A 65,201-nucleotide genomic window follows, 5' to 3' on the forward strand; every position below is an offset into this window, starting at 1 on the left:
ACAAGTTTCCTTGTTTTGTTCTGATTCAGAAAAAAACATCAGTTTTCGAAATGTTTAATTAATAGGATTTATTGATATATGATTTAATATATGTGTTTGTGCTTGTTTGCATGTGAGCTTATGTATACATATATATGTACATGTATGTATACATTGTATGCATAAATATATTATACTGTGTATATATGTGTATCCATGAGTGTACATGTATCCATATGTGTGCGTCTGTACAGGCACATGCAAATTGAATACATACATATATAATTATTGTTTTTAAAAACATCAATTAAAAGTATTACTTAAAAATATTATTTTGGAACATTGCTTAAACAGCAACACAATTTCATGACTTTGACTGTATGTTGTTTATGATGTTTATAATAATATTACTGTGAGAACCAGAAACAAAATAAAAAGCATGAGCTTGAAGCTGCTACTTTCGCACATGTCATTCACAAAGGTTGAAAGAACATAATGATAAGTATTTCCTTTAAGCTTTCATTTCATATCTCGGAAAATTTTCAGACAGTGAATATTCAAAAGAAAACCAGGCTTGGTTTACCTGGTGATGTGCAAAAATGAGCAATTCAGAGTACTAGAAATTGAAGCCTTTCAGTTATAATTAATATATATATATATATATATATATATATATATATATGCATATATATATATATACATACACATACACACATATAGATATATATCAATATGTATATAGATATTATATACAGACACACACACACATGCATGCACGCACACAGACACATATATATGTATGTATATATATATATATATGCATATATATATATATATATATATATATATATATATATATATATATATATATATATATATATATATATATATATATATACATATATATATATATATATATATATATATATATATATATATATATATATATAATTAATAAAAAAAACGGAGAAAAAAGGAGAAGAAAAAAACAACACGAAGATGTGGTACAGGCAAAGTATTAATAAGACACTCAGAGAAGGAAATGTATATATATATATATGCATTCATACACACACACACGCACAAATATATACATGTGTCTGCATATTTATATTTGTATATGTTTGTATGCATATGTATGTGTGTATGTATGTATGTATAGATGGATAGATGCATGCATGAACGCATTTTTTTATATAGTTATATTATTTAGAAATATGTTTCAGTATATTCTATTCTGTGGTAAAGAGACAGTGTTCTCAGTACTGGTCAGTTTAAATTTTGTAGTCTATGCTACATAGCGAACTAAAACACATACGTATTATATATTCAATATGCAATATACATGTAAAAACAGATACATAAAATGTTGATATAAGCATATCTTCTCAGACCATGAGGTTTCAGATTTCATGTAAGTATACACTTATCAGCGAGGCATAAAAATGTAGCAGGCTGGAAAGATTTTGTATGTTTTTAAGAGACTCAATTACTGAATCTCGGGCGTGTCAGATTGAAATTTACTGCACTTTCCTCTTTCTATACTAAAGTGCTCAGCCAGAGTTTTGAGTGTAATTTATATTCTTTTATTCTTTTTATTTATCTTACTTGTTTTGGTCATTGAACTGTTGTAATGAATGCTAGTACAAATCAACACTAGTACTTATTTTTTATGTCTGTTTCTCATTCCATCAGTCTTTTTTTTTTTTTTTACCAAACTTCTAAGTTATGGGGATGTAAACAAACAACTATCAATTTTCAGGCAGTGGTGAGTCTGGGACAAGCACATATGTGATAGAATTCCACACAGGTTTTGTCTACCAAATTTACTCACAGGGCAATGGTTAACCCAGGGCTATAGTAGAAGACTTACCCAAGGTGGTTAGAGGTTGGTATTTTTAAAAGTAACAAGTTCCTGGACATCTACTTTAAGTCCTGGAATGAGATTTTTAGCCCTTGCTCACATGAGAGAAGGTATATATATTAGCTTATTTATGAGTACCATCATGATTATAATCACTAGATTCTCCATCTTTGACCCTCCCACCACCACATCCTAAGAACCCAGCAAAGTGTGTAACCAAAACATACACAAATAAACATGCACACACATATGCACCCAAACATGGACTTAAGGGTTTTGGCATCTACCCAACACCCCTGTTCTCAGCCAAAAAAACCCTGCACATATTCCAACACAACACAAATACCAACCACTAATCTGAATGCATATATTTTCACCAAACTCTTGCTGCCTTACAGCATCTCAAATACTTTGAAGCCAAGGATATATCCTTTGCTTATTTTATCTCCCATGAGTTCATTTCATCCTTTTTCACAGAACCTCAAACCAAATAAAACATTTTTCACCTTTAGCAATAGAGAACCATCGCTATTTTTTTTTTTTGTTGATTATCTAGAAATTTTTAATTATTTCATGCATTCTTACATCTTAGCTTACTCAAATATACATGTGCCACATGCATACATAAAATATTTTTTATAGCTACATAAAATATATGAATATCTTTGTTGTTGGCACTCCATCGCTTACAACATCGAGGGTTCCAGTTGATCCGATCAACGGAACAGTCTGCTCGTGAAATTAACGTGCAAGTGGCTGAGCACTCCACAGACACGTGTACCCTTAACTCGGGGATATTCAGCGTGACACAGTGTGACAAGGCTGACCCTTTGAATTACAGGCACAACAGAAACAGGAAGTAAGAGTGAGAGAAAGTTGTGGTGAAAGAGTACAGCAGGGTTCGCCACCATCCCCTGCCGGAGCCTCATGGAGCTTTAGGTGTTTTCGCTCAATAAACACTCACAACACCCAGTCTGGGAATTGAAACCGCGATCCTATGACTGTGAGTCCGCTGCCCTAACCACTGGGCCATTGCGCCTCCACTATATGAATATCAGCCCATACAGATATATAAACCATCATACAGAAATTCACACAGAAATATATAAACACCCACACACACATACATGTATGAGGCTTGGCTGAACAGTTCATTGGCTGACTATGGAGGAGCGAGGTTAGAGTTGTGAAATCTTGCATGCTTTATTTTCAACTCTTCTTACTGACAGCTGCATTGTTTCTTTCTAGGAAAATTGACATCTGACTATTCAAAGAAAACTTCAAAACTAGTAGTGATTTTTCTTGGAAATGGACAAAATTTGGCACTGTGGTGTTATTAAATAACTGCAGAAAAAGTGTTTAGCCCCAATGGCATTCATGCTGACATAGTCACTATGTTAGGGGATATGACTCCAGCTTTGTCAGTAGTTCAAAAGTGGGTAGCTGAATTTAAGTGGAGTTGGAAGAGTCTCGAAGACAACCCATGGTCTGGACATCCTGCAACTGCCACCACCAAAGGAAGCCCATTGTGTCTGTGAGTGCATGATGACTATTGTAATAGTTTTAAACAAAAGTGATGAAGAAACAAACATTTGAACAAAAAGCAATGAGTCAATATCATTGTGTGTTTTTAAATGGCTTATAAACATATTTCACACTGCAATTGTTTTTGTTTCAGCACGCGATCTCAGATCAAGTCACTTACTATGCAAGTTGCAATTACATCTCCATATTCCAATATGTGACTGCGTGTGCAAATTTGTCGATTTTCTTTCTCTGTCTTCCCTTCTTTGGACTTTTCCTATATTTCTGACGTAGATCTCCGATCAAAACGTTAAATCCTCTTTCTTTTCTTTCCTTTCCTGAGCATCCAATAACACTGTTCTTTTTCCACGTCTTTGCACTGTTTATTTGCGTTTTCTTCAAGTTTTTTCTTGTTTGTTCTTGTTTAAATTGACTATATATATATATACATATATATATATATATATATATATATATATATATATATATATATATATATATATATATATATATATATATATATATATATATATATATATATACATATATATATACATATACATATACATATACATACATACATACATACATACATACATATATACATACATACATACATATGTATGTATGTGTGTGTGTGTCTGTTTGGCTCTCCTTGTCTTGACATCATGTGATAATTGTAAATGAGTGTCACTGTCGTACAAGACATGTCATTCATTTCCAATATTCTGTGAGAACACATATTGCTATAGAGAAATATTGCCTTTCTTGGAAACAGGTGAAGTTGGCAACAGGAAGGGCATCTGGTTGTAGAAAATCTGTCTCAATAAACTCTGTCTGACAAGGCAGTTGTTATTTGAGGATCAACTAATTCTTCTAATGTGTCCACCACTTCCACCCTTATAGAAATAATAACAGTTAACTTGAAAAAAAAAAAACTTGAAATGCCAATTCACATGTTTCTTTGACGTGAAAATAGAACTTCTCTTAAACAGAAATGATATTGACTCATTGCTCTTTGTTCAAATGTTTCTTTCTTTATCACTTTTGTTTAAAACTATTATGATAGTCACCATGCTCTTCTGTATTATTTTATACTGTGAGTTAAAATTTGAAACAACAAACAAAAGACAAAACTTAATTCATTAAAAAATATATATATAATACTTTTAGTTGTTGTTGTCACATGCCAATTTTTTTTTTTTTTTTTTAAATTATGGTTATGTCACTGGAAAGTGATGCACTGTCCATATATAGCATGCATGGAGAATTATTGAATCAGAAAGGGAATTTGAAACAATGCGCGAGGTTAATGTATTTACTATGGGGTTTGATGTAAACGGTGAGGTTAGTGCTTAATGAAAATACATGACATGTGTAAAGAATTTACTATTGTAACCAAAATAGATAAAAATGCATTATAATGATAATATTGAACAATAGTTTTATTCACCTCATCTACTAGTATAAAATCAATGTGTGTATATGTGTATGTGTGTGTGTGTGTGTGTGTATATATGTACATATGTATGTATATTTGTGTATATACATACATACATACACATACCCCCACACACACACATACACGCATACATACAGACATGCATACATACATACATACATACATATACAGGCTAAATTTGACAGTCTGCATAAAAGGAAAAGACAACAATATCCAACCCCCGAATAGAAGCATTTAAAAATCAAAAATATCAACTAGATTATGGCTGGGAGATAAAAACACACTCAATGTAGCTACCCTCAGTTTCCATCATGGTCTCAAGACATCTTTGGAACCTGGAACTTGCGTTCCTCACTGAGTCCCTGCAAATATTCTCAAATACTTCCTTCATCTTGGTCACCAGCTTGGCCTAGGCGCTACAGGTACAGTCTTTATCAATTGTGCCCCACACATAGTAATCCATGGGATTACAATCGGGATAATTAGGCAGCCAGATATTAGGGTTGTTGAAGTCATAGAACTTCTCTGACAACCACTTCTGACTTTCCAAAGAGCTGAATTCTGCTGCCACACATATGGCCATCCAGCAGCAACCCTCTTAAGCCAGGGATTGACCGGTCTGCAGCAGCTTCACATAGCGATCTGACTTGAACCCAAGGCCCTGTTCATCAGTTGTTGGATGAATTCTGGCATGCAGATGCAGTCACAATGGCTGCTGTCTCTCTTCCTACTGGCCATGGCTTTGTAGTTTCCATTGCAGCTGTCCATATGATGTCTTGCAATCTTTATAGTGTTCAGAGAGCATTGAGCAACAGTCATGATGTCAGCATTTCAATACCCAGCATGAATCATCTTGATACAAGTAACTCTTTTCCAATATTCAGATAGCTTCCAGTCTTCCATGTTAGATAATGTTTTCTCAACTACAACTTTAATGTTTATGCTCTCCAACACCAATGACTGTTCATCAATACATCAAGCTGTTCTTGAAAACAAAGACATAAAAAATCATTAAATTTAGCCCAAATACCTTCTGTGTGTGTCTGTGCGTGTGGCATCAACCGTGTTTGGATGGTGCTTTTTACATCCCACCAGCACGGGGAGCCAGTCAGGTGGCTCTGGCAGCGACCCACGCATGAATGAATGGTGCTTATTGTATGGCACTAGCACGGGTAATGGCCACAACTACAATTTCCATTTGATTTGAATTTGATTTATTTGAATCAATAGGTCTCCTCAAGCATGGAACGTCGCCCGATGATTCAAAGGTACTTTTTAAATGGGCTGGTTATGCGACATGGCTGGTTATGCGACATAGGCTACGGCTATGATCTCACTTTCCTTGCTGAGCCTTCTCAATCACAGCATATCTCCAGAGGTCTTGGTCTTTTGTCATTGCCTCTGTGAGGGCCAACGTTCAAAGGTCATGCTTCACCACCTCATCCCAAGTCTTCCTGGGTATCCCTCTTCCATGGGTTTCTTCCACTGTTAGGGAATGACACTACTTCATACAGCTCTCCTCATCCATACGTAGCGCATGCCCATATAAGCACAGTCATCTCTCTTGCACACCACATCTGATGCTTCTTATATCCAACATTTCTCTTAGGGTGCTTACACTCTGCCGTGTGTGCACACTGACATTACACATCCAGAGGATCATACTAGTTTCATTTCTTTCAAGCCTACGCATGTCTTCAGCAGTCATGGTTCATGTTTCCCTGCCATGTAGCATGGCCATTCACACACATACATCATACAATCTACCTTTCACTCTGAGTGAGAAGCCCTTTGTTACCAGCAGAGGTAGGAGCTTTCTGAACTTTGCCCAGACTATTCTTATTCTAGTGGCAATGCTTCTCTGAGCATCCACCCCCACTATAGGCTTGGTCACCTAGGTAATGGAAGCTATCAACTACTTCTAGTTTCTCCCACTGGCATGTGATGGAATCAATCTTCTGAGCATCTGTAGTGTTTATTACCCCTGTACATCTGCAGCACACAAAAGCTATCTTCCTGGTTAACCTTCCTTTGATGTTGCTGCACCTCTTATTTCCCATGTTACACTAGTGCATAACATAGCAATCTGCAAACAAAAATCACATAGTTTGCCTTTCTCTCTGCAAGAGAAACCTTTTGTTACCAACAGAGAAAAAAACCACTCTGAGCCATTTTCAGCTTCTTTACTTTCAGAACATCCTCTTCCATTGCTTATTAGATCCTCTAGGTCACAGGAGAAACCTATTACCTCTAGGGTTCCTCCTGGAGATTTTAGAAAATCTATTTCCCATGTATCATTAGTGTTTATTGTTCTTGCACATATGCAACATACAAAGCCTGCTTTCCCTCTTAGCTCTTCTGTGAAGCTTCTGCACTCATCGTCATCATCATCATCATCATCGTTTAACGTCCGCTTTCCATGCTAGCATGGGTTGGACAATTCGACTGAGGACTGGTGAACCAGATGGCTACACCAGGCTCCAATCTGATTTAGCAGAGTTTCTACAGCTGGATGCCCTTCCTAACGCCAACCACTCAGAGAGTGTAGTGGGTGCTTTTACGTGCCACCGGCACGAAGGCCAGTCAAGCGGTGTACATATTTTGCATTGGATACACTGTATGGAATTTCTACCAACTCCTTTTCTACATATTGAGCAAGGGCATTTCTCTAATAGATGTAGAATTCTGTTTCAGTTCCTCTATATGTATGCATGAGTGTGTGTGTGTGTGTGTGTGTGTGTGTGTGTGTGTGTGTGTTCGTGTGTGTATGCCGGAATGGCTGTGTGGTAAGAAGCTTGCTTCCCAACCACATGGTTTTCTTTATATATTTAATTATGTATGTGTAGGGTGAAAACACAGATGTGATATTGGCATACTGTTTGTGGTGTATGTATTATTTTAGATTGAGAGCATAGAGTGAGATGATTTCAACAACTGCCACATGGAGTATTTGAATGTACAATAACAGATGGATTATGAATCATATTATACTTTTTTTTTTACTAGTTTCAGTCAATTGATTGTAACCATGCTGGTGCACTATGTTGAAGGATCTAATTGATCAAATCAAACCCAATATTTACAAGTGGGTGCTGGAAAACTTGTGGCTTTGGATAAAAGGAAGTACAGAAGGATCAGTTAATTATGATTTTATTTAACATATTCTCCTCTCAGATTCACGATTACCCCATCAATTCATTACTGGAAAGTTCACTACCATCAATTCACCATGAAGAAAGTTAACTGTCACAGAAGTTCACCGAGAAAATATATTCACAGTATCTCACCATTAATAGTTAAAAACTACTTTATTGAAAAAAAAAAGAAAAGAAAAAGAAAAACTGTGATGTAGAATAAATTAACCAAACAAATAAATAAGTTAATATGAAGTAATCATATATCGCATTACATTATGACCAGAGCATAAATAAATTAACATAATGAAACTTATTACAAAGTCTTCAGACCATACATCATCAACAATTAATTAAAAGTTACCAATTAAAACAAAAGCTAATTATATAAACCTTACTACTTCTAACAAACATTTGTTGTCTCATGTAGACCACCATTTAAACACATGAACTACGACATATAAATTTTTTTTTTTTGAAACTCCTTCAAATTTCTTTTGCTATCTTACATCTTTTAAATGTTTCAGTCATTAGACTGCGGCCATGCTGGGGCACCACCGGGAATAGTTTTAGTCAAACAAATTGATCTTAGTATTTATTTTTTAAGCCTGGTACTTATTTAAATTGTCTCGTTTTGCTAGACAATTAAGTTATGGGGAACATAAACAAACCAGTACGGGTTGTCAAGTGGTGGTGGTGGGGGACAAATACAGACACAAACAGACACACATGTATAAACATATATCTATATATTTATATCTATATATATATATGGCTAAACTGGCAATATGACCATCCCCAAGTACAACAATATATATATATATATATATATATATATATATATATATCACTGCAGAGATGCTCAAAATATCTGGCAGTGTTGGCTATAGCCTAGTCACCCGTATTACGAACCAGGTGATACACGAAGGAGCCATACCCAATGACTGGTGTAGCAGCACCATAGTAAACTGCTACAAAGGTAAAGGTGACGCTTTAGATACTAATAATTACAGAGGCATCAAGCTGTTAGATCAGGTTATGAAAGTTACGGAGAGGGTCATAGCCCAACTAATTAGGGAGCGAATCAATTTAGATGAGATGCAGTTTGGGTTTGTGCCAGGTAAAAGCACCACTGATGCCATATTTCTAGTGAGACAGCTGCAGGAGAAATACCTAGCGAAGGATAAACCTCTGTACCTGGCCTTCGTTGACATGGAGAAAGCCTTTGACAGGGTCCCCCGATCCCTTATCTGGTGGTCAATGAGGAAACTTGGGATAGAAGAATGGTTAGTGAGAGCTGTGCGAACCATGTACAGAGATGCTGTCAGTAAGGTGAGGGTTAGAAATGAGTACAATAATGAATTCCGGGTAGAGGTAGGGGTCCACCAAGGTTCCGTCCTCAGCCCTCTCCTATTTATCATAGTCCTCCAGGCGATCACAGAGGAATTCAAGACGGGTTGCCCCTGGGAGCTCCTCTATGCTGATGACCTTGCACTAATTGCGCAGTCACTATCAGAACTAGAGGAGAAGTTTAAGGTGTGGAAGCAAGGACTAGAATCGAAGGGCCTTAGAGTCAACCTAGCAAAAACCAAAATCCTAATAAGTAGGAAGGTAGATAAAACACAAACCCCTTCAGGTAGATGGCCCTGTTCAGTATGCAGTAAAGGAGTAGGTAGTAACTCTATAAGATGTACCCGGTGCAAGCTATGGACACATAAGAGGTGCAGCAATATCAAAGGCAGATTAACTACGAAGTTAGTTTTTGTATGTGGCAGATGTTCAGGTGCAATAAACACTGTAAACAAACAGGAAACAACTTCTATCTCATTCCAGGGAGAAAAACTAGAGGTAGTCGATAGCTTCCGCTATCTGGGTGACCAAGTTAGTAGTGGGAGTGGGTGCGCTGAAAGTGTAACTGCTAGAATAAGAATAGCCTGGGCCAAGTTTAGAGAGCTCTTACCTCTGCTGGCGACAAAGGGACTCTGACTCAGGGTAAAAGGCAGACTGTATGACGCATGTGTACGAACAGCCATGCTACATGGCAGTGAAACATGGGCTGTGACTGCTGAGGACATGTGTAAGCTCGCAAGGAATGAAGCCAGTATGCTCCGCTTGAGAGAAAAGCTGAACATAAGAAGCATCAGTAGTGGTGTGCAAGAGAGACGATTGCGCTGGTTTGGACATGTGGTGAGAATGAATGAGGATAGCTGCGTGAAAACGTGCCACTCCTTAACAGTTGAGGGAACCCGTGGAAGAGGTAGGCCCAGGAAGACCTGGGCTGAGGTGGTGAGGTAAGACCTTCAAACATTGGGCCTCACCGAGGCGATGACTACTGACCGAGACCTTTGGAAATGTGCTGTGCATGAGAAGACCTGGCAAGCTAAGTGAGATCGTTGCCAGGGCCCCTGGACTGGCTCTTGTGCAGGTGGCACATAAGATGTACCATCCTGAGCGTGACCGTTGCCAGTACTGCCTGACTGGCCTTGTATGGTTTTCGAGCGAGATCGTTGCCAGTGCCCCTGGACTGGCTCTTGTGCGGGTGGCACATAAAAGAGACCATTTCGAGCGTGGCCGTTTTCGTGCGGGTGACACGTAAAAGCACCCACTACACTCTCTGAGTGGTTGGCGTTAAGAAGGGTATCCAGCTGTAGAAACTCTGCCAAATTAGATTGGAGCCTGGTGTTGCCATCCGGTTTCACCAGTCCTCAGTCAAATCGTCCAACCCATGCTAGCATGGAAAGCGGACGTTAAACGATGATGATGATGATGATGATATATATATATATATATAGATAGATAGATAGATAGATATAGATATAGATATATATATATACATGTGTATATGTACATATATGTGTGTGTGCGTGTGTCTGTGTGTGTGTGTGTTTATGGCCACTTTAATGTGGCTGTTCTCAAAGAGATGACGACGCTGCCATTTAACCCTGGGAAGACATCTCCAGCTGGTTTATTCAGTGCACTTCTCGCACTCAATATTTATTGTAAGTGGGAGATAACTCTTGACATCCTAGCTTTAAGACCACCAGACCACATAGTTTCAGTCTATCTTGGATCTCCTCGGTGGTGGGTACTCGTTCATCAGGCATGGCTGCAGTTTAACCTCGCTTGCAATATATAGAAAATACAGTGTTATACAATGATTGATTTTGTATATATATACATATATGGATGTGTGTATGTATGTGGTTGTATGTCTGTGTTTGTCCCCCCACCATTGCTTCACAGCTGATGTTGGTGTGTTTTCATCCCTGTAGCTTTGAAATTCAACAAGAGAGGCCAATAAAATAAGTACTAGGCTTACAAAGAATAAGTTCTTGGGTTGATTTGTTCGACTGAAAGGTGATGCTCCAGCATGGCTGCAGTCAAATGACTGAAGCAAGTAAAAAAATAAAAGAATATATATTTATACTCTTTTCTTTTCTTTATATTTTCAAATGTGAATTTTAATTTATTCATATTTTTCATTGTGAATTTATCTATGTATTTATTTATTTTTATAAAAAAACATTTTTAAATTGTAAAAATTTCTAATTTTATATATATGTATATCTATATCTATCTATCTATCTATCTATCTATATATATATATATATATATATATATATATATATATATATATATCATCATCATCATCATCGTCATCGTTTAATGTCCGCCTTCCATGCTAGCATGAGTTGGATGATTTGACTGAGGACTGGTGAACCAGATGGCTACACCAGGCCCCAATCTGATTTGGTAGAGTTTCTACAGCTGGATGCCCTTCCTAACGCCAGCCACTCCGAGAGTGTAGTGGGTACTTTTACGTGCCACTGGCACGAAGGCCAGTCAGACAGTACTGGCAACGGCCATGCTCAAAATGGTGTATTTTACATACCACCTGCACAGGAGCCAGTCCAGCGGCATTGGCAATGACCTCGCTCGAACGTCTTTTCACATGCCACTAGCCCAAGTGCCAGTAAGGTGACACTGGTAACGATCACGCTCAAATGGTGCTATTTACGTGCCACTGGCACGAAAGCCAGACAGCTGCTCTGGCAACGATCACTAGTCATTGCCTTGTTGAGGCCTAATGTTCGAAGGTTATGCTTCACCACCTCATCCCAAGTCTTAAGGGTCTACCTCTTCCACAGGTTCCCTCAACCGCTAGGGTGTGGCACATTTTCACACAGCTATCCTCATCCATTCTCGCCACGTGACCATACCAGTGCAATCGTCTCTCTTGCACACCACAACTGATGCTTCTTAGGTTCAACTTTTTTCTCAAGGTACTTACACTCTGTCGAGTATGCACACTGACATTACACATCCATTGGAGCATACTGGCTTCATTCCTTGCGAGCCTACGCATGTCTTCAGCAGTCACAGCCCATGTTTCACTGCCATGAAACATGGCTGTTCGTACACATGCGTTATACAGTCTGCCTTTTACTCTGAGAGAGAGACCCTTTGTCACCAGCAGAGGTAAGAGCTCTCTGAACTTTGTCCAGGCTATTCTTATTCTAGCAGCTACACTTTCAGCGCACCCTCCCCTGCCACTAACTTGGTCACCTAGATAGTGGAAGCTATCAACTACCTCTAGTTTTTCTCCCTGGAATGTGGCAGAAGTTGTTTCCTGCACATTTTCAGTGTTTATTACACCTGAACATCTGCCACGTACAAAAACTAACTTCCTAGTTTATCTTCCTTTGATATTGCTGCACCTCTTATGTGTCCATAGCTTACACTGGGTACATCTTATGGAATTTCTACCTACGCCTTTTCTACAGATGGAGCAGGGTCATCTACCTGAAGGGGTTTGTGTTTTGTTTACCTTCCTACTTATTAGGAGTTTGGTTTTAGCTAGGTTGACTCTAAGGCCCTTCGAGTCTAGTCCTTGCTTCCACACCTGAAACTTCTCCTCTGGTTCTGATAGTGACTCAGCAATTAGTGCAAGGTCATCAGCATGTATATATATATAATTTTTTTGATGTGTACATATGTATATTTTTTTTATGTGTGTGTGTGTGGGGGGGAGGGCAGATGAGGCACATTAGCCATGGTGAAAGCAACTCTTCTAGGAGAGGAACACTCTGACATAAAACCAGATTATGGTAATGATAGTCTCCTTAATTGGCTGCACTATCAAAGCCATGACTGTTGATGTGGGCAGACTAGGCTCCTGTTTTGAAATGAAGCTGTGATTATGACAACCAGTATAGGAGAATAAAGCTATCCTTTGAATAATGTATCCTTTTGAGGAAAAGCCTAGGAGAAAGTACTCCAATATAAAACCTGCAGTCATCTTGCTTTGCTTGTCACTGGAATCTACTATTTTGACCCAGAGAGTGGCAAAAGTGTTGTACAAGCGTTTGTCACTGAAATCCGATGAAGTATACATGTCCCTGACAAAACAACATCATTGTACAATCATCACTTTTCAAAAGCCCTATGGTGATAGATGTGTGGCAACATATGCAGACTTGACTGGTTGGAAGTATACAGTTACAAGTCTGCACATAAGGCGGCAGGGTTCTTATCTGAACATCGCTAACATGTTTTCATGGACAGGAACCGTTTTTCAGTGGAGAATCCTGTGTCTGAGCAGCCCTTTTAAGGAGAACACTGCTCACCTGAATATACTAGGAAGGTGTTAGAAAAGGTGCACTAAAAATTGTCTGTCCTCTCTGCTGGTTAGTTTAGCAGGAATGAACAAAGGATTGATATAATCAATGATAACAAGTATGCAAGAAATAAGGTTTCTCTTAACCTGGCCTGTTGGAATGTGAGAACCCTTTTAGAGTGGTCTGAAATAAGAACAACTCTCATAACAAGGAGTTAAGGTGTCTTAACGTTGATATTGCAGCTCTTTCTGAAACAAGATGTTCAGATGATCATCTTGTTGAAAGAGTGACAGGTTTCATATTATTCTGGGTTGGGAAGCCAAAGGGAGAGAAAAGAGAAGGTGGTGTTGGGTTTGCAATTATAAATGATTCGCTAGCATAAATACATGCATAATGAAACTCCAGATTCCTATTTCTTATGGACATTTTGTAACTGTTTTCTCTATTTATGCTCCTACATTTTCAGCTAGAGAGGAAAATATCCATGCACTTTATGAGGAGCTGAGATGAAGTATTCTGTCAGTCCCCTTGAATGAGAAGTTGGTTGTGCTTGGTGACTTTAAAGTACATGTTGGTGGAGACTATGGTACTTGGAATGTACTTGGGTGTTACAGAATAGAAAAGGGGAACAACAATGGGTTGCATCTGCTACAAATGTGTTCTGAGCTAGGGTTAATTGTGGGGAATACTTTCTTTCATCATAAGATGAAGTTACCTAGATTCACCCAAGATCAAAGCAAGGTCATATGATTGACTTTGTATTAACTTGGAAAGCTGACTTACAAGATTTGTGTGAGTATTGAGAGGTGCTGATTGTGATACTGATCACAAAGTGGTTAGGGCCAAGTTCAAGTTCAGGGTCCGTAAGAAGATTCGTAGTGCAGGTGTATGAGTACCAAAGAAAACTGATGTAGTGCAGCTAAAACAACCACAAGTTTTGCAGCTGTTTCAGAAGAGATGCAACAATGTTCATTTTGAAGGTCCATGGCAATCTTTCCGTGATAGAATATATAAAATGGGATCAGAGCTGTTAGGTTTTAAGAGGAGACAACATCAAGACTGGTTTGATTCCAATGATACAATGGTAAATGAGCTTTTAGCAACAAAGAGGTCCACTCATGAGAAACTTCTTGGCACAAACGTTAAGAACAAAGTGCAACTAGAAAAGTTGTGTAAGTCCCAGAAAGCAGACTTGCATAAAGAATTCAGGAGGTTTTAAGGTGGAGAAATTTGTCTGAGGAAGTGCAGGCAGCCTATGACAGGAAAGACATTAAAAGTTTCTATAGTTTATTGCGGCAAGCTTTTGGACCACAATCTTCATCATCATATGTTCCCTTGAAGCCAAAAGATGGAAATGAGGTTATTAAAGATACTCCTGGAAAAATGAATAGATGGAGAGAACACTTTGAAGATCTTTTCCACAATCCGTCTGTAGTGAACATGGATATCATAAACAACATTCCGCAAAGAGAGATAGTGCAACGCATGGATGATACACCTTCCATTGAAGAAGTAAATATAGCATTATGTAAACTGAGATCAGGTAAAGCTCCTGGATTGGATGGTATTCCAGTTGAAATTCTGGAAGTAGGTGAGGATCATATTTCATTTGAAATTCATAACCTGATAACTCAAGTTTGGAATGAATCTTCTGTGCCACAAGAATGGATAAATGGCATTCTAATCACTGTATACAAGGGTAAGGGCCCAAAAGCAGTGTGTGGTAATTCTAAAGGGATAACTCTTCTGGCACATACTGGGAAGATACTTTCAAGGATCATGTTAGATCGTCTTGTTGAGAATGTGTGTTCACATGTGATTCCTGAAGAACAGTGTGGTTTCAAACCAGAGTGAGAAACAATGGACATAATATTTTCTGTGAGGCAGGTTCAAGAGAAATGCTTAGAGGAACAAATACAAGAGAAATGCTTAGAGGAACTATACCAGGTCTTCATAGATTTAGCTAAAGCATTTGACATGGTAAACAGCAAGGTACTGTGAATTATTTTGTGTAAACTTGGTTGTCCAACGCATTTTGTGAGTATCTTTAAGGAACTACACAGAAACATGAAAGCTCAGGTAGTATTTAATGGTGAGCTATCTCGTGAATTTTCGGTGGACAACGGTGTCAAACAGAGATATTCCTGCTCCTACACTTTTCTCTATTTATTTCACTGTATTGCTTTCATATGCTTTCAAGGATTGCAACAGAGGAATTGGAATCAGATTTCAACATCTGATCGTATTTTTAATTTGACCCAGTTTAACTGCAAAGCAAAGACTTTCAAAATACTTGTTAGAGAATTACTTTATGTTGATGATGTTGACTTGTTGGCACACTCAGAGGGGGACATACAACATTTAATGGACAGATTTTCCCCTACATGTATACATTTTGGACTCACAATTAGTTTGGGGAAAACCAAAGTAATGTTTACTCCTGTGCCAGGACAAACATATTCTGAACCAAACATTTTTGTGAAAGGAACAAGGTTAGAAGTTGTTGACACCTTTGTTTACCTAGAAAGCACACTGTCAAGAGTTGGTAGTTTTGATGCAGAGATATACTACTGAATAGGGAAGGGAACTGTTGCATTTGGAAAGCTCGAAAAGCAAGCATGGGCAGATAGAGGTATTTCCTAACAGACAAAAATCAGTGTCTATAAAGCTTGTGTATTGTCTGCACTTCTTTATTCAAGTGAGACATGGACCACTTACAAGCGTCATATAAAATTGCTGGAGAAATTTCATCAAAAGTGCCTCAGACGTATCTTAGGAGTCAAGTGAGAATGTTTCATACCAGATACAGAGGTTTTGCGCATGACACGTTGAGGCTCATTTGAACAACATGCTATTTTGGCTCAAATGAGATGGACTGGACATGTTATAAGAATGAAAGAAGAGCATTTGCCATAGTGTCTATTTTATGGTGAGCTCAACTCTAGTAAGCGACCACAACATAAACCAAGGGAAAGGTATAAAGACTGTGTGAAGGAAAACCTGAAGAAACTAGATATGAAAAAAAGTGATTGGGAAAATGATGCTCTAGATCGGAACAAGTGGAGAGGTGCTGTTAGGACTGGTTGCAATGCCTGGGAGGAAAAGACGGTTCAACACTCTGAACTTAAAAGGGCCAATCGCAAAGGAACAATTGGAACTGTAATCAACAGTGAACCTTGGATTTGTATTATACATGACCGTGTTCTGTTGTCAAAAGCAGGATTCGTGAATCATATGAAGTCACATGAAAATCGTAATGCCCATATAGGTAATGATCTTGGACACCAACTGCCTCTTACGACTTGTGTCATATGTCAAAACACTTGTAAGACAATATCTGGACTTAAAAGGCATCTGCTGGTTCGCAAAAACATTCCTTCTGAATCAGATTCTAAAGGACAAAGAAATAGAAAAAACATAAATATCTGTCACTTATGTTTTAAACCCGGTCAGGCAGCAGCTGGTCTTAAAAGTCATCCAAGCAAGGGCTCATCAACGGAGTGATTGTGCTGTGTGATGGGATGTGGTGTGTGTGCTGATGGAACAGCTATCATCTGTCAAGATGAAGCAATCATCATATATATACACACACACACACACACACACACACACACACATATATATATATATATGTATATATATATATATGTATATATATATATATATATATATATATATATATATATATATATATATATATTTTACTAGGGAAGGCCGGTTAATGAGATTACCCTGGGTTTCCCGTCCATAAAGGGCTAAACTTTATGGCATCTTTTATGGACAGGAAACCCAGGCTAATCACATAAATCAGCCTTCCCAAGTAAAATATATACTGCTCTACATGTTAGACTGTGCTTCTTCTCCAGATTTATGTTTTCTACAAATGATATATATATATATATATATATAAATGATATGGGTGACTTGTTAACAATTTAACAACCTAAAGGTAAATTTATAGACAGCCCTAAGACAACACAGGGTACAAAGTGGTACCAGCATTGCTAGAAATAAGGATCAAAATGACTCATTAGCCACAAGAGTACTATCTTAATAAGCTTACAAAATAGGCAAACTTCCCTCCAGTCACTGGCATAGCCATATCACTAGTGATTTCAAATGTTGATGCAGAGCATCTTAATTCTCTTCAGTGGCTCTTACTGTGCCTAAGGTTAAGCTCAACTGACCTCATCAACTTTCAAAATTCAAAATCACTAGTGATATGGCTATACTATTTATAGCTTTCACTTCTACCGTTTTTGAAATCAACACATGTTTACAATGGGTTTTCTTATAAGTTGATGAGGTGAGTTGAGCTTAACCCAAGGGTGGTTTGCTTCCCTTGTCAGCTTATCAGTGTTCTTGTGGCTAATGAGCCATTTTTACTTTTATTTCTAGCAATGCCAGTACCACTTTGTACCCTCTGTCGCCTTAGTGACATCTATATATATGATGATGATGATGATGATATATATAGTTGGCTCCTCCACATTTTCAAGTATTTCATTCTTCAGGGAAGAATGGTGGCATAGTTTTGGTTAGGATTCATGCTGACTTGTCAGAAAGTGTCCCACACACTGGTCTCAAAGACATTCGTTGTGCTACATGTGAAATGAGACATGCAACATCAAGCAACAAAGCTGCAATGGACTTCCATTGCGCAAGGAGTGCTTGAGTAGTGCTTCCATCTGGCATTCCTCTCTTCTGCCAGTTCAGCTATTGAGATCATAGGTCTTCATCCACTTGTGCCATTGGGAACTTGGGCTGTTCTTTCTAGGTATACTTCTTTATACTCATCCCGATTAGTGGAAACAGGCTCTCACAAAAGTTTTAACTGGGATACTCTTGTTACAAAATCAGAGGTTCAGGTCTTTTGCTAAACATGATGACTCCCCAAGGCATGTGAGGACCAGTATCAGAGAAAAGGCTATATATTTGTACAAAGATGTGGAAAGCAATATATGTAGTAATTTTTGATAAACAAAATTCTATGTTTTTCATACACAAAAAACAAATACTGTCACTACTATGAACAACAAGATGTTGGGAGATTTTGAATGTTATTTTTCTTGATGTAATTGCGATAGTAGTCAAAAATTTAACTGCTGGTTGTTGTGTTGCTGTGATCCAGGTGTCAGGGAATTTTTTTAACCAATTACCCCAAAATATATTTATTTATGGTGTCGTTACCCTCTTGATTTGAAAGGAAGAAAATCATAGATTCATTGAATTCAAAAGGTTTATTGAATCTATTTATGTGGAGAATACAATTATAAATATAAAAAAGTATAAAACAAATGTGATAAAATAGATTAATATCCTCATTAGGAAACAAAAGGACTTTTCTAGAAACTTTTTGACTTCAAGTTTAGGAAAAATGATGTTTCATTTTTGTTACAATTACATCAAAATTGGAGCATTTTGATGCCAGAGTAATTTGGATACAGTCTTTGGAGTCTAATCGATTACTCTGCTTTGTTTTTATGTTCACTAGAGTGGAAAATCCTTGTTTGTAAAGGTAGATTGTTGCAAAAGGCAGCAACTCTTTGACTGCTTCCTCATACCAGAAGAAAATTTCTGTTGTAACAAGGAACATGTTTTTTATATAATTTTACTTATGTCTAATGAGTCCTCATTACCCTGAAGAATTTCATTTTTACCCCACTTGGAGTAATTAACCCCTGTTCACCAAACCCTGATGTGATCAGTCAGTTATTGAGGTTGTTGTCACCTCAGGTCAGCAGCTGTCTGCTTCTGTTCGCCATCTGTCTTCCAGCTCATCCCTGCTGTCTTTCAATGTTCTCTCTGTTACATCCCAAAGCTCTCTGTTATGTAGCTAAGATGTGGTGAATATATACTGATGGATAGTCTCAGAGAGAAAGGTGCAAAAAAAATGGAATCCTCACTAGAACCTATTCCACACAAAGTTGTGATTGGTTAGATTTTGCTGATCACATGGCTAATATTCTGGTGAACCATGACACCGGATGTAGTGATCTGACTGCTGAATATTCCACTATATATTGCATGTCAATCAGTGAAGAGTACTACTTCAACACAGCCTTCACTGAAATCTACAAGTATTTTTCATTCTCTCTCTGTTTATTTTCTTTTATTCCTTTCTGTTCAAGAGTATAAGATTGAAACGTTAAAAGACTTTTTCATTTTTCCTGAGCATCGAACTAATACACATGCTTGTTGTTCACACACCTGTCTTTGTCTTTTATTTTTCTATAAATTTCAACTGTATATATGTATATATATATATATATATATATGTATATATATATATATATATATATATATATATATATATATATATATATATATATACTGTTCACACGTGTGTGTGTGCATGTGTGTGTGTGTGTGTGTGTGTGTGTGTGTGTGTGTGTGTGTGTGTGTGTGTACATGTGTATGTGTGTACAGTATATATAGTCAATTCAAATAAACAAATAATAAAATTAACAGACAACAAGAGGATGTACACAAGAAATGCATTAGCTTGATGGTCAGTAAAAAGAGAGAGTTTGATGTCTCGAGCATAGCTCTTCGTCAGAAAGGAGAAGGGAAATATATGTATGTATGTATGTATGTATGTATGTATGTATGCATGCATGCATGTATGTATGTATGTATGTATGTATGTCTGCATGCATGTATGAATGCATGTATGAATGTATGTATGTATATCATCATCATCACCGTTCAATGTAAGTTTTCAATGCTGGCATGGGCTGGATGGTTTGATAGGAGCTGGCTAGGCAGGGAACTGTCCAGACTCCAATTGTCTGTTGTGGTATGGTTTCTATGGCTAGATGCCCTTCCTAATGCCAACCACTTTACAGAGCAGGCTGGGTGCCTGTTACATGCCACTGGTACTAATACCTTAGAGGAGTACTTCTTAGCTTATAGTTTTCAGCCTTCCTCATTCTGAGTTCAAATCCCAATGACCCTCAACCTTGCTATTCCCATCTTTGATACTGATAACATATACACTATGCATATTCTGTATCTATCTATACATATATGTATATAATATATATATATATATATATATATATATATATATATATATATATATATATATATATATACACACACACATATATATACATATATACATATATATATATATACATATATATACTGGCCTTCGTTGGATTTTCGAGTGAGATCATTGCCAGTGCCCCTGGACTGGCTCTTGAGCGGGTGGCACATAAAATACACCATTTTGAGCGTGGCCGTTGCTAGTACCGCCTGACTGGCCTTCGTGCGGGTGACACGTAAAAGCACCCACTACACTCTCTGAGTGGTTGGCGTTAGGAAGGGCATCCAGCTGTAGAAACTCTGCCAAATCAGATTGGATCCTGGTGTTGCCATCCGGTTTCACCAGTCCTCAGTCAAATCGTCCAACCCATGCAAGCATGGAAAGTGGACGTTAAACGATGATGATGATGATGATGATATATATGTATATATATATATATATATATATATATATATATATATATATATATATATATATATATATATATGTAGTGTATGCCTTAAGGGATACTTTTCTCTCTCTCTCTGTTATATATACATGAATACGGACATAGTGGATAACAGCTAGCCTTCGGATGCACCTTTGGACCCTGTTGTGTTCACCACTCTGATTGGTTGGTATTGGCACAGTTTGTCTCTTGCTCTATTGCGTGCCAAGATGCAACCCAACCAATCACAGCCTTCAGACAAGGTCACGTGAGACAGTCTTTTCTAAACCCTAGTTTGAGCTGACAGCATGTTATAAACGCCAGCTTTTCACCATCACAGTTTGTCAGTCTGGCTCCAGACCTTCTGAGGTCTAGCTGCTGGCCACAGAGCACACAGCCAGTTCCAGCAATGACACAACAGCAGCCACATGGAGACCAGCAACACTTCGTTCAGCAGCTTACAGCAGCTTCCATCTTCGTCTCCTCCAGCTTCTTAGTGTTAACACCAACTTCTCTACATACACACCACCAGCAACGCTTGCACAGGTTCTATCTCCACACTGTTTGTGAAATGCTTCATCATGTTTAACACCAAATACAACCTGCAAGAACTCATATAACAAGTAACCGGCAGCAGCATTGAAACCACAACTTCTTACACGACATGTGCCTCTTCCCGGCTCTGCATTGCTGCCACAACTTCTTGATACAGCACTTCAACTACAGTGTAGCTTGACTACGAACTGGTATTTATCCTCTTTGTGTCTGGACATTCTCCTAACTTCATTATAGACTCTCTCTATGCTCTGAACTTATTGCACACGCATACATCTATGTTTTACACATACACTTTGTATACATGACGGCCTGTCTATTATTATGTTTATAAGTCACACTCACACAGACACACATGTTAACATATAAATAAAATCTTCTCTTAAACATTCTACTGGTCGTGTCACTCTTTTCCTTCTGGCACTTATACACATTTGTCCTCTTTTCATATTTTTATTTGTATCAACTGTGCGATGTGCTAAAGGAGCCATTCTTCATCACCTCTCCTGATCGCACAGTGCTTACATATATATATATATATATACTTTATTAATAAAGCTGCAATGCAAAGACATCATGAAAACTGTTACTCAGAGTTTCACATTCCTGTTTGTCAGACAGTTTTGGTTGAGAATCAAAACTGTCCAGCAAACAGGAATGTGAAAACTCAGTAATTGAGCATATTACTCTACCTCTGGTATTTGAGTACTATTTTTTCCACCTTCTTTCACATTTATATACTTTCTCTGGTATATATATATATATATATATATATATATATATATATATATATATATATATATATATATATATACATAATATAATATAAGGATAAAATCTTTTTAAGAATTTATCAAGTAGTCAGCGTGAAAAAAAACCTCATAAGGAAAAAAACCCATCATTTTTGGTAGTTTTGACTTATTAAGTCCCTCTAAGTGTGAGGCTTTATTTTATAATAATGCCCTTATATAGATTATATATATATATAGATAGATAGATAGATAGAGACAGAAAGATAGATAAATAGATAGACATACATGCATACATACATACATACATAAAAACACACAAGCATGTATGTGCATATGTATCTACATTGTATGTATATTCAGGGGCATCACTTACTTTAAAGACAAGAGTCTACACTGGTGATTAAACAGTAATTATTTTCCTTTCCTTAATCACTAACAATTCATGCTGTACATAAAACGAGAATTTTTATCGTTATGTGATGTAAGTTTAAATTTAAAGATTTTAATTTGTAGGATGAAATTTCTGATAGCTTTTAGAATGCCATAAAAATAATTGTGACAGGGCTGTTGTTTTACTCCACATCAGTCTTGATCAAATAGAACTTTGGTCAATGGCACTTCAGTCATCATGACAATACCATATTTTTAAACATCTAGGAGTGTATTTACCAATGTTTTCCTTCTTATACTTTTTTCAAGACAATAAATATGTAATACCATTTCGTATTTATTCTAGGCATACTCTCTCACTACTACTACTACTACTACTACTACTACTACTGCTACTGCTGCTGCTGCTGCTGCTGCCGCCGCCGCCGCCGCCACCATCACCACAACCACTACTATTATGCAGAGTGGCAGGCTATGTAGTTCCCAGCTGAAGGTTTACAGACTTCTTCATTCTGAGTTCTAATCCTATTGACCCCCAACCTTGCTATTTCTATCTCTGATATTGATAAAGTAAATACTACACATGTTCTAGAGTTGATTCAATTAACTATACTCACCACTACAAAATATGTCATTATAATGAGTAGTAGCAGTCCTCTATATTGCCAGGGTTTATTTATAGAAATTCTGGGAAAATGTCACAAAGAGTATATCCTTATCCTTAAAAAGATATGCCTTTGTGTAAAATTTCAGTCCTAGGTGCAAAAAATGTAGTCAACAACTTGCAATATGCATACATACATTTATGTTCATACATTAAAATATCCTTTACTGACTTTAAAGAGAAACAGAGTGCATGTGTGTTTCTCTTCTGGTTACCAACTATTTTGAGGTTGCCCTTTTGTTATTATGTTTCTATTGAATTACAGCCCCTTTTTTAATTAATTTTGATAATAATTGATATTAATTAAAATAACTCTGTCGTGATTAAGCTGGTGCTTACAACAGAATTTAACATGAAATTTTGATGAAAGGTTCTAATTCGTCATCATTGTCATCATCATCATTTAGTATCCATTTTCCATGTTGGCATGGGTTAGACCAGTAGTTCCTTGCCTGGGGTCTGCAGACCCCCTGGTGGTCTGCAAAGGTATTACTGGGGGTCCATAAACTAAATTCAAAATTTCATATATATGTGTGTGTGTGTATATATATATATATATATATATATATACAAACACACACACACACACACACACACACACACACACACACATATATATATATATATATATATATATATATATATATATATATATATATACATATATACACACATACACATATACAGAATGATATGCATATTAAAAGGGATCCATGGGAAAACTTATTTAAATTAAATGGTTAGGAATCACTGTTGGGAACCACTGGGTTAGATGGTTTGACTGGAACTGGTAAGCCAGAGAGTGGCACCAAGTTCCAACCTGATTTTGGTTTCTATGGCTGGATACTCTTCCTAGTGTCACTGGCATGGGTGCTTTTACATGTCACCAAGAATGTGTTTGTATAATAGAATCAGGAATAGCCTCAAACAGGTTGGTATCGAATGGGAAACACACATGCCCTTACCTTGTAGTGTTGAGAAATGCACATTAATTCTATGCAGTAATTTAAATTTCTTGCATCACTTCCATAATATTAAGTGACCAGTTGTATTACAGAAGATTGCCAACTGTTATGTTTGTTTAACATTGTTCCAGTAATCTATTGGATGTACAATTGTAAGTATGATGTGGGTTGATTAAATATTTGAATATTTTATTAAAATTTTAGTGTGGTCATTGTCTTCACACACAACCAGCCTAATATTGTGAACTGCCAATGAATATTACATGACTAATCACTAAAGATCTGAGCTGCATATAGTCTATTCAACTAACCACTTTCATTCCATAGATCTGTCCAATTAGAATAAGCCCAGGGTTACAGTAAAAGTGGATCTCTGTTGGTTTTGATAATGAGGATTCAATTGATCAATCAACTGAATTACTTACTCGTTGAATTAGCAAGTAAGTGGCTGACCATTCCACAGTCATGTGTACCATTAATGTAATCTTCAGGTAGTATCAGCATTACACAATGCGTGATGAGGCTTTAGCTTTGAATTACAGGTACAATCTATCTGATTGGTTGATGCATCATTTCCATTTTCACTCATAAGGCTTGGCCAACCCAAGATAATGGTAAAAGACATTGCCTAACGTGCCGTGCAGTGGGATTGAAACCAGAACCTTGTGATCACAAAGCTAACTTCTTAAATAATTGTCCATACTTCATCCACATTGTGTTATCCAGCAACATGCCACTCTGCTTCACTCAGTTGGCCCAACTTACTTAAATAGAGGTTTCACTCTCTAAATGACTGCTGAATGGTTAGTGAAAGAAAGGATATCCAGCCATAAAATAACACTTGTTCCAAAACAAGAAAAGTACCCTACTTTTGCAAGTATGAGAAAATAGGGATAAAAGTAAATAGAACAGTTTTTCTACTTCAGTTGTATAAGATGGTAAGTTCATGGATATATATTTCTTTATTGCCCACAGGGAGCTTAAACACAGAGGGGACAAACAAGGACAGACAAAGGGATTAAGTCGATTACAACAACACAGTGCATAATTGGTACTTATTTAATCGACCCCGAAAGGATGAAAGGTAAAGTTGATCTCAGCGGAATTTGAACTCAGAATGTAATGGCAGACAAAATACCGCTAAGCATTTCACCCAGCATGCTAATGATTCTGCCAGCTCGCCGCCATGTTCATGGATATAATTCACTCGATCATAGATCTGCTTGATTAACATTGACTTCAGGTTAAACAAAAGACATGAACAGTAGCAACATATTACTCATCCTCATCAAAGGTAGATTTAGTTAATCCTTTCACAAACCTTAGGAATCCAGAGAAGAAAATCTCTATTCTATATCTTATATCAGGTCATTTTGATATAACTCAACTGCTCAAGTGGTTCTCAACCATTTTTTGCCTAAGGACCCCTTTGATTCTTGTTTTACTTAAGTGAACCCTGCCAACAGCCATTTGTTGTTTAAAAATCCTGTTATACTTTTATGATTAAATATTATTAGGAATTATATGAAAAGAAATTTTTAAATATTTTGTATAATTTATTGCAGATAAATTTTAACAATAAAATCTTATATGGAACCACAAGGGCCATATAAGATTTGGTTGAGAACCATGGCTCTAAAACATTAAAGAAAAGGAAACACACACCCTGGACTGAATGCTAGTTTACCAAAAGTTACTTCCCTCCCTTTCTATATCCACATGGCAGGTGGATACAGTATTGAAATCAATTCCTGGCTTTTGTATTCAATTTCATAGGAAAGATAGATTTAATCCATCACCTAATTTGATACAACTAGCTTTGGGTGCTTTCAGTGAAGTCCATTCTGTTGCTGGCATTCTGATCAGGTCTTTGGTTTTGTGAATAAGTTATGTATTGCAGTTTCTTTTTTCATTTCCTTCCTCAATATCAGAGACTCCCTACCTCCTACTTCTGGATAAAGATCTTCCCCGAGTCATATACATTAATAAGGCCAGTTGCTCAGATTCCATGGTGTATATATTCCCTGTCTTGATGGAATGCCGGTCTATTGTAGGGTTACTCATTTTTGCCAGCTGAGTGGACTAAAGCAATGTGAAATAAAATGTTTTGCTGAAGAACACAAAGCATTGCCTGGTCCAAGAATACCCTCACACTTCTAATTAAGCTATAAAAGAAGACAAAAGTTGCTGGGATTGTCTAATATGAAATCTACTAACAACAACTACATGGCTGAGCCTAAGTTTGCTTCCCAACTATGTGGTCTAGCGTTCAGTCCCACTGCATGGCACTTAGGGCAAGTGTCTTCCACTATAGCCCCTGACATACCAAAGCTTTGCGACTAGATATGGTAGGCAGAAACTGAAATAAATCCAATGTGTGTGTGTGTGTTTCTATTTTTTTGAGTTTGTTTGTCCTTCAACACCACTTGAAAAACCGGTGTTGATTGTTTACATCCCCATAACTTGGTTCTGCAAAAAAAAGACTGACGCAATAAGTACATCATCATCATCATCATCATCATCATCATCATTGTTTAACGTCCGCCACACTTAAAAATAAGCACTGGGGTCAATTTGTTTGACTAAACCCTTCAAGGTGATGCCCAGCATGGCTGCAGTCCAAAGAGTGAAACTGAGGGAAAAATAAGGTAAAAGAAGACATCTTTGGATAAGATTGTTACTCTTGTATCTCTATTTATTCTATCATTTGACAGTAACCCCCAGAATATCTGGGAAGGGAGGGAAGTTATTTTTGGTGCATAGGCATCCTATCCAGAATATGTCTCTCTTCTGCTTTAATGCTACAGAACATTAAGAGTTATATACAATTGGCCTCACGTTTATTTAATGCTAAAGGATATGGACCTTTCTCTCTAGATTCCTAAGCTTTGTGAAAGGATTAACTAAATCTATCCTTGATGAGAATAAAAGTGAAATCGTGATGGCACCTGTGCCCAGCGTCGCCTTCCTGGCACTTGTGCCGGTGGCATGTGTAAAGACATTCAAGCGAGATCGTTGCCAGTGCCCCTGGACTGGCTCCTGTGCAGGTGGCACGTAAAATACACCATTTCAAGTGTGGCTGTTGCCAGTACCCCCTGACTGGCCTTCGTGCCGGTGGCACGTAAAAGCACCCACTACACTCTCGGAGTGGTTGGCGTTAGGAAGGGCATCCAGCTGTAGAAACTCTGTGAAATCAGATTGGAGCCTGATGTAGCCACCTGGTCCACCAGTCCTCAGTCAAATCATCCAACCCATGCTAGCATGGAAAGCAGACATTAAACGATGATGATGATGAAGAAGGTCTATGATCAAGTGTATTATATATTTTATCTTTTATTTGTTTCAGTTAAAGGACTGCAGCTATGCAGGGGAACTGCCCTGAAGGATTTTTAGTTGAACGAATTAATCCCAGTACTTATCTTTCTGGTACATATTCTTAGGGGTCTGTTTTATCAAACTGCTAAGTTACAGGGGAGTTAGCACACCAACAGCATTTGTCAAGCAGTAGTGGAGGACAAACACAGACACACACACACACACACACATTACAGACTTGTTTCAGTTTCCATCTACCAAATTCTGTTAAAAGGCTTTTGTAATACAAAGCACTCGCCCAGTCGCCCAAAGTGCCACACAGTGGCACTGAACCTGTGACCATATTCTTTTCAACTCTAGGCACACGGCCCCAAATTTTGTGGGGGGGGGAGGGGGGACAGTCGATTAGATCGACCCCAGTACGCAACTGGTACTTAATTTATAGACCCTAAAAGGATGAAAGGTAAAGTCGACCTTGGCAGAATTTGAACTTAGAATGTAAAGACAGATGAAATACCGCTAAGCAATTCGCCCGGTGTGCTAACGTTTCTGCCAGCTTGCTGCTTTGAACCTGTGACCATAATGTTGGGAAGCAGAACTTTTATCTTATTTTCAGATGTAGTATATCTAGAACTACATTGCTCAATGGGTCCTTCTCCTTTGTAAAGATAGTAAGGAGTGCTTTTAGGAAGATTTAGCTGCTATTTCTAGCAAATCAGTTGATGACAGAAGCTTTCTCACTGGCTAATAATGTAATAAAATTGTTTAACCCTAGGTTGGCTTTTATCAAGCAAATCTCTTCTTATATTCAGATATATGATATCTAGGACTATATAATCCAGTGTGTCTTTCCCTTTCTAAAAACTGTATACTCTTTTACTCTCTTTTACTCTTTTACTTGTTTCAGTCATTTGACTGCGGCCATGCTGGAGCACCGCCTTTAGTCGAGTAAATCGACTCCAGGCCTTATTCTTTGGAAGCCTAGTACTTATTTTATCGGTCTCTTTTGCTGAACCGCTAAGTTACGGGGACATAAACACACCACCATCGGTTGTCAAGCGATGCTGGGGGGACAAACACAGACACACATACATATATATATATACATATATACGACGGGCTTCTTTCAGTTTCTGTCTACCAAATCCACTCACAAGGCTTTGGTCAGCCCGAGGCTATAGTAGAAGACACTTGCCCAAGGTGCCACGCAGTGGGAATGAACCCGGAACTATGTGGTTGGTAAGTAAGCTACTTACCACACAGCCACTCCTGCGCCTGTATGGTATGATTTAAGGGAGATATGGTTGCTATTTCTAGTATATTGATTAACCATATGGAGGCTTCCTTGTTGACTTGTAGTGTAACCAGTTAATAAGTTGCTTGCTGTTGGATATTTCTGATTCCTATATCTTTTAATCTGCAATAATCTCAGTTTAGCTGAATCATCTCTCTATTGCATGTATTCCTTATAGCTTCCTTTTTTCCAATTTTTACCACAATTTCTTATCTATTTTTCCATCCTTACTTTCTTTGTCAATTCTTTTTTTATATATATATATTTCTCTTTTACTCTTTTACTTGTTTCAGTCTTTTGACTGCGGCCATGCTGGAGCACCGCCTTTAGTCGAGCAAATCGACCCCAGGACTTATTCTTTGGATGCCTAGTACTTATTCTATCGGTCTCTTTTGCTGAACCGCTAAATTACGGGGACCTAAACACACCAGCATCGATTGTCAAGCGATGTTGGGGGAACAAACACAGACACACAAACATATACACACACATACATATACATATATATATATATATATATATATATATATATATGCATATACATATATACAACGGGCTTCTTTCAGTTTCCATCTACCAAATTCACTCACAAGGCTTTGGTCAGCCCGAGGCTATAGTAGAAGACACTTGCCCAAGATGTCACGCAGTGGGACTGAACCCGGAACCATGTGGTTGGTAAGCAAGCTACTTACCACACAGCCACTCCTATGCCTATATATATATTTCGGCAATTTTTATTTTATTTTTCATCTTTTTAAAAAAAAAAAAATTCTATTTAAAATTATTTTTGATGAACTTTCTGCCTCTCATCCCCCTTGTACCTGTCCATATTTCATTAACACTATCTTCCCTCCACCACCACCACCACCACCACCATATTCTTTCCCAGCATCTCCTCTTCTTCTCATTGGTGGGGAAGAAGAGATTTTCATCAGCATCTCCCACTTTCCCTATCCATGCACCTCCACCCCACTCTCTCATCCATTTCCTTTTCCTTCCATTAAAAATATTCTTTCTCTCTTTCCTTTCTCACTTTCTCTGTCTGTCTGTCACTCTCTGTCTGTCTATTTATCTATCCATTTATCTATCTATCCATCTATCTATCTATCTATCTATTTATTTATCTATCTTTCAACCTATCTATCTATCTATCTATCTCTTCCCTCTATCACATTCTCTCTCTCTCTCTCTTTCTTTGTGTAGCTCTTTCATCCTCTCTCTTGCTTACTCTCACTGTCTATGGCTCTCCCATTCTTCTTTCTCTCTGTCTCACCCTCTTTCTACTTCTCTTTGACTAGCTCTCTCTCTCTCTCATCCTCTCTTTTGTTTGCTCTCTATCTCTCTATGTCTTTTTCATTCTCTCTCTTCCTCTCTCCCTCCCTCTCTCTCTCTCATTCACTTTCTCTCTCTTACCATTTCTCCCTCCCATTACATATTTATTATACTTCACCTGTGCAACATATAATTCTCTCTCTCTCTCTATCTATCTCTCTCTCTTTATCTCTCTCTCTCTCTTTCTCTCTCTCTCTCTCATAACAAATCATTTCCTAAGAGATATACACCATCTACCCACTCTCACCACCACCACCAATACTCCCACCACTACTACCACCACCACCACCACCAGTGGACCACATTCAGAGATGTGAAGTCACACTCCTACTGTCTTGTCTGTTGCTGCTCTTCCTTCCTCCCTTCCTTCCTTCCTTTCTTCAGAAAGTACTCAGAAGGTTTCACATTCAGCCCTACTAACATTTAGCATTTTAGTTACACAAGTGCAACCAAGTAACACTGCTCATTGACTTCTGCCCCTGCTCTTGCTCTTGCACACTCATTCACTCCTGGTGGGGGAAAGGTGATGGGAGGGTGTGTGTGTGGGGGTGATGGCATGGCAAGTAGAGCCCCTTGGGTGGGTGTTCTTCTGTGTCTCCCCCACTCTAAAGAGAACACCACCCTGCTTGCTCTATAATACATCATTTCTTATACATATCTGTTTTTATTTCTTAATACTGTATTATTCATTTTCTTTTCCTTACCTTTCCTTTGTTCCTACTGCTGCTGCTGCTACTGCTACTACCACTACTACTACTACTACCAGCACCACCACTTCTGCCTCCTCCTCTTCCTCCAACTCCATCTTCTACTCCAACTATTATTACCACCACCACCGGACACCACCTCTTCTCTTACCTCCTCCTCCTCCTCCTCCTCTTCCTACTACTACTACTACTACTACTACTACCAGCACCACCACTTCTGCCTCCTCCACTTCCTCCTCTTCCTCCAACTCCATCTTCTACTCCAACTATTATTACCACCACCACCACCACCAGACACCACCTCTTCTCTTACCTCCTCCTCCTCCTCTTCCTACTACTACTACTACTACCAGCACCACCACTTCTGCCTCCTCCACTTCCTCCAACTCCATCTTCTACTCCAACTATTATTACCACCACCACCACCAGACACCACCTCTTCTCTTACCTCCTCCTCCTCTTCCTCTTCCTACTACTACTACTACTACCAGTACCACCACTTCTGCCTCCTCCACTTCCTCCTCTTCCTCCAACTCCATCTTCTACTCCAACTATTATTACCACCACCACCACCACCACCAGACACCACCTCTTCTCTTTCCTCCTCCTCCTCCTCTTCCTACTACTACTACTACTACTACCACCACTACCACTACCACCAACACTACCACTCCTCCTCCTCCCCCCCCTCCTCCTCCTCCTCCTTCTTCTTTTTCCACCTTGTTCTCCTGTCCTTCTATTATTCACATATTCACATTTACCACCCACACCCCACACTCCACATCCTCTCTTTTCTTACTGTTTCACTTACTTTCCACACACATCCTGACTTGCATATTGTTCTCATATTTTCTTTCTTTATTTTATTTTTTATTTTTTCTCATTCTTTACAGCATTCCACCCCCACCCCCACCCCATAACTCGGTCACTCTTCTTTTACCACACACACACACACACACACATATAACATCCCTTTTCCTCCTTTGTTACCCACTTCCTCTTTTCATTTCTTGTATTGTTTATTATATTATATTATATATTTTTATATATATTTGTTGATTTATCGATGACTGCATTTCTGCACGTGGAGGACTAGGTTAGTCAGTTTTTGAAATCACAGCAATATTCATTATAGATTCATTATAGATAGACTTATTCATCTTTACTCTATCTTTCTCTTTGTCTTTCCGCTCTCTCCTCTTTTTTTTTTCTCTCCCCCACTCATGAGTTATATAGAGAACCTATAACATTTGTCAAACCTGTAGGAATAAGTAAATTTGCATATCTCCACCTGTAAGTCATATATATATATATTGAGATGGTGTGGCCATATTGTTCAAATGGCAGATGAACGCATGCCAAAACAGCTGTTTTATGGTGAGCTTGCAGAGGGGAAACGTTATCGGCATAAACCTAAAAAAAGGTTTAATGATGGCATAAGAACTGCTATGAAGTCAATTGGAATGGCTCCAAAAGATATAGAAGCCCTCGCTTCAGATCGAGTTGGATGGCGAACAAGGGTGTGGAGTGGAGTGAAAGCATTTGAAGAGGCCAGGATGATGCAAGCAGGGCTCAAGAGATATTTAAGGAAAAATGTAAAGACTGAGAAGGTGAATGACAAGGACCTTTTTGTGTGCACAGTCTGTGACAGACCATGTCTGCCCTTGGCTGGCCCTCAAATCTCACTTGCGAACCCATGGAAAACAAACCTCATCCAGCTATTCTGATTATATGTCTGTGCACACATTTGAATGTGGTGTGTGCCGGAGGGTTTGCAAATCCAATGGGGGTTTTAAAAGACATGTTAGGATCCACAATGAGCAGAACTTACTTGCAGGTATTGGTAGTGCAAATCAGAGGTGCAATCTGTGTGCGTGTTTTTTCAAAACACTGTCTGGTTTAAAAAGCCACATCAGACGCCATGAAAGGGCTAAAGTATAGGTGCAGGAGGTGGTCAAACTCTGTTTAAGGAGTAGACAACCACCATATATATATATATATATATATATATATATATATATATATATATATATATATATATATATATATATATATATATATATATATATATACATATATATATATATATACATATATATATATATATATATATATATATATATATATATATATATATATATATATATATATATATATATATATATATATATATATATATATATATATATATATATATGTGTATATATATATATATATATATATATATATATATATATATATATATATATATATATATATAAATAGTTATCGCCAAGCCAACATGGCAGTCCCAAAATTAGGACGAAAGCTGCCGTGAATTAGCTCCAAGAAGCCATCGCCTCTAGCTAGCTATGTGACACACGAAACCTGTGTCCTTTATAACCTTCGAACAGGGGAGGTCAGCAGTGTCCCCCTGCTGGTTTGGCATCTGCAGACTAGACTAGTTTCAGGGTGTTGCCCCTTGTCAATGCAGAGTAGCCAAGCCTTAGCCAGGCGGCGCTGCTGACTATCTGCTCGAAGGTTATTTATCTAATTTCAGTGGAATCTATCCACTGGTTTTCAGAAATAGAGTTATTAATATTTCTAAGTCTCTCTAAAGGAGACTACGGCAGCGGTACTGGAAATTAATAGTTATCGCCAAGCCAACATGGCAGTCCCAAAATTAGGACGAAAGCTGCCGTGAATTAGCTCCAAGAAGCCATCGCCTCTAGCTAGCTATGTGACACACGAAACCTGTGTCCTTTATAACCTTCGAACAGGGGATATATATATATATATATATATATATATATATATATATATATATATAGGTATATATAAATTTATAGGTATATATAGCATGCTTACTACCTGATTAAAATCATTAACATGATTTTATCCTTATATTCTGTTATGAATTTATATTCTATTGTATTCTAATATAATATATTATATTATATTCTATTATGAATAATAAATAAGCGCACACACACACACACACACACACACACACACTCACACACACTCACACACACACACATATATATATATATATATATATATATATATATATATATATATATATATATATATACATATATATACATATATACATACATACATACATACATATACTCACATACACACATGCACATGTATATACATGCACACATTCACACATATATGCATATGTGTGTGAGTGTATGTATGATTAAACAAGAATCATATAACATAGTGCACAGCACTCAATATAATAAAAGTAGAGTTAAGTCATATATTTTTTACAACTATAGAAGATCATCAGGTAATGTTACTAATAGCTTCAAATTCTTTCATAGGCAGTCAAAGAGGCTGAGTTCATGTTTATCTGACTTGGTTGATTTGAGGTAGGTGTACAAGTTACCCAAGCTTGTTGAGAGTGAGCTCAATCATGTTAATTTTTTTTTTTTTCAGTGAATTTGAAACATGAACTGACTGCATACTATATGTGAGTTTTAAACTATAGAGAGATATATACAACTGGATCACTGTAAATATGCGGTATGTATGTATGTGCTTGTGAATGCATATATAAATACATACCTTCACATACACACACACACACACACAATAGCACAAATGGGCAGAGGTTCAGTACAGCTGCTTCAGACATAGCTTTTATTGATGAACAAATCAATTACATCATGCAAAAAATCCGTTTTCTTCAGGTGAATTAAAATTTAACATTTAGGATTTTTCACACAAAGAAGAAAGAATGCATATTGACTCAATCATCCCATTGCTGGGCAATATTATTTCTATGTTAAATATATGAGGTAATAAATCTGTCCACACCTCTAACAGATAGAGAAAGATAAAAAACTCACATCCTAACCATAGGAAGGCAAAGGTTTCAGGCAATGGCATCTGTTATTAGATAAGATAGACTGGGTAGCTCAATGAGTTAGCCTACGTGCTGTAAGGGCATGCAAAGAAATAAAGGACAATAAACAATAAAGATAAGAATAAAATAAAAGTAAAATAAAATAAAATAAAGAGTACAAATAAAATTTACTTAGAATAATCATAATAAGAGAATGCGGATCTTTTCCTTTTGGCCGGCACATAGAAAAAAAAATTTTTGTAACTAAACACTTTCAAATTTCGTATACTAGTAGAATGTGTCATTTAAAACATCATTTACTCTTGGCGTTTTTAAGAAAATTCTTTATTTTCAAAGTTATTTTGTGTTAAAGTCGTCGTATTTCGGTAATTTCAACCAATCAATGACGTCTATTGAGGTGAAAACAATTACTGCCATTGTTTGTCAACAACAACTATTGGCGGTCTATATTTCGTTAACCACTGTTATGACATTGTTCGTGCGTTTGTACTGGTTTTAGCTTTAGGGTTTTAGGGTTAGGGTTAGGGTTCAGGTTTTAGAGTTAGGGTTACAGCTCACTTGTATATTTCATCCAGCTCACATTGCATGTGCATAGTGTCTTCAGGGTTCTGTATTACCTGTGAGACTTTTGTACCATCTGCATAACTTGTGATTGTGGCTCGCTGTGTGGCTGCGGGCATGTCTGAGAGGGTCATTATGAACAGTAGTGGTCCCAAAACAGTGCCTTGCGGAACACCGCTCACTATTTGCATGTCATTGGAGGTGGCCCCATTGGCTACTACCACCTGACTTCTACCCTTCAGAAAGTCATGAAGCCATGATCGACTTTATCAAAGTCCTTTGCATATATATATATATATATATATATGTATATATATATATATGTATGTATGTATGTATGTATGTATGTATATATGCATATATATGTTATCTATATTATACATATATATTATATTATATTATATATATATATATATATATATATATGCGAGTAAAAATAAATACAAAAAAAGGGGTTTTGTATGATTGTGTATAGAGGAATATATTATTTTGTTTGAAATAGTTCCAACACTGTCTGTTCTTTATGTTTTATTTATATTCCTGCAAAACCAATGTGGGATATAGAATATGGAATATACAATATATAATATAATATACAATATATAATATAAAATAAAAATGGATGGTAATATAAAATAAAGTATTGAATGTCTTATTGAATATATGGAATATGTCTTATTGAATAGATGAAATATTGAGTGTTCAATATAAAGGATAAAATATATAAAGGCGAATACGTATTTTCTATAGCTTGTGGTATTTCATCATGGCCGGTATGACAGACTTTAACAGTCTGTCATACCGGCCATGAAATACCACAAGGTATAGAAAATACGTATTCGCCTTTATATATTTAATCCTTTATATTGAACACTCAATATTTCATCTATTCAATAAGACATATTCCATATATTCAATAAGACATTCAATACTTTATTTCATATTACCATCCATTTTTATTTTATACTAGCAGAAATACCCGGCTTTGCCCGGGTTAAAGAGAATAATGAAATCTAAAAACGCCGTCTAGACTACGCAACCCTCAACTGTTAGTAGCTACGATACCATATTTCTACCTTAATAACTCTCCAATCCATGCCAGCATGGAACATAGACATTAAGTGGAATGCTAGAAGAAAGTTTTCAACTCATAGCTATATAAAGTAAATACACGTAATTCAGAAACACGTTTTGTGTATTTTATTTCGTAACCAAACAAACAGGTACAGATTATAAATAATGAAAGGCCAATTTTGGTGATTCATTTGACAGAGGTAGTAGAGAGACAATGCGATGATAAATCTGAGGTTGGATCTTGAAAGTTTGGATGAATGCTGCCTCAGTTAAATCTCTTGTGGTTCCAAATGATGTCATCTGTAGTACAGCGTCGTATTGTCTAATTTTGTTTTGCAAATGTTAGGAATCTTGGTCAGTTGATGATAACAGTTTCTTCAATAGCTCTGAAGGTTGGGGATTGTGGAATTGTTGGGAATGTTTTTAACTTTGGTCTTATTGCTTGAATTTCTTTGACATATGAAATATATGTATTTTCACTGGGTTTGTAAAAGAGAGTTGTGTAGTTCTCGAGTTTTAGGGATTCACACAGACACACAGACAGACAGACACACATTCTCATCTTTATATATAGAGATATGTATACACACACACACGCACCCAAACACACGTATATATATGTATATCAATATAAATATATGAAAGTCAATGAAGTTTCGTAAAAGAAGGTGATCATGTACATACTTTCTTGCTGTTGTGATTATAACACCTCGTAAACAATGTTCCTTGTTTTCCCTTGTGGAGCATATGCAAATAGGTTTTTTTTGCTGCCCACTCTTGAGCAGCCAACATACAGTTGTTCATGTGAGAAGCAGAGCTACTGACAGTGCTCATCTGTTATGTTCGGGTTGTAAGAACGACCGTGCGAACTCAAAAAGGAGAAATGGTGACGAATGGAAAAACAGAGGACTTCTTTTATTTAAACGTGTCACATGGTCAAACACAAAATAATATATCAAAGATGATATACAAATATGTTATACTACGATAACATATGTGAATTCGTAAATACCAGTAATGAAGACTATAGAAGGCAACCGTATGAAATGAATAACAGAGGTATTTATTATGGCGTTAAAGTGTATGTCTGTGTGAGAGTGTGAATGCGACATATAAGAACATAATAAAAGACAGGCCGTCGTACAAAGAAAAGTATGTATGTGAGTGATACATGTATGTGTATGTGAGATATTACAACAGATAGAAAGAGTCAGTAACACATGAGCATTTATACCAGTTCTTTGAGTACACTATAGGAAAAGTCTGTATGTGAAAGTAGTTGAGGCTGTGAGTGTGGCAGAGCTGATCACTAGTTGTGATGTGGGGGCTTCCATGCCGGGCCGTGATTCTTGTTATACAGATGTTCGCCGTTCGTCGCTGGCTGAAATCTCTTGTCTGTTTATTATCGTGGTGAAGCTAAGTCACCTAACAGAATCGAAGAGAGAGATGTGCCGCGGTGGTTTAGTTTGGTGTACATAGTAAGTCGTGTAGACGCTGGTGGAGATTGATGCTGGTTAGTAGTAATCGTGTTGGTCATGACGATGATGCTGGTTAGTAGTCGTAGACTCGTGTTGCTGATGTGGCGACGGCGGTGGTCATCGTTGGCTGGACGAAGCTGTTGAAGTGGTCACTGGCTGATTGTTGCTGCTGCTGTCGTGTGGTACACGGAATAGATCTCAAAGAGAAACTGAACCGAGACCAATTTGCTGGGTATGAGTTGCTCTATTTATAGCGTTAAGGGGGCTCCAAGACGGTAGCAGAAAAACACTATCACGTGACCTTATTAAGGGCTGTGATTGGTCAGTTTGCGTTCTGGCGGGAACGGTTCGAAGAAGTTGCCGATTCGAATAATGATCAGTCACGTGATGACAAGGTTGATGTTTTCCGCTACGCTCGCGCTTGTTTATATTTAAATGAGAAGAATGGCGATAGCAGTTTTGTATCTAATGGCGATAGGTAGTTTCACTACAGGGTTAAAATGTCATCAACATCAAAAATATATGAATTTTCATGGGAGTTATGGCCGTTATGCATAGAATATAATTTCCAAATTGCAGACAAAATTTACAATCGATAAATGTCTTAGAACAACCAGTCTCTCATCTGGGAAGGTCTTGAAATCAATGTTACCAACTGGGGACTATGTGTGTCACAGTGATATTAAAAAGACTCAAAGGAGGTCTGCAACGAAATAATTTTACTCAACACTTTGCAAGTGAATCAGTGGAGGCAAAGATGCGTCTCATTTACTTGACAATTTATGCACCACATTGCAGAAATTACAATGTAAGTATACCTGAAAGGGTAGTCTTACACTGTTGTACCGTTGAATTACAAATAATGCTCATCTGTTATGTTCGGGTTAAAATTTCATCAACATCAAAAATATATGAATTTTCATGGGAGTTATGGCCGTTATGCATAGAATATAATTTCCAAATTTCATAAAGATCCATTCAGTACTTTTGACGTAGTTTTGGATAAGAAAACAAATGACTAATGTGTGTGTTTGTGTCCATGTGTATGTGTGTGATGGGTGTATATATGGATAGATATCTGTATGCATGTATATATATGTATATATGTGTACATATTACATGTACATCTATCTATATATATATATATATATATATACATCTACAGATATGTATACATATACATGTATGCATATAAATCTATATCTATATATATATATCTATACATATACGTGTACATATACATCTACATGTATACATATACATCTCTCTCTCTCTCTCTCTTTCTCTCTCTCTCTCTCTCTCTCTCTCTCTTTCTCTCTCTCTCTGAAAGTATCTGTCATTACAGTATCTGTCATTACAGTATCGAAGTGTGATTGCTTCCGTTAGTGGAATAACGTGTACATATACATCTATATGTATACATATACATCTCTCTCTGAAAGTATCTGTCATTACAGTATCGAAATGTGATTGTTTCAGTTAGTGGAATAGTTTCATTTTTAAAGTGAAAGTATTTGACATGAGTGTTTTTGTTTCACTTTTGACACGTAATACTTAAATAGTGGAGGAGATATTATGTTGCCGTGGGCTCGAACTCTGCAAGAAGTTAAAAAATTATTTTGACTAAAACACAACTGCAACCCTAAGTAAGGCATGTGTAAAATTTGAATGAAATTGGTTGCGTAGTTCTCGAGTTTTAGGGATTCACACACACAGACAGACACACATTCTCATTTTTATATATATAGATATTGTATATTATATTATATTACATATTGTATATTCCATATTCTATATCCCACATTGGTTTTGCAGGAATATAAATAAAACATAAAAAACAGAGTGTTGGAACTCTTTTAAACAAAATAATATATATATATATATATATATATATATATATATATATATATATATATATATATATATATAAATACATATAAATATATATACAAATATATATGCATGTGGCTGTGTGGTAAGTAGCTTGATTACAAACCACATGGTTCCAAGTTCAGTTTCACTGCATGGCACCTTGGGCACATGTCTTCTACTATAGCCTCAGGCCGACCAAAGCCTTGTGAGTGGATTTGGTAGACAGAAACTGGAAGAAGCTCGTCATGCATATATGTATATATGTGTGAGTGTGAGTGTGTGTGTGTGTGTGTGTGTGTGTGTGTGTGTGTGTGTGTGTATGTGTGTGTGTGTGTGTGCGTATGTTTGTGTGTGCGTGTGTTTGTGTGTCTGTGTTTGTCCCCACACCATTGCTTTATAACTGATTTTGGTGTGTTTACGTTCCCACAACTTAGCAGTTTGGCAAAAGAGATCAATAGAATATGTACTAGACTTACAAAGAAGTCTTGGGGTTGATGCATTCAACTAGAAGCGGTGATCCAGTATGGCTGCAGTCAATTGACTGAAACGAATAAAAGAGTAAAAGAATATATATCAATATATATAATATATAAATAAATGTATATATAAATATATACATATAAATATATATATAAATCTATATATGTAATGGTGTCTGCCTTTGTGTGTGTTTGGGATTACTTTAATGCTTCCCACACCATCCAACCGATTTTAATGATTTTTGGCACATAGGTAGATCACATGCCCTGAAGTTCAAATAAGGCCGGAATTTTTTGGAAACTTGATAATGCACAGTTGGCATCGATTTTTGTGAGCTCAATCGGGTGTTTGAATGGAAATTCCCATAAGGAATGTTATTTTTTCTGCAGTTTTTGCATTTTTTGTCTGATTTGATGAAAATCGATGAGTGAGTGAGGCTCATGGCAGTGAGTTGATGTCAGTATATGGCATTGACAAAAAAACCGATAATTGTGCCTGAGCAGTGGTTTTATAAAGCAATAAGCCTTTTGTGTGCAAATACCCATAGGGATTTTATTTTTGGCCATAACTTTTATATTTTCATATAAATGGTCACATGGATTCTATTTTATGACATAACCTTAACACTTTTCTATGGATTTTGCTGAGATTGGACATGCTGATCAATTTTGTACAGAGGGTGCCATTAAGGGGAGAGAAATAAACAAACATCACTCTCAACGGGTCGAAGTACACCCAAAAGTTTGACTGCAATTTCAGACAGTCCAGTATGTAGGAATATGTCAAAAACGTTAACGGGGTAAAATCCCTGCCCAACCAGATATAATATCTTAATGGGTAATAGATGGTATGGGGAACGTAGAAGATTTCAATACTAGATCAGAGGTGGACTTCAACACGAAAAACACGAGCAATGCCGGGTCCAATAGCTATTATATACATATAAATATATATATAAATAAATACACATATATAAATATATATACATATCTAAATATATATACATATATAAATACACACACACACACACACACACATATATATATACACATGCACATACACACACATTTACATGCAACCATACATACACACTCACATATATATATATAGTCTTTATTTGTAATTCTTCACTAGCTTCAGCTCAAGAGCTGCAGCCATGCTGGGGCACCCCTGTTAGCTTTGCTACACTTTCACTGAACCTCCTCTGATATGAGGCATTTGGTGAATGAAGGAGTTTGATGTTGCTGCTTTTATCTGCATTTCTTGCCATGAGAACTCTTGACAGGAGAAGATCCAACTTTGTTTTGAAGATGCCTCCATCCACCCCATGGTGGATTCTCAGTCTTTGCTGGGGGATATTGAAGTGTTGTGGCCTCTTGAAAGCATGCACGCATGTGCACACACACACACACACACACACACACACACACACACACACACACACACACACACACAATTCTAGAACCTGAGAATTTGTTACTGGGGTGATTTCTCAAGGTCCTTCAGTGGGTCTGAACACTGCGCTATAATCAGCACTGATTTTTTTAATTACTAAACATTGAGACTCATAGAGGGGATAAGAGGGCAGTGAGACTCCTGGCAGTTTGCTGTGATAGAAAAAAAAACATGTCAAGCTAAGTAAAAGCATGGTTGCCCTTGCATACAGGCTCGTCCCCTGCAACCGTCTCCAGCTGAACATCCTTAATCTTGCAGGCTCATAGGTGCTGGTGTCACATAAAATGCACCTATACCATTACTGCATAAAAGTACCCAGTACACTCTGTAAAGTGGTTGGCATTAGGAAGGGCACCCAGCTGTAGAAACCACACCAAAACAGACAGGGAGCCTGAACAGCTCTTCAGCTGGTCTCCCCCGTCAAACCATCCAACTCATGCCAGCATGGAAAACAGGCGTTAAATGATGACGATGATGATGATGATGAAGAGGATGATGATGATTAGTGCTTTTGCTATTCCTAATGTTGCAGCTGATGAGAGTGAGTTGTTTGTAGACATGCTAATGCAGATGCTGCATCATTTGAAGAAACTGCTCTTTTCACTTCACTCAACACCATCTGTTTTGAGCTGGTAACAGTTGAGGATTTGGTTGGCTGGCCATGCTTAGATTACAGATTGGTGAGGTTGCTTTTTAGATATCTCAGTGGAATTTGAATTTGTAACAGGTGAAGGCACAGTTGTGCAGTTAAGAAGTTCACATCTCAACCACATGGTTTCAGACTCAGTCCTACTGCATGGCACCATATATATATATATATATATATATATATATATATATATATATATATAAGAAGGGTAGCAAAACTATACAGTTATACTACCAGTGGCCTAGCATGTAAAAAAAGTCAATAGACAACATATTCAATATAAAGTATAAGAGAAATTATATTTTCTCTCCCCTTTGAAATGTTTTACTTTGTGGTTTTCGGTTGTTTTTTGACTGCCTTCTAGCGTGTAGAAGTTACCTGTTATAGGTAATTTCTCTTATACTTTATATTGAATATGTTGTCTATTGACTTTTTTACATGCTAGGCCACTGGTAGCATAACTCTGTATAGTTTTACTACCCTTCTTATATATATACTCAAGTATTTAATATTAGTATTTCAAAGTTAGTTTTGTCATTTTTTCATTTTCTGTCGACGGAAACTGCATCTGCGCAATGGATTATGGGAAAATTAGAATGTATATTTGAGAAGACATGTGCTTATGACCGCAGTCAAATGACTGAAACAAGTAAAAGAGTAAAAGCGTAAAGAGAGTGTATATATATATATATAAATATATATATATATATATATATATATATATATATATAATATATATATATATATATATATATATATATATATATATATATATATATATATATAATATATATATATATATATATATATATATATATATATATATATATATATATATATATATATGTATATATATATATATATATATATATATGTATCTTTTATGTTTTTTTTCTTTTACTCATTTCAATCATTAGACTGCAACCATGCTGGGGCACCACCTTGAAGAATTTTTAGTTGAATATATTGACCCCAGTACTTATTTTAAAAGGCTGGTACTTATTCTGTTGGCCTCTTTTGCCAAACCACTAAAGTACAGGGGCATAAACACACCAGCCCTAGTTGGTAATTATATAATACAATTCCTTGAAATAGGTAATTTAGTCATTGTAATGATAGTGATGGGAAATTGAAGTATTCATGTTGCATTAAGAGTGAATATTTCTTTATAAACAGTGTTTTTTTTTTTTTGGTTTTATTTTGGGGTACATAAGTAAAAAGATTTGCTTTTCCTCCCATACATGATGCTCCTACATAAAGCTGGCCATATGAAAAGCATGGTTCTTGAAGTTGCAACCCAGCAATTTTTAGTGTTTGGCCCTGACTTTTATTAATGCTCATGGCAAAAGAAATTCGGATAGGAAACTTCAACCATTTAAATTGGAATGGGACATTAGATTGCATAACTGGTATGCGAAGAATGAAGATGGTGTCACCTTTACCACAACCAGTGAGAATATTTGCCTCAATGCAGTTCCTCATAAGTTTGTGCACAATTAATCTTGTACCATTGCATAATTTTGGTTGAGACAAATTATGCAATAGCATAAAAGGAGTCCTTTTTTTCAGCTGAAGACAATGAGGAGCTGTACCAGGTGGTTCTAGTGAATTAAAAAATCCGATGGGTAGTTAACACTATCCTGATCATCAACAACACTGTCAATTGAGTTATAAGTGAATGTTTCTCCCGGAAGCTTATTCAATAGCATATTATTAATGCTATGTACTGCAACATTTTTTGGAGCCAGGATAGCTCACACCCAGATCCAATCTGTATTGTTGTAATTATGATGAAAATTAGGAAAGATTTCATCCATCAAATCATTGATGGAATGAGTTGAATTACATATTGAATTGAGTGTAAGAAACTGTTCTTCATCAATTGGAAGTCTCCCTTCACTGAGTTTCAAATAGTTCAGCTGCAAATAGTTCAGCTGATTGATGTCTTGAAAGCCTCGATCTCATATTTGTTGAATGTTGAAGTGTTTTCACATGACGCCATAATACAGAAGACTTTATTGAAGCATTGAGCTCATCTACTTTAGTTCCTCTTGGTAGTGTTTGTCAGAAGTCTCTTAATAAACTACTATATAATTGCCATTATAGAATTGCAATTTCTAATGTCTCATAATGATCTGTCAACAGGTTCAAAAGCATTTTTGTGGGCCATGGTACATTTGTATTACTTCACCCATTGCAGAATTTTTAGATATATTACAAACTGAATCTTGTTTGTGAGATAAATCTAAAGGTAACTTGAATGTTGATTGGGCAGTCCAACCTCTGGGTAGTAATGTTGCTGCAATCCCAGAAGTAGCAGTAGCTAAAGCCATTTTATTTTCTTGACGAACTTTAGCCAGGAGGAGTTTAACTGTAAATGTCTTCCCAGTACTTCCTGGAGCATCTAAGAGATAAAGTCCTCCTGTGTTATTGTTAATATTTTCTATGACAGTGAAATATGCACGACGTTGATATTGTAGAAGCTTGGGAAGATTATCAGTTATGTACATGGTCAGTTCATCCTTATCATAGGAAATTTCTCTCATTATTTCAATGGAGAAAGAAAGAGAGGGAAAGTAGACAGATAGAGAAAAAACAAAATCATAGAGATGGTGTCTGGTTTTAGTTTCACTTTGCAGGACAAACAAAGAGACAGAATCTCTTTGAAGTAGCATGGCAGAGAGACAGACAAGCAGACAGACAGAGAATATAGAGGAAGAGAGAGAATAGAGGAGACATAGAAAGAAAATCATAGAGAGATGGTGTCTGGTTTTAGTTTCACTTTGTGGGACAACCAGACAGACAGAATCTTTTTTAATATACATAGATTTGTGGGACAAACAGGCAAATAAACAGAATCTCTCTTTTATATATATATATATAAATTTAGGCAAATCAAATTCACATATACATTTATATCTATTCAGCCTTACACCCAACATGCATGAATTTGTCTAAAAATATATTCAATACATCAAACATATTAAAAATATGTAGTTATATAAAAATGTATAGAGTAATTAATATATTAAAAATATATTATTTTAAATAATATATTTCATTAAATGTATATGTGAATTTGATTTGCCTAAATTTGATTCTTACTTCTACATTATTCTAACGCCTCAGGTTTGAATATTTGGAGCACTTCAAAATGAAGTCTATACATCAGAGAAAATATTTTCCCTTATAAACATACATTTAAATATATTCTCTAACACTGATGAGTCAACCATGCATAGGTTGTACCAGCTCACATGATTACTTGTTGCAAGTTTCTGGTTATCAAATTCTCAACACAAAAGCACACACACACACACACACACACACACACATGCATACATCCATGAATTTTTATGGATACAATTATGAATGATTTTTTAAAGTTCAGTTGTCTTCATGCATGTCGCATAAAGCAATTATGTAGTCAGTTCGTCATATAGAATGTTATACAATATGTAACATTTTCAGCACAGCTTGCTTCAGTGACTTTTAAGGACCTTTTTTTTTCTGGTATGATCCCTGCCCAATTGGCATTTCACTAACCCTTATCTTTAATTAGCAGTTGGGTTTAGTAATCAGAAACTGTTATTTGTCTGGTTGTCTTACTTATTGACTTAAATGGATTATAGATTAGAATAACACAATCTACTTAGTTAATTTGGCATTAGTGCAATGCCATTAGATCACTAATCAGTAGATCTACCACAGTGCTGCAATTAAACTGACTGCCAAGTTTGACTGACCCTTTCCTCTCTGAATTTTTTGAAATCCATAACTGTAGATTATATCTCAATGTTACTTGTGTCTAAGTTTTATGTTAATCCTGATCCAGCTGAACTATAATGGAAAATGATTCAGCAAACTTATGATCAAAGGGTTCCAGCCATGGCCATCCCATTTTTTTGATCAGATATAATATATCTAGGACTGTATTATTCTATGTTTCATTTCATGTTGTAGAAAGTAGGATGTGGTGTGAGAATGATTTTTGCTGCTATATCTAGAAAATTGAGTGACCACTCACAAGTTTCATAACTCAACTGTAATTTTCATTGGTGGACCTCTGAGTTAATACTTGCTAGCAAACCAAAACTGTGATCATTACTCAGTCTATGATCCTCGGAGACAATTATTCCACTTGACTGGGGGAAACACTTGACACTCCTCATTTGCAGTACCTTATTCTTGTCTCATACAGATATGTTGTTTTTATTAGGAGCCTCAATCCAATCATCTGACTTGCTAGAAATAGGAGCCAATTCTTCAAATTTCATTCAACCACTGTAAAAATGGGTGAATATACAGGTTACAGATAAGATATGTTACTGTCATTGTGTAATGATCCCAAGTCATACCTGATCCACGAGACCTATGATCATAGATAATCCAACCATGACTATCTAAAATTTTTTTTTTCCTTTTTTCAAACATAGTGTATCTATAGCTGGAAAAAGAAAATACTTGTATTTTAGTGGAGAGGCACTAAAATAACATCTGACTTTTTATAACAGCAATTGTATAATAACTTGTAATGAAATAATAGGCAATGTTCAGAGTGCTTAACAGAACAATAATAATTTATTATAAGTGGATGTGATGATAGCATTAAATCAAGGTTTTCCTGCCAGCATACAGGGTATAGCATTCAGAGATATGGTATATAACAGTATCCTAAGTGAACAGAAGAAAAGTTCGAGCTACTTGTTATAGGGTCACAAATCCAGAAAAAGGTGTATGCAGCATATTAAACATGTAACACTTAATGTTACTGTCTGTTGTAAAATGTGAACATGATAAGTGTTTGAACAATGCATAAATAGTTCTATTTAGTTCTAGAGTGTTTCTCCATTAGATGTCGTCCACGTGGTGGAGTTGAGCTCTGACAGCGACATGACACTATGTCTTACTCCCTTGGAGGCCTGGCTGGAACTGACTAAAATTTTTCTGCAACGTTGTGATAGGTGGCAGTGTGTATCTATGCACAAGGTAAAGTAGTTGGCTACACTAACCAAATCATGCATAGATGGATAACAGTTCTGCCAAAAGGAAGTAGTGCTCCTACAATATGATATCATTTTCAAGTCACAAATCTTAAAATAAGGAGAGACATAGAAAATAATGTAGTCCTAAGTATATAAGATTGGTTGGCCATGACTGGAAAGCCTTTGGTTTGCTGGATCGGAATTGACCTGGGGTTAAGCAACAGCAAATATCAATTGAGATATTCCCTGTTGATGAAAGACCTCTCCAAAAAAACACCAATCTATGTGAATCTTAGTATAGAAAGAACATTGCTGTTTCTAACTTGAATCTAGAAGAACTGAGAAAACTATACAGATAGGGAACTTGTCTGTAAGACTCCAATTTTTTTTTTTTAATATATATATAGTTTGTATATATATTTATTACTGTGAAAATTGCAAAGCTATCATCATCATCATCATCATCATCATCATCGTTTAACGTCCGCTTTCCATGCTAGCATGGGTTGGACGATTTGACTGAGGACTGGTGAAACCGGATGGCAACACCAGGCTCCAATCTAATTTGGCAGAGTTTCTACAGCTGGATGCCCTTCCTAACGCCAACCACTCAGAGAGTGTAGTATACATATATATATATATATATATATATATATATATATATATATATATATATATATATATATATATATATATATATATATATATATTTATATATATATATGTATGTATATATATATGCATATATGTATACTCCTTCTTGTTGACTCTGTTTTATTCAATTTCATATATATATATACACACACATGCACACATACACACACATACACACACACATGCACACATATACACACATACACACACAGCTCAAAAAATTTTGATCAAAACCTTTTGACTATTATAAGTGCTGGCATGGCTATGTGGTTAGGATGTTTGCTTTTCAACCATATGGGTTTGGGTTCAGATCCACTGCATCTATCCATCAATGATTATATATGTTGTTTGTTTGTTGTTTTGTTCCTACTCAAGCCATGCCTGGTTCATAAGAACCAGATTCCCAGTTTCATTGGTGTATAGGTTCTCCACCTGGATGGGTCAGTGGTCCATCACAGGTGAACTGTTAGATGCGGGAGGAAAGAAAGAGAGAAAGTTGTGGTGAAAGAGTCAGAAGTGGAACTTAGGTCTTTTGCTCATAAACACACACATCGCCCGGTCTGACATTTGAACCCACAATGCCTCAATTGTGAGTCCGCTGCTCTAACCACAAGGCCATGTGCCTCCACGATTGTATGTGTGGAAGATTCTAATATGGTAATCATATTAGTCTACATTTATGAATGAACTCCGTTCAATAAATAAATTTCACTAAAGAAGAATAAGAATTTTTCCATATTATAATGGGTGAGATTTTGTTTTCCTCGAAGCAGTTCTTTCTACAGCTAGCCATAGATCACAATTGGAAATAGATTTTTTTTCAGACAAACTGGAATAGACTACAGTATGTACCTTGTTCAGGAATGCACAAAGTGAGGAGGCAGGTGAATGGTGGCATTGATTAAGTAGCAAAAATGGCTTGTGGCATTTTGTTAAATTTCTTTACATTCTGAGTTTAGATCTTGTGGTTAACTCTTCTTTTCATCTTTCTGGGAGGAAAGGTCAATAAAATAGGTAACAGTGAAATATTGGAGTAGATCTTAATTGACTTCACCTGCCTCCAAAATATGTAGCCTTCTGTTTTTTTATAGAAATAATTGTTTAGTGTAAGGAAGAGGGGTGGTGGTATTTTAACCATTGCAAGAACACACTTTCCTCATTCTGCATTGATGAGATCAACACAGTTGATATACATTTTTATTCTTCTTTTACTTGTTCCTGTCATTAGACTGTAGCCATGCTGGAACCTGATTGCAAAGTGATTGGTCAATCGAATTGGACCCAATACTTCTTTATAAGTTTTTAAGTCTGGAGCTAATTGTATCAGTCTCTGATATGTTTCTTGTTGAACAGCTAAGAAATGTTGCCTATAAGCAAACCAACACTGGTTGTTAAATGGTGAGAAAGAAACAGAAACTCAGAAGATATGCGTGCGCATATTACAATGTGTGCATGCCTAAGCTTGTACACACATGTATGTGTATGTGTAAATGTGTGTATGTATCTATCATCATCATCATCATCATCATCGCCGTCATCGTCATCATCATCATCATCATCATCATCATCATTTAATGTCCATTGTCCATGCTGGCATGGGTTGGGTGGTTTCACAAGACCTGATAAGCTGGAGAGCTGCACCAGACTCCAGTCTGACTTGGCATGGTTTCTATGGCTGGATTTCCTACTTAAAGCCAACCACTTTACAAGTGTGCTGGGTACTTTTACATAGCACAGCAGGCACGGGTGCTTTTGTGTGGCACCATGCATTTTTTATATTTATGTATATATGTGTGTGTGTGTGCGTATATACATACATACATACATACATACATACATACATATATATATATATATATATATATATATATACATATCATGTTATACTTAGAAGAGATGCACAGTGCCAAATATTATATAATTTTATAATATATATTATATATTATACAGTTCTGAATTGTACGTATTAAATGCTTTCAAAATATTATTTGATTTGGTTACACACACACACACACACACACACACACACACACACACACACATACACATACACTTGCATGTACATGCATACATACATGCATACATACACACATACATACATGCATACGTATATAAATACATACAAACAGACAGACAGACAGACATGCATGCATGCATACATACATACATACATACATACATACATACATACATGATGGCTGCCCCCTCGTTATCGAATATGGCCATTGCATGAAGCTTAACTTAACGGTGCTGTGATCGATATATACATACATACAGTGGAGATCAGCTATCCTCTGTGGTTAGAAAAATACAAGAGAAAGACGACATCTATAAACCATTGATAAGAAGTTTGCAAATCCAGTATCCAAGAGACACTTTCAGCTTGATGCCTATTATTATTGGAACAACAGGATACATACCAACCCGTCTAGAGCAAAGTATGACAGGACTTGTTATCTTGAGGAGAGAATGCAATTCTTTAATTCACATGCTACAAACGATTGCGATATCTGGGACCAGTGGTGGATCTACAATATTGGGACCCTTAAGCTTAAAATGTTATGGGGGACCCCCTTTACAACCAGCAACAGTAGGGTAACATCCAACAAGGGTCAAAAAATGTTCGTGACCTTGCAAGGTATTCCAGCTTGAGGCCTTGATAGCCCAAATGGTGGAGTTGTGACGTGGAGTCCTTAAAAATGAGTCTGAAAGTGAGTTTTAGAGTTATGGGGGTTGAAAGTTATTAGGGAAGCATTATATACATGCATGATGCATCATTAAGATACATATGAAAATTACAAAATACTCTTTTTTCTGGGGTTTTTTTTTTTGTAGCAACAGTTTTGTCATATGACAGCTTCTTTGCAATGTCATTTTCTAGAGACAATATGCATAAGGAATTTAAGTGCTCTTCAGTTATAGTAGACTGAGGTTTATTTTTAACAAAGGAAAGCTTTGAGGAACTCCTTTCTGCTTCATAGCCTGTGATGGGCATTGTCAAGTACAGCTTATGTGCAGTGGTAATATCAGGGGACACTTCAATTAATTGTTACTCATAAGTAAACTGAAGAACTTCTGTGCATTGCATTTTAGATGCTGTGTTCTCTTCTGTGTTCCAGGATTTCCTAAGGTGTAAATACTCTTTGAACTGATGACACTCATTTATTAATTTGTGGTCAATATCGTCTTTGTAATGCAATATTATAAGTTTGATACTGTTCTTATCAAATTCTGAATTGGTCAGCAATTCTAAGAGAAACTCGAACCTTTTCGCAATCTGCTCATATGGGCCCATCCTCTTGCTTAACTGGATTATCAAGCAGTCATAGACTTCATTTAGAACTTCTATCCTAAATTGTTCAGCCCCTCTCAAAGAAGCTCTATCACTTGTTCCATCTGCAAATTTCTTTATAACAATGAGTTTGGAAACATCAGAATAATTTGAGGTGATATATTCACATAAACCTTTTGCTACTGATTCATAGTGTGCAATCTTGTCAACTGAATTTTCTTGTAGTTCTTTAACAAATGAAAGCAAAGATGCTAGCGGAAGATAACCTTCAAATACATCAGAACCAAGGGTTTGGAGTTTCTTACTTGTTCTGTTAAAATGCTCCATAACTTCTTCCCAAACGACTGTTAAAACAGCATATTCCAATTTTACTAACTTGTGGTACAAATTCTTTGCATCTCGCTTACATTCAGGCTTCTCTTCTAAGTCTTCAAGCATATATTTGAGAGTTTGTAAAATATCCCTGTATCCATTTTTAATTGCCTGGACTGCTTTATAGTGTGCAGACCATCTAATTACACTTAAGCTCTTTAGTGAAAAGGCTAGAATGCCCTGTGTGTTCAAAATCCCCCATCTTCGAGGAGATTCAAGAAAACATACAGCTGCTGCAAGAGGCCAAAATAGTCAACAACTTTAGGTACAGCAGACACTGCTTTTCTCCAACAAGGTTGAGTGAATGGCTTGCACATGGTACATAGTCTTCATACCTGTTTTTAAGATGTACTTGCAGCTCTTTCTCTGAGTCCTTCATGCTGGAAGCATTATCATATGACTGACCATGGATATTTTCAAGTGAAAACTTATCCCCCCCCCCCAGAAACTGTTATTTTGTTGAGCAAAATCGTGGATGAATGTTTTTCTATTGGCAAAAATGCTAAAAATCTCTCAGGGTTTTCCATTATAACAGTATCAAACTACAATTACTAGCTGGTCAACATGTGTTATGTCAGGTGTGGAGTCAACAATAATCGAGTAGTATTTGGCATCTAGGTTGTTGATCTGATTCACCACTTCATCTTTCACATGTTTTCCCATGATTTCTATAAATTCTTCATACACAGATTTGGATAGGTAAGTAATATTTACTTTTTCATTTTTACATTTCTCTAAATGTTCATGTAAAAATGGGTCAAACTCTGCAACAGGCTCAATGGCCCCCATGAAATTTCCATTGTCTGGGGAGCCCCACTTTTCCTCATCACCTCTAAATGCTAAACCTCTTTCACTTAAAAACTTTATAACTGCTACAACTCTTTTTAGTACTTCAAAATAATACTCCATGTTTTTTCAGCTATTCCTCAAATTGCTGATCCACAGTGGTTTTATTTGACTTTCGTGTTAGCCAGCTCAACATCGCCGTTATGTTCCGTGCTGTCTTCATGATTTTCTAGAGTTCTGAATATATTCATCCAATCAGAAAACCCACCCATTGTAAGTGATATTTGGCATTTAGAAAAGAGTTTGCTCTTTGAGTAAACTAACCAGGATCTCATCACAGTCTGACCATTTTTCAATCATTTTTCTTCAAAGTACTTGTTTGAGAAACTTCGATTTTGCTGTTTATAAATCTTGTTGGGCCCAGTATATACATTATCTGGTTTTTTATTTTGAAAAAAAAAAACCCCGATGTCTTGCATAAATAAGTTTTGTATGAAATCATTATCAATCATTATCAATTGTTTTGGGCCAGTTTGCCAGGTTACTGTATTCTTTGAAATGACTAAATTTGCTTCCTGATTCCTGTTTCTGCTCTCTCTTGACCACCATGATCATCATCTGCATCAAAAATGTCAACAGTAGGTTGATTATTGCAATACAGAGCATTCATGGTTTGTGCACTATCATTGACTTCACTGGTGCTTGCATGGCTTGTTTCAGTTGCAGGTGATGACAAACTTTTACTTGACATTGTAAAATAGTTTGATAGTTTTTGACATTTAGAAATCTCATTAGATTGCTTTTCCTTGAGTTGGTGTTTCTGGTATCCACTTAAGTACTTTCTTGAAGACATTGCTATTCCTCTTGGAGCCTAGACCTCTATGTAAAAAAATTAGGGTAATATTTTCATTAGCCACAGTGAGACAGAGATTGATCAAGATAAGGGCTCACAACTATAATCATAAATGAAGAATTGTTGATTTTGTACAAGGAGATATTCAAACAAGTTTTAAAATAGAAAGAATGCTTTGTTACTGAACAGATTGTAAGTCCAAAATTAGGAGGCAAACCCTTTCATTGGTCATTAAATAATGGTGTGAAAATAAAATTCTTATCTATACCATGCTGATGTAGTTGTAGACATATTTGACAATGGGAGGGGCAGGGTCGAAGTTTCCAAAATAATTCAAGCGAATTATATGTGAGTCATTTGCACTGTTATATTTTCTGCTACACCACACTGGCAGAAACATCAGGTGAACAACTTGTGGCTAGACTCTGCATAGGATTATGATATGATGTCCACTAAGACAGGGAACAGCAATCTGCATGGCAAAATAAAAAACAAAACATTGACAGAATGAAAAAATTAAGTTGCTTCAAAGGGGCCCCTCCAGGATTAGGACCCCTGAAGCTTAAGCTTCATTAGTTTTACGGTAGATCCGCCACTGTCTGGGACTATAAAAATGTGTATGAACTTCCTAAGATTTAAAGGATGATGGTTAAAACAAGATACCTTCCTTCACAATCTGGCTACCAAGTAGATGGCTAGTCAAAATTTACTCTATCAGGTGGCTTTTAAGCTAGTATATATAGCATGGAAGGCGGACATTAAACAATGATGAACAATTATATATATATATATATATATATATATATATATATATATATACACACATATATATTTGTGTGTGTGTGTGTGTGTGTGTGTGTGCGTGTGTCTGTGTGTCTGTGTATGTCTGTGTGTCTGTAAATGTATATATAATGTATGTATGTATATATGTATATATTCAGTGGTCAACTTATATAAGTGGCTCAACGTCCAAGAATTTTCTGCATTCCATTTATTAAACTAAATATGTTCTGTAGACCCTTTTTTCATATAGGAAAGAATTTTAATTTCTTCTGGAAGTCTGCCTAAAAATCACTTATCTAGCTAGCTAACTATTTATCTATCTATCTAACACATACACACATGCCTCTGTGTGTGTGTGTGTGTGTGTGTGTGTATGCTAGCATGGAAGACAAGCATTAAACGATGATGATGATGATATACACATACACACACACACATACACACACACACACATACTCTCTCACACACACACACACACACACACACACACACACACACACACACACACACACACACACACACAGACATACATTCATGTAAAGCCATATTTAAAACCCTGGAGTACACTTGCCCTTGTGAAGACCTTTCACTGTGGATGTGGTCCTCCTAAATTACATGTTTGAAAACATGCTGACTGTAAATGACATTGAATCATAAGATACATAAATTTCTCTGTTCTTTCATGTCATCAGCTACAAGCACTAAATCTACCTTTCACAGCCTGTTAAGAAGCTATTTGTTCTTCTATTGGAATGACTTTATTTAGTTAATTCTAGCTTCACCAAACTTTACATACATCTGCAATTGTACTGTTTGCTGTCTAATATAAGAAGAAATTGTTCTTGTTGGGCTGTGAAAGGCAGATCTGAGGTTGAAAGTTGACAACATGAAGGAATGCAGAAGTGCATGTATCCTATAATTCAATGGCATCATTTACAGCCTTGTGTGTTTTCACACATGTCTGCTGAAAGAAGAATTTGTTTTCTGGGACCAATTCCATAGCAAAAGGGCGTCACAAGTCTAAGTTTACTCAAACATGTTAAATATGACTTTACACAAATATATTTCATTTAATGTGCATTCTGAGATTTTATATACATACATGCATATATATATATGTATGCATAAGAAAAATATATATGTATGAAAAAAAAAAAACTATATGTGTTATAGGCACAGGAGTGGCTGTGTGGTAAGTAACTTGCTTACCAGCCACATGGTTCCGGGTCCAGTCCCACTGCGTGGCACCTTGGGCAAGTGTCTTCTACTATAGCCTCGGGCCGACCAAAGCCTTGTCAGTGAATTTGGTAGACGGAAACTGAAAGAAGCCTGTCGTATATATGTATATATATATGTGTGTGTGTGTATATGTTTGTGTGTCTGTGTTTGTTCCCCCAACATCGCTTGACAACCGATGCTGGTGTGTTTACATCCCCGTAACTTAGTGGTTCGGCAAAAGAGACCAATAGAATTAGTACTAGGGTTACAAAGAATAAGTCCTGGGGTCGATTTGCTCGACTAAGGGTGGTGCTCCACCATGGCCACAGTCAAATGACTGAAGCAAAAGACACGTAGTGACTTTATGTGTATGCTTGTCTACATGTGTATATATATATATATATATATATATATATATATATATATATATACACATGTGTGTGTGTGTGTGTGTGTGTGTGTGTGTAACCGCGTGTATATCGTTGGTGATTTTCTTCCTCCGTCTTCCCTTCCTTTCGACTTCTTCTGTTTCTGAAGAAGAGCTTTGCTTGAAACTTTAAATCCTCTTTCCCTCCTTTCCTGAGTGTATGATAATGCAGTACTTGTTCCACGTCCTCGCGTTATTGTTTTTTCTTGTTTGTTCTTCTTTGTTTGGATTCGCTATATATGTATATTATATTGATGTTAAACATCAACCTAAGGTAGAATTTAATTTATTGCTTGTCAGACTCTTTCATGATGGAAACAAGGTTTTAGGAGGGATGAGTGACCACCACCACCACTACCACTACTACAAACCCAGACCTTATTGAGAAGGTCTATAATTTTTAAAAATACTCCACTCATGACCAACCTCTTTTATTACTCTCAACAATGTATATAACTACAATTATTCAACATGTTCAGTTCTAAGATAGTAAGTTTTTATTTAAACACTGGAAGATTTGGCTGCTATTTCTAGCTCATCACTTGAGGCCACATACAGGCCTTCTTCTCCCTCATTAGGCTCGTAACTCATAGTAGTTAGATCCATGATGTGAAATATGTCAGCTACATTGTTCTGTTGTATTACTCCAATAATACCTCGTGTTTAAAAGTCATAAAGCCAATTATTGTTTGTATGACCCGGAAAAATGTAATTTCACTGCTACATACTATTACTTAATTAGCTTTTGAATTTTTCAAGTCGTGTAATCATGAGGTGTAGTGGGGAGCTACCAGCCTTTGGCCATTCCACTTACATCAGTCATGGCAAAAACAAAAAACAAAAAAAAAACCCTATTGCTAAACAGTTAACCTTCTCATGTCTATTGCACTTTTAGTTATGGCAGTGAATCAGCAGAGTTATTGCAGCATCGGATACAATGCCTTGTGGTGTTTTTTTTCTTCTGATGCTATGCATTCTATGTTCAAATCATGCCAAAGTCAACTTTTCTTTGCAGTCTTTCAAGTGTAGATGTGACAATGCGGCAAATGTAGATGTATAGATGTGGCAATGTTTGCTTCTCAGCCACATAGTTTTGAGTACAATCCCAGTGTGTGCCATCTAGATCAAGTTTTGTGAATGAATTTAGTACATAAAAGCTGAAAGAAATCCATTGTGTGTATGTGTATATATATATATATATATATATATGAGGATATGTTAACTTCATGAAGGAATGTTTGCATTCAAGGAAATACTGGTTCAATACCAAGTATTGTTGGGGAATGAAATTCCTTTAAAACAATAGGTTTCTATTAAGCTGTAAGAAGCAAAGATGACCAATTTGTTAATAATAAATAATTATTAACTTCCACATCTCCATTTCCTTTTCTTTTTTAACTATATATATATATATATATATATTGATAGAAAAGGTAAGACAACAAAAGAAAGAGAGACCCCACTATTATGTAAATAGAGGAGTTTATCTGTAAATAATATGTGACAATTATTCGGTAGCCATGATAAAACTGAAAAAATGCTTTCCATCTCATACACTTAATATTAAGGGGTCATTTTCATAGCATTTTTTCGATGGCCAGATAACTGAAGAGATGGCGGCGTGGGTTTCCGCCCCGACATCCAAAACTCGGAGTTTTATCATGGCTACCGAATAATTGTCACATGTCATTTATATATACATATATACATATATGTATATGTATACATATATATATATATATATATATATATATATATATATATATATATGTTGTTGGCACTCCGTCGCTTACGACGTTGAGGGTTCCAGTTGATCTGATCAACGGAACAGCCTGCTCGTGAAATTAACATGCAAGTGGCTGAGCACTCCACAGACACGTGTACCCTTAACGTAGTTCTCAGGGATATTCAACGTGACACAGTGTGACAAGGCTGACCCTTTGAATTACAGGCACAACAGAAACAGGAAGTAAGAGTGAGAGAAAGTTGTGGTGGAAGTGTACAGCAGGGTTTGCCACCATCCCTGCCAGAGCCTCGTGGAGCTTTAGGTGTTTTCATTTAATAAACACTCACAACGCCCGGTCTGAGAATCGAAACCGCGATCCTATGACCGCGAACGGACCCGGGTTTCAGGGTTATTTCCCGGGTCCGTTCGTGCTACAGATCACGATGAGAGGGATAACTTCCCTTGGCAAAACAAACAGGACACAGTAGTGTGTCGATAAGCCAGCTGGAGGAGATGTCCTCCTGGGGCTAAAAGCAACAGTAACATCCACCCCTAGGGGTCAGCCACACTTAAGTGGCAATATACTTCACTTTATCGTGCAGTTACTGTTAATACTTCATTTAGAGAATTAACATTGCTTATATATATATATATATATATATATATATATATATATATATATATATGTATATATACTAGCAGAGATACCTGGCATTGCTCAGGATTAAAATGGCAAAGTTTGTATATATTTATTTTACAGTTATGTTGAAACAGGTGACATGGGAGAGTGCAGCATTGATCACAAAGCATTTGTGGAGTAAATGATAAGCTAATTCAACTAGACGACTTGTCATTCATCCATCTGGATTATTCCAGGCCCTAATCCGTCATGGAAAATTGGGCGGAGGGTATGTGATTTTTGAACGTACCAAAAAGCTATCAGTAGATATACTCTCCTTTGTGACAATTGGCACTGCATCTAACATGACCCATCAACTAAAAATCCTCAAGGTAGTGCCCCAGTGAAGCAAATAAAAGATCAAAAATAAAAGATGTATAAATCAGTATATTTGTATGTGTATGTGAATGTGAGTCTGAGTGTGAGTATATTCATATCTCTTTGTCTTGACATCAAATGTTTGTTATAAAGGAATGTTATTCATTTCCAATATTCTTCAAAATCATGTTTGGCTGTGGAGAAATGTAACCTTGCTTTGAAACAGGTAAGGGTTGCTGACAGGAAGGGCATTCAGCTGTAGGAGACTTGCCTCAGTACATGTTGTCTGACCCATGCAGCATAGTAAAGTGGACATTAAAATGATGATAATGATGATGTTTGTTAAGAAGTGATAATTCAAAGTAGTGGATTGGCAGAGCTAGTCTAAGTTTTTACATTCTCACATTAACAACTGTGACAGCAATGGTGCCAAGATGTATTAGTCCAAGTCAGTGATCTTCCCCGGGATAAACATCAGTGGTGCAGAAAGGAAGGACTTTCATGCATGGGCCACTGCCTGTCTTTCTCAAAAAAAATCTTGCCTACACCTGCATAAACACAGGCAGATTTATAGTCAACATTGATCAACAAATGCACTAAATTGCATTGTACTTTTAGTAAAACAGCAAGCATTTGGGTACAGAAATGCAACTAAAAGCTTAGTACCCACCTTTTGGAATATATATGTATGTATAGGCGCAGGAGTGGCTGTGTGGTAAGTAGCTTGCTTACCAACCACATGGTTCTGGGTTCAGTTCCACTGTGTGGCACCTTGGGCAAGTGTCTTCTACTATAGCCTCGGGCTGACCAAGGCCTTGTGAGTGGATTTGGTAGATGGAAACTGAAAGAAGCCCGTCGTATATATATATATATATATATATATATATATATATATATATATATATATATATATATATATATATATGTGTGTGTGTATGTGTGTTTGTGTGTCTGTGTTTGTCCCCCCACCATTGCTTGACAACCGATGCTGGTGTTTACATCCCCGTAACTTAGCAGTTCGGCAAAAAGAGATCGATAGAATAAGTAATAGGCTTCCAAAGAATAAGTCCTGGGGTCGATTTGCTCGACTAAAGGCGGTGCTCCAGCATGGCTGCAGTCAAATGACTGAAACGAGTAAAAGAGTAAAAGAGAGTATATATGCATGTTTGTGAGTATATGTGTGTGTGTGTGTGTGTGCATGCGATGTTGTTGTTTAGTCTTTAGTCAACTCTGATTAAGTGACTTATGATCAAAGGCATTCCGATCTCTTACCATCCAATCCATCTTTTTTTTTTAAAGATATATATTGTATCTAATACCACATTATATAATGTTCTAAGACAGCAAGCTGGCAGAATTGTTAGCACGCTGGGCAAAATGCTTAGCAACATTTCGTCCGTCCTTACATTACGAGCTCAAATTCAACTGAGATCAACTTTGCCTTTCATCCTCTTGGATCGATGAAATAAGTACCAGTTATACAATAGGGTCGATGTAGTTGACTATCCACCTCCCCAAATTTCAGGCCTTGTGCCTATAGCAGAAAGAATTATATAATGTTCTACCAATTTTTAAAAGGGTTCTCTTTTATTCTTTCACTTTGTTAGTCATTGTGCTGCGGCCATCCTGGAGCACTGCCTTTAAGGGTCTTATTGACCCCTTTATTTTCTATTTTTAAATCTGGTCCTTATTCTCTTGGTCTGGCCATTTTTCTCCTTTATGCTGACCTGCTAAGTTACAAGATGTAAACAAACCTACATTGGTTATCACTCATTGAAAGACAAACACAAACATAATAATGGACATTCACACAAACATATCTTATACATGTTCGTCCATCAAGATGATGAGGGCCATCTAATCATCCTTAGAGATGACTGTTGACATGGTTTTAAAGGGAATAAGTGTTGCATGCTGTTGACCTCACTCTCTTGTCCCCTAATTCTCTTCAATCCAGTGGTAAGACCAGGTCAACATGACTGGGAGAGACAAATGCAATGAATGACCAAGATATCTTACTTGCCTCGTCTTGCTCTCAGCACTTCACAATGAGCTGCTGCTGTTGCCTTCCCTCTGTTGAACCATAAAGGTTTCGTTTGCAGAGTCTGCCAGATACAGTATTCACATGCACAGGTAGGCAAGCCCTAATATGCAAATTAACCCACAGCTGGGATCCTGACAGGTGCTACTACTTCAGGCTGGAATACACCTGGGAACAATAGTGGCTAAGAGAGGGTTCCACATTCCTCAAAGACCTGGAACTCCCAAACCAGGGCCCCAGTACCAGATGCAGTTTGAAGTCATACCCAGAAAACCACAAACATATACAAGCATACACATGCACATGCACACACACATATATTTATGTATGTATCTCTCTCTCTCTCTCTCTCTCTCTCGCTTTCTCTCTCTCTACAAAGAGGTGCTGAAATGTTCCTGGTTTTAAGGGTATCACAAAGGCCTGGTTAGAAACCCAACCTTCTGAGTTCTTTTACAAGGCTTAGAAAACCTGAAGGAGTGCTGCAATAAGTGTGTGAATCTGAGAGGGGAACATGTTGAATAAAATCATAACTGATCCTCCTGTATATTCTTTTAACCAAAGCCAGGAACTTTCCAGCACCCCCCTCATATATATATACAATGTATATTGCATATATAATGTATATATACAATGTATATATATATATATATATATATATATATATATATATACAATGTATTGTATATATTGTAAAGAAAATTCAACAAAAAAAGTACTCCATCACATGAGAAATAAATATTATTCACTTAAAGGACATATTAGTGCTACTAATAGTTTCATATGTTGAAAAATATCTCAAACACATTCTTCAGGCACAGACCACATATAAGAAACTAAAAATTATTTCTCAACATATGAAACTATTAGTAGCACTTAAAGACATGTATTGTGTCCTTTAAATAAATAATGTATATATATATATATATACATATATATATATATATAAAGTGTAGTATATTGCCACTTAAGTGTGGCTGACCCCTAGGGGTGGATGTTACTGTTGCTTTTAGCACCAGGAGGACATCTCCTCCAGCTGGCTTATCGACACACGACTGTGTCCTGTTTGCCAAGGGAAGTTATCCCTCTCACCTCGATCAGCAGCACGAACGTTCGTGCTGCTGATCGAGGTGAGAGGGATAACTTCCCTTGGCAAACAGGACACAGTCGTGTGTCGATAAGCCAGCTGGAGGAGATGTCCTCCTGGGGCTAAAAGCAACAGTAACATCCACCCCTAGGGGTCAGCGACACTTAAGTGGCAATATACTACACTTTATCGTGCAGTTACTGTTAATACTTCATTTAGAGAATTAACATTGCTTATATATATATATATATATATATATATATATACACACACACACATATGTATACATGTATATATATATATATATATATATACACACACACATATGCATATATTCATATATATATATATATATATATATATATATATATATATATATATATATATATATATATATATATATATATCATATATGTATATATGTATACATATATGTGTGTGTGTATCAAGCTTCTACATCTTCACTGCACCAAATTCATTCACAATGTCGAAAGCTATAGTAAAAGACATTAGACCAAAATGCCACATGGTATATCTGAACCAGAAACCGTAAGGCTATGAAAAGAACTTCCCAACCACAGAGCCATACCTTGTAGGATATAATCTGACAAAAATTTGGCTGCTATGTGTAACAGGCTGAAGAACTATATTTAGATTCCTTCATATCTCAACAATGGAATTGCATATATTCCAATATTTCTAATATTTCAATGATAGCATCATAGCTAGCCAAAATATTAAAAATGTAAAATTTCAGAACTAGAGATCTGAGTTGTCAGTAGATGTTTTGCTGTTGTTCAGGGTTGCTTGTATCTATCTGTTTTATGTCTTGTTAAAAAAGATGTTCAGTGTTACATGCTGGAGGATGTAGAAAGAGATAGATGTGTCACACATCTGGGTAGGATACATTTAAAGTGTACCACAAGAATATCCTGTAAGAGTTGTCCATAGTTCTGACTAAACTCTCTTATCAGTAGTTGATGTTTTACTCTCAAAGTTTTTTCCATGACTGACAGGGTCTGTTAAAAATAAATGAGTAAGAAGACAGATAATAAATAAGTAAATATATATATATATATATATACATACATACAGGGTGTCCACAAAGTCTGGGTACATGGGATTAACACATACTTTAAGAAATTATTATTTCTTATATTTAATTGTTTATGTTATGATTTTATTTACTCCAGGTACCCAGACTTTGTGGACACCCTGTATATCATCATCATCATCGTCGTTTAACGTCTGCTTTCCATGCTAGCATGGGTTGGACGATTTGACTGAGGACTGGTGAAACGAGATGGCTACACCAGGCTCCAATCTGATTTGGCAGAGTTTCTACAGCTGGATGCCTTTCCAAATGCCAACCACTCAGAGAGTGTAGTGGGTGCTTTTACATGCCACCGGCACGAAGACCGGTCAGGCAGTACTGGCAACGGCCACACTCAAAATGGTGTATTTTACGTGCCACCTGCACAGAAACCAGTTCGGCAGCACTGGCAATGATCTCGCTCGAATGTCTTTACACATGCCATCATATATATATATATATATATATATATAAAGGAGAAAACATATTACTTGATTTCAGAATAAAACAATTTTATTATTCTTAGCACAATTGCATTACCAAAGATTGGATCTTGGATTCCTGACAATATCAGTCTGTTAATTCCTTTCAGGCTCTTCCCTGTTATAAGTATGTATCCATGCATGCATGTATGTATGTATGTATGTATGTATGTATGTATGTATGTATGTATGTAAGGATGGATGTATGTGTGTGTGTGTGTGTGTGTGTGCGTGCGTGCATGCATGTATGTTTGCAATTGTATGTATATATGTATGTATGTACGTATGTACGTATGTATATATTTTTAATTATTTAAAGTCTTCCTATAGTGAAGGAGCTGATTTCTAACAACAATTCAAAGCTCTATCATTGGAACACAGGTAACGAAAGCAATGTCACATTTTTAGAAAAGTCTTGCATATTTTTATTGTTTTGCTTACAAATTGCATTTATGATGTGCTTCGTAGCTGATTGATTTCTTTTTCTGAAAACTCCTGTATCAATTCTTATTGGTATAAATGTGAATTTATAATCTGAGTACAGAAGCTGAAGGTTTCAGAGCAGTTGTCCATAGTAATCCTCTTCCTTTCTGTTTTTCAAAGAGATATTCATATCAGCAGATGGCTGGCCTCTATGACAGTACATACTTTTTCTTATCTGTCCAGTACAATTATATCTGGCCTCTTTGCATTTGGTAGAAGTTTTGATAAGAATGTTTCACCAATATTCCTTGTGTTGATGTTTATGTGTGTATTCAATAACAGGATGATTTTCTATATTTATTCCAGGGCAACATTTTTTTGGATGGCATTCTATAGTGACAACATTACGTTGCATTATGAAGTTGTATCTTGGGCAGCCACTAACCACATGTGTGATGTCTTCCACAGAAATATGACATAACTGACATTTTTGGTTGCATCTTGGGGCACCAAAGTCTTCAATGTCACTTTTGTTTATTGACATTTTGTGGTAATCTCCAATGCTTTGACTGCAAAACAAAGTGTGATGTGATATGATAAAGAAATTATGGATTATTCTGATATTTGTAGCAACAGCAGATGCAAGCATGTAGTCACTGGAACTTTGTGAAAGAAAAGGTAACAAATTAAAAACCAAAATAAAACAATTGCAGAAATACTCTCTTTTTGAAATATTCCTTTTGAAAAATTTATAACATCAGAGATGACCCAGTTCTATATTTAAGAGATTTGGAATTATGTACATTATTTACATTATTTATATTTGACGGATATTTGTCCTCACCTTGTTTGTTGTTAACACAACATTTCGACTGATATACCCTGCAACCTTCATCTGGTGTCTTGAGGAAATTTCGAACCTGGGTTCTCATTCCTAAGGTATTTTTTGATGTTATTATCATTATATCCATCAAATATCCACCAGATGTAAATAATGTAAATAATTTAAATAATGTACATAATTCCTCATCTCTTAAATATAGAACTGTATTATCTAATCAGTACAGAGCGACATTAGACTTCTATGGAGACATATAGAGAAATTCCATCAAAAACTAGCTCGTCTTTCAAACCATCTAACTTTCTTGTGTAGATGTAAAGACTCAAAGCTAATACCACCTGGCTTGAATATAATGACACCAGTCGATTCATATAAAGCTAAAAGAGTAGCAGAAAGTGCCCTCATCCGTGAGAGGATCCATTACAACCGTTGGAAAAAGCATCAACTAAATAACGAAATCAAAGAGAGGTTATCTTCATTACTTAGGAAAATAACCAGAGATGATGATAGAAAGAGAAACCAACAAGATCTAGAAAAGTTGTACATGAAAGAATTTGAAATGGTGAAGACATGCCAGATTAAGAAGTTTATGAAACTCAAAGGTCAGAGAATGAAGACTGAAATCCATCACCCACCTGTGAAAGCAGTAATTAATGTAAGTAGCTGACGTGTAGAAAGCT

At 36.6% G+C, this 65,201-nt stretch overlaps 1 protein-coding gene across 1 annotated transcript; it reads right to left on the minus strand.

Annotated features, from left to right (window-relative positions):
- Positions 1-52,304: 52,304 nt before the first annotated feature.
- Positions 52,305-52,676, minus strand: LOC149136555 (zinc finger MYM-type protein 1-like). Its single transcript, XM_089348368.1, has one exon. The coding sequence runs from the start codon at positions 52,674-52,676 to the stop codon at positions 52,305-52,307; it is 372 nt and encodes a 123-aa protein (XP_089204494.1).
- Between the last annotated feature and the right edge of the window lie 12,525 nt (positions 52,677-65,201).

Source organism: Octopus bimaculoides, chromosome 3 (genome assembly GCF_046866305.1).
Source record: "Octopus bimaculoides isolate indiv1 chromosome 3, ASM4686630v1, whole genome shotgun sequence".
Lineage (NCBI taxonomy): Eukaryota > Metazoa > Mollusca > Cephalopoda > Octopoda > Octopodidae > Octopus > Octopus bimaculoides.

Coding starts and splice junctions, on each gene's coding strand:
- LOC149136555 (XM_089348368.1), bottom strand. CDS start 52,676: ATGGAGTATTATTTTGAAGTACTAAAAAGAGTTGTAGCAGTTATAAAG.